General features: G+C 42.7%; 3 protein-coding genes and 1 long non-coding RNA gene across 12 annotated transcripts in view; 2 read left to right on the forward strand and 2 right to left on the reverse strand.

Moving 5' to 3' along the window:
• pax5 (paired box 5) overlaps positions 1-9,734 on the forward strand; it is a 43,521-nt gene extending 33,787 nt beyond the window's left edge. For all 3 annotated transcript variants that reach the window (XM_031559909.2, XM_031559910.2, XM_012831289.3), the window contains exons 9-11: positions 1-80; positions 731-817; positions 4,184-9,734. The exon at positions 1-80 is cut by the window's left edge and continues 7 nt beyond it. In XM_031559909.2, the coding sequence (XP_031415769.1) occupies positions 1-80; positions 731-817; positions 4,184-4,266 (250 nt within the window). In that variant the 3' untranslated portion in view covers positions 4,267-9,734. The remainder of the gene's footprint in view (positions 81-730; positions 818-4,183) is intronic.
• An 8,812-nt stretch (positions 9,735-18,546) lies between these two features.
• On the reverse strand, positions 18,547-20,723 carry LOC116218446. Of its 2 annotated transcripts, XR_004162859.2 has the most exons (5): positions 19,880-20,723; positions 19,770-19,823; positions 19,606-19,661; positions 19,295-19,371; positions 18,547-19,111 (listed from the first exon to the last, which is right to left on the reverse strand). It is a non-coding gene; the product is annotated as an uncharacterized LOC116218446 (long non-coding RNA). The 2 variants fall into 2 exon arrangements; XR_004162857.2 differs by having other exon boundaries at positions 19,770-20,721.
• A 648-nt stretch (positions 20,724-21,371) lies between these two features.
• Positions 21,372-34,039, reverse strand: melk (maternal embryonic leucine zipper kinase). Of its 2 annotated transcripts, none has more exons than XM_031560293.2 (18): positions 33,930-34,039; positions 33,362-33,441; positions 33,181-33,266; positions 32,916-33,032; positions 31,219-31,362; positions 31,061-31,129; positions 30,825-30,917; positions 30,485-30,583; positions 30,307-30,375; positions 30,070-30,168; positions 29,733-29,819; positions 29,442-29,570; positions 29,061-29,207; positions 28,574-28,826; positions 26,910-27,003; positions 23,168-23,327; positions 22,970-23,073; positions 21,372-22,001 (listed from the first exon to the last, which is right to left on the reverse strand). In XM_031560293.2, the coding sequence occupies exons 2-18, from the start codon at positions 33,423-33,425 to the stop codon at positions 21,824-21,826; spliced, it is 1,992 nt and encodes a 663-aa protein (XP_031416153.1). In that variant the 5' UTR covers positions 33,426-33,441; positions 33,930-34,039; the 3' UTR covers positions 21,372-21,823. The 2 variants fall into 2 exon arrangements, with proteins under 2 accessions (XP_031416153.1, XP_031416154.1); XM_031560294.2 differs by lacking the exon at positions 33,930-34,039 and adding an exon at positions 33,634-33,864.
• A 26,989-nt stretch (positions 34,040-61,028) lies between these two features.
• mmaa (metabolism of cobalamin associated A) lies at positions 61,029-67,948 on the forward strand. Of its 5 annotated transcripts, none has more exons than XM_012831299.3 (7): positions 61,029-61,302; positions 61,943-62,351; positions 63,060-63,182; positions 63,322-63,492; positions 64,775-64,860; positions 65,804-65,953; positions 67,216-67,948. In XM_012831299.3, exons 2-7 carry the CDS (start codon positions 61,964-61,966, stop codon positions 67,501-67,503), a joined length of 1,206 nt encoding a protein of 401 aa, XP_012686753.2. In that variant the 5' UTR covers positions 61,029-61,302; positions 61,943-61,963; the 3' UTR covers positions 67,504-67,948. The 5 variants fall into 5 exon arrangements, with proteins under 5 accessions (XP_012686753.2, XP_012686754.2, XP_031416079.1 ...); XM_012831300.3 differs by having other exon boundaries at positions 61,029-61,288; positions 61,940-62,351; XM_031560219.2 differs by having other exon boundaries at positions 61,029-61,288.
• Positions 67,949-72,089: the final 4,141 nt, after the last annotated feature.

Consider the following 72,089-nt stretch of genomic DNA (forward strand, 5'->3'; position numbering starts at 1 on the left):
CTTTTCTGGTGGACCGTACTCTCATCCTCAGTATTCAACGTATAACGAGTCCTGGAGATTCCCAAACCCAAGTCTGTTAGGTAAGTCAGCAGGACAGTCACACCACATTTATCTGAACATGGTAATGGAATATTCTTATCAATGTTCATTTTATCGATGGGAAACTTGAAAATGAATATTGACCATGAGTGTTGTTCGATATTCCTTTAAAAGTGAACCACTAATCTAATTAAACATCTCCCATCTCCAACTTAGTAGTTTCTGTTATATGAAGAGAATACTGATAAATATGGCCAGTCATCATCATCACACATCACTGTATAATTTCATCCCACACTGTATGAGGACTGCTGCAGGTTTTGCCGTGTCTGCATGCAGTTATTTGTGTGTGTGTTAGGCAGCTTAGGCATGTGTGTGTCTGCGTGTGTGTGTGTGTGTGTGTGTGTGTGTGTGTGTGTGTGTGTGTGTGTGTGTGTGTGTGTGTGTGCGTGCGTGTGTGTGTGTGTTAGGCAGGTTAGGCATGTGTGTGTTTGTGTTTGTTATTAGTGTGATATGAGTGTGGAGGATTGTACAGGATGTGTATGTGTGCGTGTACCCATGGATGTGTGTGCGTGTGTGTCTGCGTGCGTGTGTGTGTGTGTGTGTGTGTGTGTGTGTAATCTCACCATGTCTACGTGTGTGTGTGTGTGTGTGTAATCTGACCAATGGCGTGTGTGTTTTGGCTCTGCAGTGCTGCAGCAGGACTACGGTTCTCTTCTGGGCTCTGACATGGCCTGCAGCTCAGGGCTGTTCAGCAGCCAGACCTCACAGATCACAGGTACGTCCACCGCCCGACAGGAGGGGGCTTCTCACCCACACATTCACACCCAAACCCTTTACTGAAGACAGTACTCTAGTCTAACTCACCCACACCATTCACATCCACACCCTTCACCACAAGTGAGAGAATGAGCAAGAATTAAGTGAAATAATGAGATATTTTCTGTTCCAAAAATGTTACATATAGGCCTACAACTATCGACATTTATAACAGGACAATAGTATACACTATCATCATATTAAGTTTAACTACAGCCACAAGCAGCAATCATTGGGGTCCAAGCAGCATGTGTGAGCTGCCTCAAATAGCGAAAGGTTGAATGATTTAACTGCTTCAAGTGTAAGGTTTAAGAGGACCATTAGAATTAGAATAGATTAGACCAAACTATTTTAGAATTAGAAGTTTATGTTTTACGTTAAATGGATTTAAAGACTAAATACATTTTGAAGATAGACCAAACCATGTCAGAGGAACGGAGGAAAACATGTTATAACTTGTTGTAGCAACATCTTATTTGTTTAAAATTGAGCAAATAGCTTCTATATGCCTATATGAAAAAGCAAGATTGGCCTTTCACACAGGCATGTATTGGCTGAAGAATTTTGATTGGCCATTGGCGGGCATTTTGTTGGGCGGGCCAAATGGAACTTTAGGAGATGTGAGCAAATCTAATCATAACAAATTGAAGTGGTTCTTCAGATATTGAAATGTGTCAGTTGCAGAGCCCCTGTGGAGGAAATTTCACAAAATGTGGTGTGTGCTCAAAGAATGTGGTAGTTTGATAATTTACATCACAACACATTGGCTATTGAAGTACTATATTTCTGCTTTGAACATTGTTCTCCTCCACTCCTAAAAAATGAGTTGTAATGAGCTAGTGTGATGCACCTCCTAGAGGCCAACAAGACATACAAATGTCATCGCTTTTGGCAAAAAGGTTTTTGAGCTATTGCCCAAAATCTGCGTTGACCCTACCCCACTCCAGGGGTGCTAGCACCAAAGGAAATGCAGTCCTAGGGACACAAACCTTTTATTCCGTATCAGCCATGTGGGGCTACAGCCATACCAAGTTACATGTGGATTGTATATTGACATTGACGACCAAAAAATAGTGAAAAAAGGTAAACAGTAACAAAATTACAAATCTTAAGGTAATTGGTAAAATCATGGAATAGTTAAAGGACTCTTGCTCTTTGGTAGCTAGACAGGTGAGCAAAAGGGCATTTCAATCAGGGGAAAATAGGAGTGACTGAAGGGCCACTACAGATGTTTTTGTCCAAAGTGTCTGTCCAGCAGTCATGTAGTAGTAGCAGTATGTATAAGTATGTGTATCTGTCTAATCAATATCAGGTCAATTGCCGTTGTCTATGTATTTAAAGATAGAGACAGTATGCAACAATTTGACACTTTTTGAAGCATGTTTTTTATAGGCAACTAGTGCTAGGACAGATAAACGCACCTGCTGTTTCAACTAGCTGCCTTGGCTAGGCACAAAAATAATTGGATAAAAGCGTCTGCTAAATGACTAAATGTAAATGTAAATGCTAGCAAGCCTTTTATCAGTGCCAACTGTGCCGTTGTTGGTGATTTTGCATGAGGTTTCGGTAGTTAGTTTGCTAGTTTTGCCAATACTAATTTCTGCTGCTTTAAACTGGAATACTCACATTAGTATGAAGAACATTAAGATTTATATATCTGTGACCTTGAGAGAAGTCTGTATGAGTCCTATGGCACTTGCATGTAGCTCCTAGCTTGAGCTCTGTGATATAGCTCTCTTTCCATTCTGTCCTTTCCTTTGTATGCCTTTTGCAGCTAGCAATCATGCTGTGGCTTCTAATCATACTATTAATCACCATAGAACATAGCCAACAGTAGAAGTCCCCAGTCTTACTATGCCATAAGCCATTGTATTGGTCTGACACAGAGGCACAAGGGTCTAAACCTCCAATATACTTGTCACTATTTCTTTGTTGTTGTTTTGTTTCAATTGGTTAAAAGAATGGTCTTGAACTTTAGCTGGTAAGCTAGCAGACTAACATGTAGTTGTTCCATTTAGAACATATCATTTTATTTGAATGTTTCTATGGGCACTTGCATTAGTTTAGAACATTGACTTAACTCTGGGACATGTCTTCTATCCTCTTTTTCTTCCATTCAATCTGCTGCTCTTTCCGCTAATTTATCCATTTTCCACCTTTACTCCTCTCCTCTCTCCTCTCCTCTCTCCCCTCCCTTTCTCTCCTCTCTCCCCTCCCTTCTCTCCTCTCCTCTCTCCCCTCCCTTCTCTCCTCTCCTCTCTCCCCTCCCTTTCTCTCCTCTCTCCTCTCCCTTTCTTGGCCTGATGAAGAACAATGATGTGCTTCTGCTTTGTTGTGATACTTAAAAGCCTTTTCATCTAAAGAGACCCACAGGCAGTAAACACCAAGATGCTATGATCAAGATGAATCTTTGTGTGTCTTTGTGTGTGTGTGTTTGTGTGTGTGTGTGTGTGTGTGTGAGTGATACTTCACAAACGGCTGACAGAGAGGGAGAGAGAGGGAGAGAGAGAATTACAAATGACACCCAGATCATCGTCAACAAAGATAGCCCATGTCAATAAAAATGATATCCTCATCCTACTCACTACTCTACACAAATCTCTCTCTCTGTCTCTTCTTCTCTCTCTCTCTCTCTCTCTCTCTCTCTCTCTCTCTCTCTTTCTCTCTGTACCCTCTTCAGTACCACTGGCATGATAAAGTTTCTTTCATGAAACTTGTGACCAGTAAAATACTGAATACTTTTGTCAGATTTGCTCTGCTCATAAAACCACTGTGAAGGGGTGAATTATCACGCATGCAACTTGTCTGTGTGATCATTTTCTGCTGAGACAAAAATGAATCTATTCATGGTTGTGTTGAAAAAGGTCAAGTAAAATGAGCTGGAACTAAACTGAAATATCCTTTAAAGATTGATGTGAATGCAATTTCTCACAGATGTGTTCATTTTGTTCTTCTTTTGAAACTGCAATGCTTAACAGGGTGAATAATCCTTTGAAGTATGCTCATAGTGGTGAGCAGGTGTTTCCCCTTAAGAAAAGAGATTTCCGCATTATCTCCTTAGTTTCTCCTAGACAACAATGACATTCAATGAAACTAAAAGTGGGATTTAGTCTTTAGAAGTGTTCTGCTTCTCATATTTCTATATGGACCCAATGTCTTCTATGTTGTTAAAGGAGGGATCTCAATAGGGTCACAAATCATTGATACATAAATGGAACAATAATGAGAATCACTATCTAGGTCTCCTGAGCTATCCTTCTATGAGAACTAAAACTGTTCTGTGGGTTGAATTGATCCATCAGTCATATCCATCTCTTCCTCTTAGGGTCCCCATACTACTACAGTGCTGCCACAAGGGGGACAGGCCCAGCTGCCACGGCGACTGCCAGTTCCTATGACCGCCATTAACCTGCCAGTGAGGAGGAGGAGGAGGAGGAGGAGGAAGAGGAGGAGGAGGAGGAGGAGGGATTGAGGGTGATAGCACCAGCGTTACTCCACATGAGTACAGAGGATTCGAGTGGACAGAGAGACGAGAGCGAAGACACTGCTTGTATGTTCAATTCACTTATGCCATTCCTCATCTTCTGACTAGCTCCACTCATGAATGTGTGCTGCCATGTTGAGAGGGTCACACTTGCACAGATTTGTTTTTTTTTTGCTCTGCATCTTTCACTCTTCCTCTGGTCAGCCAGCATTTTGCATTCCACTCTTTCAGTGAACATTGTATAGTCACAGAGGACCCTGCAGAAGAAATAATGGACTAATTCAAGTCACTGTTACAAATACCTGCATGACAAGGTTTTAGGATGGTCACACGAAGACATCACTGATCTCTGAAAGATACTAAATCAAGGAGGATGTGGTTTTACAAATCTCTTTGATCATCCTCCCTGAGATATGACTGTTTTAGTGTGATACATATTTGAATCTTCCATCGCAAACTCCTCCAGCCTTCAGTCATCGTTTTGTTTACTCTACAACCTCCTTTATTTGAGTTAAGTAACAAATTGAAGAGGCTTTGAAAAAAAGTTGAATGATTGATTGTGTTGTTCAGTCATGTCTATTTATTTGATGTGTTGGGAAAAGAAGCCTGCACATTTTTCTCTATAGTTCACAACATGAGGAGAAGTGGGCTTTGATCTGGCTGAATGGACAATCTGCCACTAGATAGATTTAGGCTAACTTACACGTATGCAGTGATGATGGGGATGAAGGTGATGTGTTCATGGTCTCATCCATAACATAATACAAATTGCGGTGCCTGTTCTTTAGTTTTTCAGCCATGCATTTTTTTTCTTTTTTCTTCTCCCCCCCCACTTACTCTTTTATTACTGTTTTGTAATATATTTTAAAAATGAATATATGTTCGGGTGGCTGTTCATATGATGTTTTTCTCAGGGTAGTAAACTGGCACTATTGAAATGGCGGCCTAGCAGACTTGATTCATTCTAATTCAGAGCTGAAAGAGAAAGAAGATCATCACTGAGATGCAAAATTTAGATTAAGAGTGCCTATGAAACGAAAGCACAACATCAGTACTAATCCGAAAAAGGAGATGTCAGTATGGACTACAGCGGCATGCTGAACTTGTTCCTCTCGATGTCTACCCAGTTTTCATCCGAAAGGCATGCTTTCCAGAGCGTGTTTTGAAAGTCTTACATACTCATATGGATATACAATAGCATACATGTACAATATGTAAAACATGTTATTGTGTGTTGTGTGTGTGACTTTCCAATGCTGCACACATACGTAGCAATGTAGGTACAATACTCACCCACACTGAAGCACAGAAAACACATCCAGACAGTAAATAGTGTACAGACACACCGCCCCTCTCCCTGTGTACATAGAGGCGATATAGGTGTGTGATGTGTATATGTGTGTGCATGCTGGATCTACTACCCAGCCCTCACATTGGGAATGATGAAATAATTTAAAGATATTTATTGCTGGAGAGCCAGACTAATATATATGCTCTATAGGAGACTTGTTGCCAGTATGCAGTGCTAATGGCTACATTTGAGCACTGCTCGGTTTGAAAAAGGAGAACTAGTTTCCCATTGGACTTAGCCCAGGGTTTGGTAGTGTGTTGTCAGAAGACGTGCCGGTCTCAGCCCCTGTACCCATTCCCAATGATGTTGTCAAGCAGACTCACTGGATGAGGTATCATTGTGTTACCTAAAGCAGACTCACTGGATGTGGTATCATTGTGTTACCTAAAGCTCCCCAAAGATACTGACACTCCTATAAAGCACAATGAGACCCAACTGAGTCAACACGGCTTTTTTCAATCAATCCACATTTCTCTTTCTCTCTCTTTTTAAAACGTTCTCTCTCTCTCTCTTCTCTTCCTCGAGTATGTGTACTTTATTTCTGAGCAAACCCTTTCATCTGCAATGCGCTGAGACAATGCACGAAGTGGTGGAGGCCTTACCAAACCCCTTTCTGTGTGTCAAAAACTGTGTGTCAAAACTGTGAGTGTCTACCACTGTATGTGTGTACAATTGATGCTGTACAGTATCCATTTCCAACAAAATATCCCCAATCAGTATTGATTGAGAATTCATATTTATTGTAGATGCTAGTGAATGAACACAGAGAAAATGGTGTGATTTATTTAGCTATTGTCCACCCGTGTAAAAACCTTTTTAATGTCCGTTTGTTTTTGATACGCTGTGGATTGCTCAGAGTAGCTTTGAACTGAAGGAGTACTGTGTAGTTTCAATAGCCGATCAGAAGCACCAAAACTGCAATGGAAAGGTTAACAAAAATAAGAGGAAAATAAAAATATATGAGTATATCTTCAGAAACAGTTAGTTTGATTATTAATCTGTAAAGTAGTTCTAGAAATGACTTCTTGTGTTTGTAGGCTTAAGTTGCTGCTTGGGCAACTCTAAAGAAACCCTTAATAAAAAAACATCACCATAGTGCTACTGGTGAACTTTGTCCTTATCTAACCTTGTAGTTTGAGGCATTATGAACCTGAGGTGCACCAGCTGATATTAAGGACTGTGCCTTTATTTTTTCTACTGAGTCATCCAATCCCGACCATGCGTCCCTAAAGCCACTGTCTGCTCTGTCTGTCTACAGAAGGTCACCTACCTATAGACCAATCAATGCCCCCTAAACAGAGTGAACCACACCAAACTAATTTCAATTCACAGGATTTAGTATTTCCAACCAAGCAAACCAGGCTGACTTATCAAAAGCCTGAACAGATGAACGCAACAGATTTATATGTCTTTATGATCAAATTATCACAATGTATCGACATCAGTTTGATGGCCGTTCAGATAATATGTCACCACATTTTTTAGTGGAACCATCAGATGTTGAACAAAGGCGTGACCGCCACAGCTAAGATTTGGCCACGCACACAATCAAAATGATCTTACATGTTCTCAATAACTACACCTGTCTCCACAATAGAATCTAGAATACTTGTCCAACTAAACCATCCCAGATCAACATACACCTTAATATGTTGCCATGTAGCATTATCAATGACGCCGCCATGCCATTGAGAAGACCCCATTGGTTGAATAAAGGTAGATATGACTGTCATTGGCTTAGAGTCATGAAACTGACAGCCGTGATCACTCCCCACCCCCCCTGAGACACTCCCCCACGCTGTTCCTTTGTCCTCTGTGGGTCACGCGTCCCCCCTCCTCTCCCTCAGGGGGAATCAAACCTGCTGTGCCATCAAAACCCAACCTTGCCCTGTCTCACCCCCATCACTTTCTCTCATTCACTCTATCTTAATCTCATCAGAACGCCAGCCTCTGTTCTCTCCTCTCCTCTCACGTCTGATCAGAACGCCTGCTCTGTTCTCTCCTCTCCTCTCACGTCTGCCATCAAAGATCCACAGTAAAACTATTCCATTGATCACATTCCTTGACCCCGAAAGGAAAAAAAAATATCCCTTCTCCCATCAGAGAGGAAGGTGGTATTCCCCCCTACTCCACTCTTCCTTGGTAAATAAGGATGAGGTCATCTCAATGGCAAAATAATTTCCTCTTCCTTGATATCCTCTGAAGTCATGTATGATTTATGATGTTCAAAACATTACTTTGTGTAGAAAGCAAAACCGTCATTTCGTTGATATTTGTCATAATCTTTTAACATTTATCATGTATCATATATCATATATATTCAATGCTCCTTGTATTTGGCCAGATGCTCCTGAATGCCTAAGGCATTGTACATTTCCTATTTTGTGACACGCTAAATTCCTGTGGGGAAATTTGAACCACAGTGGACTAAATTTTACAAACAAATTTATAAGAATTTCTAAAGCATACTTTTATACTGATGTTTGCCTTCAACTGAAGCTCAGCAAGCAGTTATCCCAGTTTGACCAACATGTAGCAAATCACGGAAAGGCACATAAAAACCAACAAAACCAAAACAAATCAATAAACAGGCTTTCATAAAGTATCTAAGTATCAAAGGATCTATTTGGAAGCTTCTCATTGACAGTCAGTGGATGCATATACAAATATCAAATTTGGGGTCATAACGAGTTCATGGATAGATTCAAGATTAAGGTGAAGATCCACCATCAAAAACAACAAGTCAAGTAGACTGAAATAGACTACTCTGGTTGCTGGGCAGATAACAAGTGCCATTACTGATTTCCATTCAGTTGTATTCTGACACACAGACTATTGCTGTAGTTCAACCTGTGCAGAAGCTTTCTCGGAGAGAATGGGCCCCCTGTAAAATCCCAACGCAACGTCTGATCACTTTAAGATTCCTTAACAGATCTGAGATCAGTCCACAGCAATTTTCATAAAAAACAAAACACCTGCTGGTCCCAAAATAAACATGCAAAGATGTCTGCCATTTGAATGAGGGCTTTACTGTGTTAAACCCTGTAACCGTAGTTACCCTCTGTGGATCCTGATATTGTGAAATGACATACTCATCTGCCAAGGGTTCCAAAAGCAAAAGACAAGTGTGAGTATTTGGTTATTACCTTATAGTGGCCTTTTGCATACAATCTGAGAATCCTTGAGGATCAAAACACTCCTTCACCCATTGGTGTCGGGGTTATTTCTTTTCTACTTTCTTTTTTTAACAAACAGTGACATTTTTGGTATTAGTGGTTTGAAACAGTGGAAATAGTGCATTATTGCCAAGAGGATTTTAACAAATCACAGAAGAAAACGACATATCTATAGCATCCACCAAAGCCTGACATGGCCATTTAACAAATTCAGTACTAGTAAAAAGACACAAAATCAACTAACCAATAATGCCAGGTCTGAAATGCCTTCAAACCGATGGAGGATTGAGGAAACTATAAAAATAAACAGGAATAAATGAAAGAATGCTTCTTCAAGAATTGTGTATGTTTTTTATTCAATTTTCTAGTAGTTATGAAACAGAAAAAAAAACATTGGTGTGTTTATGCTCTCTTGTGTGTTGTGTCTTGTCTTAATATTTGAATGTATCTACTGCAGTGCCGATTTGCCAAAGATACCATTTCTTTTGAGTTGTTCATTTTTTAGTTTATATTTTGTTTTGTTATTTTTTCTTGAATTTGTCCACACATGGAAAACAATTGTGACTTTGATATTATGCTTATAATTCTTGTAAGCCTATTGTTACTGTTAATATTCTTATTGTTATTATTACTGTTGTTGATGATTATTATGATTTGTCACGTTTACAGGATGGCATCTCTCCACAGCTCTGTTCAGAGCAGGGCTTGACTAATCAGTGTATGTGCATCTGTTCCCCCAGAGTGACTGTCCCTTTGTGAATTATCCTTCTCTGTACTTGTCAAGTGAATCTTAAGGAGTAATTATTTGTAAATATTTACCATAATTTTATTGGTTCTCCAGAATAAAAGTAATTTTTTAAGTTCACAGAGATTTGCGTAGTTATTTTGAGCGGCTCCACCACACTTGAACCACATTGCTGTCTCTGGTGTCAATTGCTTCATCTCTTGCTTTGCTTTCTGTCTGGGAGGGTGTCACACCAGATGAAAAGACATTTCACAAGGTGACTAATTCCCTTGTATGTTTATTAATATAATCGAAAATGTGTTATTGGCTAAGAAAGTCATTTAAAGGGTGATGTAAATTACTCCTTTTAAGACAGACACTAGATTAGGCGAGACTGATCAAATGCTTGGAAATGGATTTAACTATAACTATTACTAGAGTCTTCCTGGCAGAACATGCAATCAAGGCTTCTTTTTCTACGATAAGGAGCTCATGGAAATTGTGCTTCAAAGCAGGTCACAGTTTAAACTGAAGTGAGGGACCATTTACAGGGAAACACTATCAAACTGGGGGATTGCAAAAACTCACACCAGAAGTGCTCTTGAATACAGTCAACCTTTGAAGTAAATCTGTTAAACTTACACAAATCAACATTATGCAGGAACTTGTTTTTTTATAATCAATGAGTTTTAGTATAATCTTCAGATCCCTTTTGAAGGTATGGTCTTGTGAAGGACAGGTAAACATACCTGCCATGCCCACAAGCCACCCAGGCTATGAGCTATGGAGTTCTGTGGTCTGGGGCGGAACACCCTGTGAAAACACAAGAAAGGCTTTTACAGATCAACATTGCTAATTATATCGCCAAAATAAACAAGTTAGCATGCTAGATATGGGGTGCCATGTGTAACAGACACACTTTTTTTGTAAACAGAATGCATTCTTTGCTACGAAACGCATACAATCATTACAAAACCATTTAACACGATAATACATTTTGTCCATGATAAACACAAATGTGTTACCAGAAAACAAAATGGAGGATTCCTGTAGTGCACTGAATTGGCCTTCGTGCTTTTGATTTTGTGGACATAAGGCTAAAATCACTTCTTACTTAGTGGACAAAAGAAGCTCATTTCGTAGACAGTAATTCTCTCCACATAATGGATGTCCTAAGCCAACATTTATACTTCTGTGGCACGAAATGCAGAATGTGCTACATGATTATTCCATGCCATCAAATGTTCATTTTGTCCAAAGAACTGTTCTGCTATTTCACTGAAAGTATGATGTACACAAAAGGTATTTAGCAGTCATTTTAGTGTACGACATCAATATATTTTGTTTTTTTGTGCACAAAAGGACATGCTCTTCAATATTTGAGTTTTGGATTATTTGAATATATGGTTTCCAAATAAATGAATGCGTTTTGTTCATTCTGTGTACAAAAAAAAGGTCTTTTACACGAGAGGGAGATCCGTGGAGCAGAGCAAAGAGCAGTCAGATTACACAGACTCTGATTTAGACCCGGCACCCTGATATTTTCAGTTAAAAAAATTTGGCTCAAAATCCGTGGCATACTGATATGAGACACCAGATATCGAGTGGTATAAACTTGAGGCACACCCGTCAGACTCGTCTCTGAGTGCCTCCTCTCACTGTACCTTCATATCTGGCAGTGCTGCCCTGCCCTGCGTCTCATCTTCCTCCTGAGGAACAGATTCATATGCTGAAAGGGCCCTCAGCCCCCTCATACCCCCTCACCCCCCTCACCCCCCTATGCCCCCTCTGCCCCAGCCTCACTGCAGGAGAATGGCCCTGGCCCTGGCGGTGCCCTTGGCTTGTGGCCCAGGCCGGGGGGAGCAGGGGTGAGAAGGACATGATAATGGACCACAAGCAGCAACATAACTCTCATACCACACATACATGGAAAACAGTTCACACCCAGCTTGATACATGAGCAGCCCCAGCCAGTGTTTTGGATAGGTGCCAGGATCTCCAAACACACACACACTCACACTCACACTCCCTCTGCTCTGGGTGTTTGCCCAGCCCCCCTAGGTTGGTAGTACTGTGCAGACAGGCGATAGTGCCAGCGTTTCAGTGCGTGCCCAGCCAAGTGTGGCGCAGCCTGTGCTACCCTGGCTTTTGGCTGGCACAGCGAGGGTACTTGGGTTTGGGTCAGTGCCCACTGCATGTCACCTGCTGATGGCACAAACGGAGGGGAATGAGAGGGAAGGGGAACGCTGACTGCCCCGGGAGAAGACCAGAGGAGGAGCACGGGCAGTGGGAGGCACCAGAGGAGGGGATCCGGGTGCACTGATGGGTATTAGGGCTCATATTTATTCATACAGATGTTCAGATAGTGTCTGCCAGCTACAGCATTATACTTGCACTCGTAGTCATTATTTTAAATGGGCCTTTGGTGGTGACATTTCACTGTGGCTCACATGGGCTCACACTGGCCCACTCAGACTCAACAGGGGTCTTGTTGGTAAACAGTATAACAGACCACTGCTAATGAATATGCATGTTAGTCTACCTCTAATTTAGCTTGTTATACAGAACAGGTCTTCAGAACAGACAAGACGGTTTACCAGTCTTCTGATATAAAAGGGTTAACTCCACAAGCAGTTCCTTTTTGTAAGATGAAATAATTAAAGTAAAATAATTCTGTATCCTAAAGTGACTGGGTCATGGCGTTCGTCTCTCAAGGCCTTGAACAAGTTGACCAAGACCAATCCACCATCAATGCATTTATTAATTTAACTAACTTTACTCCTCTGCTTCTGCTTACATGTTTGATGGAAAAAGAAGAAGACAACTATAGTTAGAGGGCAGGAAGTCATACAAATTAGCGTCACTCACAGCAATGCCTGTGAGCCTCTACGTATACACACACACACACACACACACACACACACACACCAATAAATATGTTTCTCAGACAGTGCATCTCAGTAACAGGGTAATTGCTCGAGGGAGGTTTAGAGAAGGGGCAGAGAGGAAGAGAGATTAAAAACAAATGGCAAACATAATATGTATATATGTACATAGTTCATAGTGACACGTGCATCAACAGCGTAGGTATAAAAAAATACTGTATTCACATACAAACATACACACACAGACACACAGACACACACACACGAACACACACACACACACACACACACACACACACACACACACACACACACACACACACGCACACAGCACAGTTCTTACAAGAGACCTGAGGAGCAAGAGAGGTCCTCTTGAGACAGAACATCAAACTTTAATTAGTTTCAAAAAGAAAGGGAGAGAGGAGAAGAGTGGGAGAGGGAGAGAGGAGAAGAGTGGGAGAGGGAGAGAGGAGGTTTTTCCCTCCAGCACATGGACATCTGAAACTCTAAATATAGCCCCATAGCCTCATTAAATGATTCAATAATTTCTATCTTAACATACTAGTTAAATGCAATAATTTATTCATAGCCTATTTTTGTTATTGTTCATATTCTGTGTAAACACAGTAATGACTAAAACATGTCCCTCCTGGCTCAGACATGGATTAAGCCATGCCTATGGACCCTCCTGAATCAGTAGGTTATTTGAATAGTTTCTAAATTCTTTCTTTCAGTTTATTTCAGTACACAGCCACATTATTAAATCCTGGGATTTATCGTTCATACGCAGGCCAAATGTAAGCGATCCCTCTGAAAATGAATGACCACATTCTGGAATTATAAAAAAGGTTGAAATGTACAAATGAATTGCAACACTGTTCTCACCGATCTTGTTCATAGCATAGTGTTTATTTACACTGAAAAATATCAGCTTTCAAAAACAAGAAAAAAAGTCATAAAATGGGGGGTATATTACTTAAAATAAGCTAAATGATCTGCCAACAGAACAGGAAAATTTGACTTGATTCTGACTTTGACAAAGCTGTTTTGTACAAACTAGTTTCAAGCATTAAATTGCTCAGAACCAGTCATAAAATCTCAGAAACAAGTTATAATACCTTATTAAGATAATTAAGGACTGAAACGCTTGAAGCAAGTGAAATGCTCGAACATAAAAAATGCCTGGTGAGAACAAATATCTTGTCAGACTAAGATTTCAATTTTTGCAGTGTACTGAGCCAAGTGAAAGTCATTGTGCTCACCTGCACCTAGACATGAATGTTTATAGAACACATGTTGGCCTGATCACAGTCTTTTTTCATGGAGTGTCGTTTTCACCCAACACCACATAAAACACATGCTGTAATTCATTATTGGTCAAAGAGGGGTTTAACATAATTAAGTTTAATAGGTTTAGTTTGTGGAGCATGGTGCAGAGGCACATGTAGAACACCGTGTGAGGCCTGGTTTATGTGTAGCGGCTAACAAGACTCCGCCGTCGCAGTCGGCCTGCATGGGAACCAGCGGAGTGGGAGTCTGCGGTTGTGCAGCGGAGTGAGGATGCGCTAATAGCAGGGTGGATGGGTGTACTGGAGAATGCGACACACTTGTTTCGTGTCAGTGCTGCGGTTTCATACAACATTACACGCACTACAACATTACACTGTTCTCTCTCTCTCTCTCTCTCTCTCTCTCTCTTTCTCACTGTGGCTCGCTTTTACACTGAATATACACATTTCTGGGACAACTATAGGACTTTATTATGTGACTTGATGGAGAAATAACACATTCAATTAATTGTAAATGTAACTCAACAATGCTTGTAAAAAGTGATGGCGTGTAAAGTCATCTGTTGATTGTGTGAGTATCTACCTTGAACACCAGGGGGAGCTATGTGAGGACGCTTTTCATAGACTTCAGCTCTGCCTTTGCCACTGCCAGAGAGGTCACTGAACTTCCTGACTTAGGTCTTTTTCAAACCACCTGCCACTGGATCAAGGACTTTTTGAATAACCGCCCTCAGACTGCTGGACGAGGCCCCCACAACTCTGTGTGTTGAGCCCCATTCTCAACGCCCTCTACACTCTGTGACCCCACCCATCCCACCAACGCCATCATCAAGTTTGTGGATGACACGACTCTGGACTTATCTCAGGAGGAGACGAGACAGCCTTCAGGGATAGAGTCCAAAGACTGGCAGTATGTGTTCAGAGAGCGAAATAACTCACGATAGACTTCCGGAAGAAAAGTGCGGACCCAGATCCACTCTAAATCAACGAGGACTGTGGAAAGGGTCCCTGTTTTCCGGTTCCTGGGTACACACATTGCTGAAGATCTCTCCTGGACCACCAACACCACTGCAGTAGCCAAGAAGGCACGGCAGCGACTCTACTTCCCAAGGATCCTCAGGGAAGAGCTGCTGGTGTCCTGCTGCTGCTGCTCCGTTGAGAGCGCGCTGACGTGCTGCATCTCTGCATCTCTGCATGGGGCGCCAGCCGCTTAGCGGCGGACAGGAGAGCCCTTCACAGGGTCATCAATATCGCCCAGAAGATCATCGGCTGCTCATTGCCCTCTTTGGAGGACTTGTTCAGCTCTTGCTGCCTGAGGAGAGCAGCCAACACGCTGAAAGACCCATCCCACCCTGGACATCATCTGTTGAACCTGCAGCCCTCTGGTAGACACTTTAGGTCCATCATATCACGGACAAACAGACTTAAGAACAGCTTCTACCCCAGAGCCATACAAGCGCTCAACACTGGAAAACACTCAACACTGGCAAACACTGAACACGGGCAAACACTGAACACTGGCAAACACTGACGCTGATTGTTTGGGACCTGTGTGACTATTAGTATTAGTTTTATCAGTATATAAGTACAGAATACAGATGCACAGATGTGTATATTCCTAACTGCACTACTTGTACAAAGGGTCACAGCAATTCAGCAAATGTGCAGTATCCTGAAGTGCAATATCTCAGCTGATAATAAGTATCATATTGTTTTATATCTAAATGATTTATAGGTTATAGCAAATATTCATTTTACATTTCATTCATATATTTAGCACTTTAAATGAGTTTAATTGAACTCTTTTATATTTTGAACTGCTGTTTGTTATGTGTGAATGCACTGTCAGGATTGCTACTCAATTTTGTTATACTGTACAATGACAATAAACCAATCAACCTATCTATCTATCTATCAATCTATCTATTTATCTATCTATCTATCTATCTATCTATCTATCTATCTATCTATCTATCTATCTATCTATCTATCTATCTCTACGCTGTCGTACCACATCAGGTTGTGTAGCCTATATGTGTGCTAGAATGTAACTGGAATATTTCAGACTTGTTGAACTAATAGGAAACTAATGCCAAATATGTTGGACACATCCTCCTCCCTTCCCTCCCACTCGTTCTCGTGGTGCTTGTAAAACTGACACTCAAGAGGGGCGAGAAAAGAAAACGAGAGAAAAAGAGGAGAGTGAACTGACAGGGTCTCACCCAGCACTCTCTCTCTCCCTCCCTCTTCTCTTTCTCTCCTCTTTCTCCCAGTGGGTTTGTCTCTCAAGATCGTACCATGATGAATGGCCCTGTCTAAAGAAACTCACCCAAGACCCAATTAGAGAGGAGAGAGGAAGGGTGAGAGGGAGGAAGAGAGAGGGAGAGAAACTGAGAGCACCAACATGAGCAGTAAAAGGTTTTTAAAAATTAGCTCTCTTCCGCCTACCACCTTCTTGAAGTGTTTACACTTTCATCTTACTCTTGTACTGACCTTTTTTACCCCCTCCAAAACAGATACACACACACACACACACACACACACACACACACACACACACACACACACACACACACACACACACTCAAACACACACACACACACACACACACACACACACACACACACACACACACACACACTCAAACACACACACAAACACACACACACAGAGAGAGAAAGAGAGATTGGAATCCTTTGTGAAACGGACCGGAAGGCTGTTTGTCTGGCTGTGAGAGGAGCATTTTTATTTTTATTTATTAACTTTTTTCCTTTTCTTCTTTCGCTCCGCTCAATTTCCTCAGGGGTTTTGTCATTTTGTTGTGTTTGTTCTGGGAGTACAAGAGGGATTTCAGCGTGTGTGTGTTTATCGGTGGACTGTCACTCTTGTGGGACAGAGACACTCAGAGGGCTCAGACTCTTAACCTCGTCAGCTGATCCTGAGAGTGTTGTGACAGGAAGGACACACACACAGCCAGACACCACGACCTGCTCCCTCTTCCCACACACAGGCGCGCACACACACACACACACATGCAGACACATGCATGCACACACACACGCGCACACACAAACACACCCACACACACACACACACACGCAGACACACGCATGCACACACACGCGCACACACACACACACGCGCGCACACACACACACACACAGACACACGCGCACACCCACACACACACACACACACACACACACACACACACAGACACACGCGCACACCCACACACTCGCGCACACACACACACACACTCACACACACACACACACACACACACACGCACACACACACACACAGACAACAACACCACCCCCTCCCTCTCCACAGCTCTGCATGTCTCCGTACCCCACGCTAGCTCCTTCAACTCCCCACCTCTCTTATCATCACAGATCTCTGCCTTCCGATTCACGCATCTTTCTCCTTCTGCCTACCTCTTCCCTCCAACCCTGGGCACCTCTTCTTTGTCCACTCTGCTGTTCTCTTGTTCTTTGTCTATTTGGGCAGTGTACTGAGAGAATGACAAAAATGGGAAATGCAGGAAGATACAATTCTCCTCAATGTAAGACATATGAAGCAGAAGCAGATTCTTACAGAATAGTGGTTCAGCCATGTACAAACTGACACGTGAAATACCTGGAAAGCAAGGGGGAATGTTTAGCCACCACTGCCAGGCAGTGCTTGCAGACATGTGACCACCTCCTTTGCACAGCACAGAATCTTATGAGCGCTAAAGCCCTCCTGGTATTTTAGAGAAATTCAAAGTCTAGAGAATTCCTAAGTCTGAAAGACTAACCCTTCAGATCTAGATTGTCTCCACTGAAGAAAAGATATCCAGGATGGAACACCAAGGAAAGATGAGGCTTACAGTATAGGCCAGCTGATTATTTGTTTGTTGGTTGTTTAAAACTGGATTGAACAAACCTTGCAACTGTTAATGTAACTGTTCATCTTATGTAGCATGTCAGTTTGCTTTGGCTAAAACTATTCTTCAGACATTTATTCTGACAGTACTGCACCCAGAATTAGATTTTACAATTTGCAGAGAAATAGCAGAAAAAAGAGAAGCGACTGAATAAGAAAGCATACGGACGGGAGAGACAAGGAAAAGAGAGGAAGAAAGGAAGGGAAGGGGTAGAGAGCAAGGGTGACAGCACAATTAAGGTTTTTAATTCTCTGCTTGAGTGAGTTGGCCAGTCTTTATGATAATTAGGAGTCCTCTAGTGTCATAAATCTCCCTGCATGTCTGTCTCTCTCCCTCTCTCGATGTGCATGCACATACACCCCAACCCACACACACACACACACACACACACACACACACACACACACACACACACACACACACACACACACACACACACATTCTTCCAAGAACGTCTTCAGATTACACAATAGGAGAACACAGTATTTCACTTTTAGTGATATAAGTAGAGACTTGTACATGGTAGCGAGATCAATAAAGACCAGATAAAAAAGAATGGAAGGTTCCTTTGTCAAACTAACTGTGTTTTACTGTCTTTTTCCCCAGTGTTTTTCATAATCTGAAACAAGACAGTACTCTTTCCTGATCCACTCCCGTAGACTGCACAATCCTTTATCCTTTCCTGTCGAACTGTTGTAGACTATCACAGCAATAGACTCACTTCTGGCACAGAGCAGTTCATTGAATTGTACACATGTACAGTATCAGCATATGATTGATTGTGCATGTGTGCATTACGTGTATAACAACTGAGTGGATGTACTAAACCTCTCACAACACACGGGTATTTCTTAACGTGTTTTTTTTTATTCTCAATCCAAGAATTTGTCACAAACACTTAAACAGAATAACTCAGTGGCAATGACGACATATGGCTATGTAGCTTAATAACTCATTCTGCTGCTTGTCTGACACATGAGAAGCCCTCATTAGAGGCTGGAATCAGAGTCCTGGCCTGGTCCTCTTTATCTTCAATGTTAGTAAATTAACACAAAGTCCAACAGTGTATTTTATGCAGTTCAATTCAGTGCTAGCCAAAGCAGTAGAACTGTTTAGCTTTTAAGCCGTTTATTGGCTGCTATTCCGGACCGGAACACAGCCAGCACGCAGAGAATAGTGACCATTAAAATCACATGCACAAAGTAGAGCACAATCTGCAGGAAAAGCCAGCTGACCGAGGACGTCAGGCCAATGAAGAACCACTGGAACATAAGGAGTGCGTAGAACACGGAACTGAGAACCATCCATGGAAAGAAGATAAGGAATTGGAGAAGGTCTGCCAGCAGAGTCCAGCCAAAGAGCAGTGAAGACAGAGAGAGAGACACCACTCTCACTCCAGCGAGCCCCTGCTGCTGCAAACACAGGAGACAGTCAGACATCGACTTTAACAAACATAAAGGAGGATAACTGATACTTGTGTGTGTGTGTGTGTGTGTGTGTGTGTGTGTGTGTCAGTCTGCATGTGTGTGGGCGTGTGTGAGCATGGGCTTAGTGTGTGTGTGTGTGTGTCAGTCTGCATGTGTGAGCATACCTACCGGGTTTCTGCTGCTGTGTGTGTTCTGCACTGCATCAGAAGAGGACTGCACCTCAGATCTCCAACTGTCACGTAGCACTGTGACAAAAAATGGATTGATCCACTAAGCTCACGTGGGTACGAGTAGCCCTTTAGATGTCACCTCTATGGCTTGTTAGACTACTAACTACTAATTCAAATATTAGCACTAAAGACGCACTTTAGTGCACTTTATTTTGATTGTGTGCATTTTTCTTGCCCTTTTTGAAGTATTTGACCTCAAATGCAATACTACTCAGATCAGATAAAACATGAGAGAGATACAGCACTCACACAATAAAACTGAACAACAGAGCAGGACACATAGAAATGCTCTCATTCCAGATATCCTGTAAAAGAGAAACACAAATGCCATCACAAAACTATTTGAATTCCACTTTTGTTAGCTGTGCTCAGGATATGTTGCACTCAATCCCTCCGATCTCCCATGAACTCACCTAAGGTTGGACTTCACTAGCAAGGGAGAAGAATCAGAAAATCCACAATCCGCACTGCGAAGCCAAGCAAAGGGTTAGACTTGCCACACTTAAGGAATGTGTAAACTCACAGTTAATAATCTGGACTCATCTCCTACACAGCGAAAGCACATGGAAGAGTTTTTAACTATTCAGAGTTGAATGAAAAATGACAACTGAGGTCCTTGATGTTCTTATGCATTTGTAGTCATGGAAAGTTCTACAGCTAAATGGTAGGTTGGTTGTGTGGGAAGTGCTGCCCCCTACAGTGTTGGCATAACTGTAAAATTGGCCCAAACGTAACACTGTTGCCAAAATATGGACACACTCACATGTGGTTTTAAACAATGGAGAAGAAAGGGAAATAAAAAAGGAAATTGAAAGACACAATGACAAAGAAGCGAAGGAGACTGGCAAAGGGGGTGGGGCTGTCAGTAGTAAGATGTGTGTGTGTCTGTGTGTGTATGTGTGTATGACAGGTACCGTCTGTTCTTGCAGCTGGCTCACATTGACCCACCCACCCTGACCAGCAGGAGTCATTATTACTGCTGGAACAGCAGGGGAGAATTGAGGGGCAAGTTCACCCCCCACCATTACCCTAATAAAACACTCACACACACACACACACACACCACTCAAAGCATTACGCTAATAAACACACACTCTCCACTAACATACACACATCACTCCCAACACTGCCTAACACACACACACACACACACAACATTGATTTAATACACACACCACCTCCATCATTGCCCTAATGTACACAGACACACCTCAACTCTAAACTGATAAATTCACCAAAATACAAATTCAACACACACACACCTCCTTTAATTGTTATTTTATGTATGAATCACTAATGTCTTACCATCAATCAAGCGCTGAATTCACATAAACACACAACCAACATGAAGAGGCTCCATGCACTTCCCCTCACAGCATGGGGACGATAAGCCTACGCCACTTATGCACACACTGCAGAAAGAGACAGCGATCAATCCTTGTAGAAACACTACAGGCCAAGGACAGATGTCTATGCAAGCCTGGATGAACTTCTTAAGCTTCACAAGTCTTATAAGACACCGCTGAAGGATAGACTAGGCTTACCTAGTTTGGCAGTTCAAACCTTTTTTTTAGCCTCAGAAAGAGAATGAAGCACATGTGTCTTTACATTTCAGAATTGCACTCTCACTTCGGTGTCAGAATCTTGTCCCAGTTGAGTTACAAGAACACTTCCTTTTTTGTGTATGCCAACTTTCATTATAATGTCCATGGTTGAGAACTGTTGTGTGCCAAACTGGATTAGTTTTCAACACATTATTTTCACAGCCCACCATATTCCATCTCCTCTCCTCCTTACCATTAATTTAGAGGTCTGTACATATCCAAAGAGAAGGGCCCAACCAATTATCAAAATAATTAAAACATTTGAACTCTTAGTACCACCAAAAGCGTGGTATATATGTCATTTTTGTGTCAATATATCATTTGTGACCAGGAAATGAATCCAATACATATGACAAAAGAGGAATTGTTGTTATTAATGACTCAGACCAGATACAACACACAACTTCAAGGAACTGTAAATATACACATTTTTATTCTTCACAAAGTATCCACAAAATCAAAAATTTAACACAAATGAATACATGAAATAAGTTGGAAGAATTAGTTAAAAAATTATTAAATGACTTAACATGATTTACAGGATGAATGAAAACTATGTGGTAACTACATGTGCATATTTATAAAATAGTTACTACAAAAAGAGATCAAATTACTTCAAAAAGGGACCACGGGCTGGTTTAGAGCTCAGGGTTGTGCATTAGACTGTTTCACAAGGCATGCTTTAAGAAAGAACACATAGGATACAATGAAACACTCTGGGTCTCTCAATATCTCTCTCTCAGCTCAATCTCTTTTTGGAGCCAGCACTCACAGTCTAGGTCTTTAAAGAGCAACAGCAGCCCAGGAGGAGAGTGTTGAAGCAGGATAATGCATTTAGATCCGTGAGAGAGGACAGGCAGTGGTCAGACACTGAAGGAGGACAGAATGTCCCCGACCAGGTGTTTGTAGACCCAGGAATCCCCCTTCAGCCTTTGCCGCAGGATGCCCACTACCTCAGGCTTGTGGAGCAGACACACCTCCAGCTCAAAATGCAGCGTTACCTTCCCGTAGTCGGAGTGGGTCCTGCACTTTAGCGTGTACCTGATGGGGTTGGGGTGGAGAGGGAGAGGAGAGAACGCAGAAGTAGTGTTGAGTTTATGGTTTAGGGAAACTGGGAGTGACACACCATACATGTCATACGTACAATTTGTCTTCCTGATACTGCTTCGTGTAAATGGATTCAAAACAAAAATGTCAATCAACAGACTGTTGTGGCTGATAATGGGGACTATGTTTGACAGAAAATGTGTAGCATTAGATTTCACACTTTTTGCTGGTATTTTTTAGGAGAAAGATGGATTTTTTTTTTAATTATAATAAAATGTAAATATCCGGGTGTCATATTGAAGTAACGTCAAGATGTGAAGGCAGCCTCTTGCGTGGGCTGATCAAAAATGAGTGGGTGTCCACAAAATACCTGTCCTGCACTTACGAGTCAAACTAAAATACTTCTAGCAATATTCAGGTAATCAGTTCAAATGAAACAACTGCATGAGTAGAGATGAAACTGTGTGAAGTATTTGGGGAAGTTGCAGGCAAAGATGACAGCAGTGTTGAGGGATAATTATGAACGTTGACTCAGGACCTATTGATAAGGAGCCCAGTAAAATAATGCTGACAGTCACATGCATTGTTGCCAAGAAACAACTGTCATTATAACCCTACAGGATAACTGGAGTCTAAACTGCCGTCTAAATAGCCTAATATTCTTGTCAAATTCAGGAGAATGCTCAGTGTTTGTGCTGCATGTGTTTGACCAAAGGGATGTTGTGAATGCTCCAGGTAGGCTTAGCCATCGTGTGACCGAGGGCATTCTGTTCTCGTTAGGAGAGGTTTAACCTAGCCCAAAGAATGTTTGTATTTTCTCTAACCACCTCATGTTTGTCTCTAAAGAGGGGGAAATAAATGAGCTGAGGGAAACTGTCAGAAAGTGGGAATGAATGGATATTAGAGAAAGAGACGAGAAATAAGAAAAAAAAAGATTAAAAAAAAAACAACTACATTCCTACCCTTTCTGTTTGAAGTCCACATTTTTGTCTGGAAGAATGCGGAGGATCTGGTTGAGCACCTGGTCCGCACTGGTCTGGCTGGTTAAGGTCACATTATACTGGGCCTGTGGGGCAGAGAGAGGGGCACAGTGGGTCACACACGCAGGCCTGAGCTGCAGACAGCGCCGGATCAGTGAGGAGCAGCGCTGAGAGGCCCACCTTGATCCTGCGGGGGCCGTCACGAAGTCCCCTCTTCTTGCTGGGAGTGAGCATGGTGATGACCTTATCCAGCCCGCGCTCCAAGCTGCCAAACACCTTTCCTCCCTTCCGCTTCTGAGCACTGTCACTCTGGCAGCCAGCCATGTCCAGCGAGCGAGACCTAGGGGGGGAGGAGAGGGAGAGGAGAGGGAGATGCAGGGGTTTGCTTTTTAAAGCAGGAACACTTCTATTATCTAGAAAGCTTTTGGAAGGTTTGCTCTTTTCTTTAAGAACAAAGAGAATGAATCCTGAGGGAATGGCTAGATAACGTGTTACCATGACGCCCAGGGGATATGGGAGATAAAACAAGTTGCAGTAGAGAGGAAAAATGTGATTAAAAGACCACCTATGATTTGTAGAACATAATCTCTATTTGCTGGATAACTAGACAACTGTCATATACAATATACCAAAAGTTTTATGCATCCAGCACCTATAATTATTTTTTAATAAAAACATTTTTTCAATTCAAGCTGTACAAGTGAATGGTCATAATTCCTTCTTTGAAAAGACAAGGTATGCAGCTACATTCTAGTTACGTTATAGCAGCGAACAGAGCATACAAGCTCCACGACAACACGTACAGTCACACATGGAAAAAGGACAGGTTAAGTACACATTACAATTGCTTTGCACTTGGTTCAAGTTATAAAATGGTACAAGAGCTGGTAGGAGCTTGCCCTGCCCATCATACGAAGAGCTGGTAAATGACTGCCGTTTCAGAGATACACCCATTTTTAAAGTTAGAAACCATTTCCTAGTTTTTTCACTCGGTCACTGTATGTATCCAGTTCCTTCAGAAGTACAGAATTATTATGTTGTTATGTTGCAGCCTAATGCCATCAATACCCCATGACAAAGCAAAACATTTTTTTAAAGGATTTGACATTTGGAAAACCCAATATATCGCATTGATATACGTATTCAGACCATTTACTCAGTACTTAGTTGAAACAACTTTGGCAGTGATTACAGCCTCGAGCCTTCTTGGGTGTGACGCAACAAGCTTTGCACACCTGGATTTAGGGATTTTCTGCCATTCTTCTCTGCAGATCCTTTCAAGCCCTGTCAGGGACCGTCAGTAGACAGCCATTTTCAGGTCTCTCCAGAGATCTTCCCAAGTTGTCCCTAAGCCTCTCCTGTAGTGTCCTGGCTGTGTGCTTAGGGTTATTGTCCTGTTGGAGGGTGAACCTTTGGCCCAGTCTGAGGTTCTGAGCACTCTGGACCAGGTTTTCATTAAATATATCTGTTCATGCTTCATTAAGCTTTCCCTCAACCCTGACCAGTAACTCAGACCCTGCTGCTGAAAACCCCTAAGCATGATGCTGCCACCACCATGCTTCAACATTTTCCATGATCCAATCACGGTTCGTTCTCAGTTATTGTCAGACACATCATGGTGACCAGCCAATCAAATTGTTCTATTGCTACGAGGAGGACGCAATATATTGGAAACACCCGGCGAGGGTTTAGCCAGAGCCCATCTACGGATATGTTTGATGTAAGTAAATGTTGGCAACCTGTAAAAAGAGAAGTAATTCACTTAGCTGGGGCAGATCTGTGTGCCCAAACCACGGTGTGCTGATGCTGGCAAATACACAATTTATGGGATTCCATCATCTCATAGTGCCACTGCGGTAATAATCTTGTTTAGTTTGCAGGCTGTTACTTCTTGGTGAGCCTATACAAACTAGGTATTTCTGTGGTCCCTTTTGTCTCAAAATGCTTGAAAAGTGTGCATTTAAACGCTATAATGGTACATTTCTACAGGGGTGACTCAAGCTAAACTTTAGTTTCTTTTCATGTCTACGGTCACTAAGCAGAACAGTTTGACAGTTTTTGATTGCATCAAATTAAAATATTTTTGTTTCATGCGCGATCGTCTTGCAAAGTTTTGGATATTATCTATTAATGTTAAATTTAGTTGCCCACCCTGCATATCCAAATGCCCATCCAAGGATGACAACCTGATAATGCCACAGCTTATTACCATTTCCAAGCAACATGAGCATAAGGCAACACCAGTGGTGGACCTTCAGAGCCTATATGCTGAGCCAAACAAAACAAACATTCATAAAATAAAAAGTTCAAACCATTACTGAAAACACCCAACTTATTTGGGCAGTCTTTGATAGGACTATTGATATGCTGTGTGCAATAATTTTTTATTTCAATAGAAAGCAACTATTTAGATATAGGACAGCATTGTGTTAACTTTTTTTTTTTAATATTGCAAATAAATACTGTTCAAACATTATAGTTTGTTAGGTTTTTTCTTTTTATAATAAATCGTGTATTGCCATTTATCATCAACACGACGAGATATGAGTTTTTTTTAGCCATATCGCCCAGCCCTAACTCCAAGAAGACTTTCTTGTATCTTTTACTGAGGAGAGGCTTCCGTCTGGACACTCTGCCATAAAGCCAAAATCGGGTGTTGACTGCTTGTCTGAGTTCCCAGGCGGAAGTTTCTTCCATCTCCTCACAGGATTTCTGGAGCTCAGACAGACTGAGCATCGGATTCTTGGTCATCTGTCTTCACCAAGGCCCCACTCCCCTGATTGTTCTGTTTGGCCGGGCGGACAGCTCTTGGAAGAGTCTTGGTTGTTCAAAACTTCTTCCCTTTTAGAATAATGGATGCCACTGTGCTCTTGGGAACCTTCAATGTAGCATCATTTTTTGTAGCTTTCCCCAGATCTGTGCCTTGACACAATCCTGTCTCTGATCTCTGCAGGCAGTTCCTTCGACCTCACGGCCTGGATTTTGCTCCGATATGCATTGTCAGCTGTGAGACCTCATATACAGGTGTGTGCCTCCCAAATCATGTCCAATCAACTGAATTAACCACACATGGACTCCAATCAAGGTGTAGAAACATCTCAAAGATGATCAAGACAAATGGGAGGCACCTGAACTACATTTGAAGTGTCATAGCAAAGGGTCTGAATACTTATGTCAATATCATATCAGTTTTTTGTTTTTTATTAATTGTAAATGACTCATTATGGAATATTGAGTGTATTTCATGAATGTAACCAATTAACATAAGGCTGCAACATAACAACAAGCAATCAATGCAGCCGGTACATATTAAGCTTTAAAAATGTGTACTATTCCTTTAATGGCAAATTCTCTTTTTGACTGTTAAATTGCCTCTAAACTCTTCTAGTAGAAAATATCAAACTTCTGATTGATGATCGGAATGTCTCAAAGTGAAGGCCCCCTCTATATGTGGCTGGTCTATGTGATGTCTCAAAGTGAATGCCCCCTCTATATGTGGCTGGTCTATGTGATGTCTCAAAGTGAATGCCCCCTCTATATGTGGCTGGTCTATGTGATGTCTATGTGATGTCTATGTGATGTCTATGTGATGTCTGAAAGTGAATGCCCCCTCTATATGTGGCTGGTCTATGTGATGTCTATGTGATGTCTGAAAGTGAATGCCCCTCTATATGTGGCTGGTCTATGTGATGTCTATGTGATGTCTGAAAGTGAATGCCCCTCTATATGTGGCTGGTCTATGTGATGTCTGAAAGTGAATGCCCCCTCTATATGTGGCTGGTCTATTTGATGTCTCAAAGTGAATGCCCCCTCTATATGTGGCTGGTCTATGTGATGTCTCAAAGTGAAAGCCCCCTCTATATGTGGCTGGTTTATGTGTGTATTCTTTTCTTATTCTTGGATGTGTGGTATTTGTCCTCACCTCCTCTCTGGGCTGAGTGTAAGGGCGTCTAGTTCTGTAGTGTTAAGCCGCTGGTCCTGTGCTCTCCCCCGAGACTGGTCTTTACAGGCACTGCCTACACACACAAGCATTCACAAGGAACATGTGTCACCATACAATACATCTCTGCAGTGACACATACACCTGTCAGCATGAGCACAGGGCCCTAAACACACACACAAACACACACACACACACACACACACACACACACACACACACACACACACAAATCCCCAGTGCATTTCTCCAGACAGTGCTGTCGGAGGCTGCCTATGAGGACACAAATCACTGGTCACTCTTCAGACATCCTGAACTCTTGTCTCTGAACCTGACGATTCCAGTCCATCAGGACCTGACATTGTCTGCACTACATCAGTGTAGAGGCTGCAGTAAAAAAAAAAAAAGCACTGCCAATCCCTCACTCAAGTGTTAAAAGTATTAAATTAGATAAGCATGAAAGTGAAACAACTCGAAACGCACACAATAATTTCAATATTTCTGTCCTTATCAAAGTATGTTTAATGTATAAGACCTGTGTGTATCTTCAAACGACAAGATTTCAATTACTTTTTTTTATTATTATTTTAAACCACGTTTTATATAGAGAATTCCTGGAAAGCCCTCTTCTGAATTAAGACTGATTTGAAAGATTCTTTCAGCTTGGAGCTAGATGACCACTTCACATAAACATGAACTACATTGCTAGCACTGTACAGTCTAGGAAACCCTGACAATGAAACCATGAACAAATGATCTAAATTAATTAGATCTAGACTTAATTACATTCTGTATAAATGACACCGTGTAAGACATAGTACCCGTCTACTATCTAATAAGAACACTCTTGTCAGGTCAGACCCAGGCTGCCACTTCATCAAGAACCTTCTGAGAATGTATGTGAGTATTTGCAGAAAAGTAATGAATCAGACTCCTTTCACTGCCAATACTCCCCAGTGCTGCCACCTTATTGTCCCTTGTATTGCCAGAGGAGAGAGTATCTGTCTACCTCAGAGTCTCTTGGTGAAATATGACATTACCTCCAGAGAAAAAAAAAAGCTTATCAGGGAGAAATTAAACAAGTCATTACATATTTCACCATTTTATGATAAAATGCATAATTGCCTTCCCCCCCACTCACATGCAATGCGCTGCTTTTCCAGTCTCATAATTGGAAAAGTGTGCACCTGAGATGCCAGTGATAATCATCATAAACAGCTTCCTAATGAACACCACATCAGGAAATATCACTCAACTCCTCATAGAAAAACACTCAATTCATTTGCCCTGATTAGGAAATACAATTTATTTGCAAATGCGTGTGTGATTCATTGGTAATGATGACCGCTGACGGGGCCAGAGAATGGACTCTGCGTGTGCTCTCAGGAGCCCACTGACAGCTGTCTGGTGTTGTGCTACCACTGCGCTTAGGCCGTACCTATTTTTGCATACCTTCCTCACTGGGGTATACGATATGGCGGTATTTGTGAATAAATAAATAAATAATAATAAAAAATACTTTGACAGTATTGTAAATCAAACTTTCGGGATTTCTAAATAGCCCGGAATGCCGTGATACCTTAACACCACCCAATGCTAGCTACCATACACTAGATTTCTGTGTCTGTGTCGCTCACTATACTCACCGATGTCGGCACCTGTGTTACTGATGCAACTGTTTGGGGTGGAGGAAGCGTTCTTTGAGCGGCCCTTCCTGCCGATAGCAGGGGTTCTTGGGGCAGGTAGAGCAAACACGTCGCCACTGGTATTGGTCACAGCCATGTTTTCCTTATTCTCTCTGCTCCCATCATGTCTCTCCTGTTTGCGGGGGTGGGTCTTGTCTCTGGGGGAGCGAACTCGGTCACCCCGCCTCTTCTCTGCTGAGGGACTAATGACCCCCTAAAAGAAAGAAATAAAGAAAGAAAGAAAGAATAATTAACATGAAAAAAAAAATGAAGATCTGATCTCAAACACATACAGAGAATAAACTGATAGTTGAAAATAGTTGTTGTAGGAAAGCAAAAAATATACAGAAATCTAAGAGAGCAAGAAGAAAGAAGAAATCGGGTGAGAGAAGACTAAAGAGAGAAGGAGAAACTGCTGCAAGGCAGCGTCTCTGAAACAAGCTCTGACCGTGTGTTGCGTGTGCGTCTTCTGAGTATTGTTGGGGGAGAGGGTGATCCACGGCTTGTCCTGCTCATTCCAGCCAGGAACATAAGTACCCAGCACCATTGGCTCAGCGTAATCCTCCTCCTCACTGAATTGAAGGTTCTCCTTGGTCTGAAGAGAGAAGAGTCACACAAGGCTTAAGACACAGACCACAGAGCCCCTTTGACACCTGCACCTGCAATTTTCCTAAGAAAAAACACCACTAGTTACAGCAAAGAGCAGACACAAAGATTGGTGGGACTGTTCTCCAGCAGAATTCTGTTGACTGGGGTACATATTAAAGGAGCGAGGTGAGGAGACACTGAAAACAAACACAGAGGGAAACTGAAAGTTCTTTTCTCTTACCCTGGTATCTTGCATAGGTGAAAAGAGGATCTCTTGGGCATATACGTCTGGCCTGAGGCGTACAGGTCGACCGCTCTGCTTCTTGGCCAGTAGCAGCAGATATGTGACGGTGGTCTGATCATAGTTCCACTACACACACGCACAGAATGAGAATAACAACTGACAATCAGACAGACATGGACCAATGACATTTGTGATGGGCAGCTGTAAGGAAATTAGCTGCTGCCATCTAGTGTTCATTTGAAACCAAATCATTTACATCATCACTCGGGGGGGTTTAGGAAAGGGTACCTCAGACACGAACTGAATGGTGCTTTGTTTGGAGCGCTTCATGTGAACAGCCATCTCTGTGATGCAGTCATCATCTAAATGACCCAACTGACCCAACACACAGTGGAGGAAATGCACATGTCACTCAAAAACTTCACAATATATACAGACAGCTACATGATCTTCATAGAACAGACAGGCAAGGTAAATGAAACGGCACTACACATATTAATGAACACTACATTAATAATCAGGATGTAAATATGAATACCAAAATATTACAAAATAATGTGTATAGGTTTTTGAATCTAGGAGCAATGGACTATAAAAACCCCTAAATGGATTTGAGTGATCTTACTGGTCGCCTGCTGTGCCACTCCACTGGGCTGCTGTAGCCGGTCATAACCCACGGGTGAGTCAGAAGCTGCCTCACTGTCAGACGGCGCTTGGGGTCCACCTACAGGACAAATGCAGGAAGAGCGCTTCACAGCTACACCATACAACATGCACACTCAGATACACAAACATAACAGGGTTGAAGACCTGTGAGGTAAATTACACAGAATAAACACGGACACCAATGCATTCATAATACCTGCATCATCTGATTCAGGAGGAGGATGCTGGCGGGTGAAAGCCAGGGAGGATTACTATATTTACCCCTCTGAGAGCAAGACAGAGAGAGAGAGAGCGAGAAGGAGAGTGTCAATGTTCACGCATTCACAACCGAGGTCTGGACATTATACACAGCGTATTTCAAGAAAAGGCCTTACAGTAATTTTCCGGTACAGGGCCATGCAGTTGTCGTCATCAAAAGGGAGATACCCACACATCAGGGCATACAGCAGCACCCCCATGCTCCAAACGTCAGCCTACACAATCAACACAAAGGCAAAATGTTGGTAGTAATGTCACATTTCTACTACAACGTGTGGTAGTATGTGTTCCTATACTGCTGGCACATTAACCAAAAAATGAAGACCTATGACATATCTACAGAGAACAGAAGAATAACACAGAATAAATACAGAGGCTTTTCCTGCCTTCAGACAAGAGGTTACACACTCACCTCAGAGCCAATATAAGCCTTCAGACAAGAGGTTACACACTCACCTCAGAGCCAATATATGATTTGCCTTGGATGAGTTCCGGGGCAGCATAGGCTGGGCTTCCACAGCAGGTCATCAGCTCATCTCCCAGCCCTCCCTTTAACCACACAACCAACAACCAGCTCTGTCAGCCCTAATCCATAACACTCAACTATCTACTCATTAAACATATCATGGTGTTCATTATAATATTAATAGCACTCAAACTCAGTTGAAGACAATGAATCAAGTTCACAATACCTTGGGTTTGGCACACAGACCGAAATCGATCAGCTTTAGGTTGTGATCTTCATCAATAAGCAGGTTTTCCTGTGGTTCAATGAGATTTTATTGTAAAAAAAAAAAAAAAAAAAAAAAACTACCTTTCAAATAATAGCATTAGCAACTGACTGACTCACCGGTTTCAGATCTCTGTGAGCGTAGCCCTTGCTGTGGACGTACGCAAGGGCAGAGACAATCTGCCGGAAGAACACTCGGGTCTCCTCCTCTGACAACCGATCTTTCGCAATGATGTAATCAAAGAGCTCCCCACCGGGACAATACTGCAGTCAATGTGTGTGAAAGGATGTGAGCATGATGGTGCACAGAGAAAAGAGATGGGGTATAGAAGAGAAAAAAGACACAGTTGGATGAGAAGGAGCAACAGATATAAGTACAATGAATGAATAAACAGTTTTAATTATAGTTAACAGAAGACATTATGCCAAATATAACAGATACTGCATAGTAAATGGACCCAAGTTTATATAGATGGTTAGATAAGTGGGCTGTCAAACCGTTTGCTTGATACCAAATTATATTCTGAAATACAAATGTTGGTATTGTATTGAAAACACTTGGAGCGGAGAGCTGGGTATGTCGTCACACTGGTGATTTGTCCAAAACTACAAGCAATCTCAAATCTGAAATAGCTACATTTTGTGACAGCCCCCTGAATCAATATCTTGTTTACCTTTAATCAAGGTCACCTGAAACTGATCTTAGCACATTATTTCCACCCTGTCCCTTCCAAAGTATTGATTAGATATGATTAGGAATGTTAGTAGTGTGTGATTTGATGCTTTCACTATAGTCTTAAGTGTAACTAACCTTTAGATTTAGCCCTAATTATGTAATTAATGAGTTTGGGGCAAGTTGTCACATGTGTTGTGTTGAATTTTTAAAGCCCAGACAGGGTTTCTGCCCTGAATTGGAGATGCAACCGGTACACCACTAGATCAGCAGACATTTACTTCATTGCAAAGTGGTGCAGCATTGAAAATGCCCTATTATGTGGGCAGAGAAAGAAAAGGCCAGTGCAGAAAGGGAGAAAGTGTCCAAGCTGAGTTTGGGAAAGAAAAAGAGGGCAACAAAGCATTGCCCATTACTAACACTAAACATTACATTATATCAAACAAACAACTCATCATCAGACGAGAACAAGTGCTTCTGCCTTGTCTGTGTGGAATTATTTTCAAACAGCTGGCCAAAGAAGACTCTAATGTTCAGGTTCAGTGTGGGAGATGCAGCATGATGGCCCATGCTGCATGTAGGTTACCTCAGGAGAAGCAAGTTATGTTTTGCCTGAATTATGACTTTGCTGGAAGATCATAGGTCTTTGTAATAGATTTAGTCTGCCATTATTATTTTAACAGACAGCCATGATTTGGCATAATTCTTAAAATAAATGATTGATTACTTTTATATTTACTTAAGTACGTTCACAATTAATGATGTGTTCTTATTTGCTTTATAATCCAATGTGACAACGTACCCACTTACGAGGCAAGTTGTCACAAGTGCACGCTCAAGTTAACGCGTAATAATTTTGCACTGAAATATTATGATAATACAATGAATATGAAATATGTGCCCAAGGCCTCTCATTTGGCAAAGGAGTCTCCCCATGATGATGCATCGTTTGCAGTCATTGTGAGAAAAACTGAAAAGTGTGACAACATGCTCCGCTCCCTACTACCTGACTTAAGTGACTGGTTTGACAGGCATACTGAAGTTATCTGCACTGGCCATCAAATGGCCTAATTTCTCCCCCAACATTCAATTAGCTTAACCCTAAATCATTTTTTAAATGCTGTCAAATGAAACACCAGCATACCTCCAGCACCATATAGATCCTGCTGAGGGTCTCGATGACATGGTAAAGACGGCACACATGTTGATGACTCAGGTTTTTCATGGCTTCAATTTCAGTCTTCACACGAGGCAAGTCATCCTGGAAATAAACAGAGGGAAAGCTGACCAGCAAGTACATACTTGGACTGTGGTGAGTAAAAAGCCAATGTACAGAATCCTCCGGAGAATCTAAAACCTGCACAAGGCTCAGGCAAAATCGCAAATATCTATCTACTATCCAACTTTACCCCAAGGTCCTTCTTCTCCATAATTTTAATGGCCACTTTCTCTCCTGTCAGGATGTGTCGGCCAAGCTTGACCTTGGCAAAGCCACCTGCAATGTTCCAGCCAGGTACCCAGTTAACATACTGTATCTCGCAATGGATAGTCAACAGCAACTCAGCATGAAATACACTTGAACATTTTTACCTGAACCAATGGTGTCATAAACTTCATAGTAGTTTAACAGGTCCGCAGTGTCGTCTGAAGGCATATTCCAAACCGTACAACTAGGCACAAGACGAAATCCATGAATTAACAACCACTCACGTAAACTCGGTCGATTAACGTTTAGTAGGGTGGGGAAGTGGCAATATTGTAAGTTAATATTTAACTATATAACCTAGTCTTGCTTGCTAGTTAGCTAGCTAGCTAGGACATTACACTTCAAAATGGGTAAAGTGGTTGTGTTATAAACATACATAAGCAAAAACAAGCAAACTTGCTCGGTATTCCCTGGCAAATGAAAGAAATAACTAATGCTAGCGAATATAACCTCTTTCGAGAGCAGTTAACGGTACAATGACGCTAGCTGCAAAACTGGCTAGTGTGGCGGTAGCTAGCGACCCCTTAAAGTCTGTTTGGGAACTCACATTCACTATGACATTAACTACGCCTAAGTAAGCAGTTAACAGTGTCGCTGTGGTTAGACGTTTAGTAATACTTAACTTATACAAATATCACTGTCGTGTTATCAAACTGCACATTATCTTCCTACCTTTTGCTCGCTCTTCCGTGGCAGTGTTTCAGAAGTTTGAATTTCCCACTTTGTGACGCAACTTCCTGTTTGTCAGAGTGCGTATGTCTATGGCGTTTATGGGTGGAGAAATATGTTCTTGCAGGAGTCACCATTACCGTTTGGAAAGGGGGTGAGGGGGGGACTATAATTTTCTGTAAACTACGTTTCTCTGGAGCATTTTCTGTATGAGTTTAGAACTTGAAAAAGCACTTAACTTTTTTTGTTATACACAGCCAACTCATACCCAACAACCCAACAGAACCAATATAACAACTGCCCAACCATAGATCATGAGCAGCAGAATACAACAACAACGACTTGTTAAAACTACAAAGTGACAAATATTTAAATAGTACAGCAAACAATAATGTGGTAGATGAAGAGCAAAAACTGTCCATTTACCAGCAGGATACAACAACAACAACAACAACAACAACAACAACGACTTGTTAAAACTACAAAGTGACAAATATTTAAATAGTACAGCAAACAATAATGTGGTAGATGAAGTGCAAAAACTGTCCATTTACCAGCCAAGAGCCAGAGGTTCTGTTGAAGCACCACAGAGTACACCTCGGACACCGTAACAGACACTGGCCCTGATTGTATCCTGAGTTTGTGCATTCAAATCTGCAGGTTCAATCCAAATGGCATACTCAAGTATGCAACAAGCAGAGTTCAACAGGTTTGTAAATGTAATGTAGTGAAACCGATCAGACCTGCTTGCAAATCCTATAAGGTTACTGTGAAGGTTTACTAATTCTTCTATTTCGTTGTTGCTGATTATTTTTTTTTCAGACCCCAAAGATGAGGCACTGTACAGTATTACAGATGTCATAATTTCTTGCACCATTAATACACACATAGATACAATGTAAAATAATTTCAGCTGGAAAAATGACAACTGGTCGAGAAACGTTAATTGAAAATGAAAAATCCTATGAGAGAATTGTATGTAAGCAATACTTCAATGCTAGACTATTTTGACTGTATTTATTTGCCAGGTGTGTGCATCATGCATAATATATAGGTGGTGGAATCAGACATTTATTATCATACACAAAGTCGTTTCAATGAATCTGCTAAATACCTAAACCATTTTTTTAAACAATTAATAGAAAAAAATAGAATTGTCATCCGTGTGACCTCAGTGGACCTAACTGACAAACCCTGATATTGCAAAAGTAAATATAAATGGTACACCCTCAATATAGGGATCCAATTTCTTTATAAGAAGGTGTGGAACAAGATTGTAAAATAATTCCAGAATTGCCGTCCGCTTGGCATCCATAGCCTTTCAAGTCTGCAGCCTATTGACCTCTTCAGGCCGAACTGACATACACTGGTAATACAAAAGTGGTTAGGCTGGAAAACTACAAATTCTACCTAGTCTTACTCCCCCCTCCTCTCTTTTCAGGGTTTAAATACTCAGGCTATAGCCCGGCAAAAACAGACAAAGAAGTTTGGTTTATGCCTTATTCTGAGTTAAATTGTAAGGAACTATAGTTTGTAGATATGGCGGCTGTACACTGATAGGGTGTGAAGCAGTACCTATTTCTGTCTATTCTAGTAAATATTAGGCATGAGTGTCAATTTATAACAGATATATTCTTGTTTTATTTTGTGAGCATTTTGTGAAATTTACATGTATACAATATGGCTCTTCCTCTTGGACCAGGACCATACCTGTCAAGTCCCGTTTTATCCGTGAGAATTTGTATGGATTTTCACTCCCAATAGTAAAACATTATATTTACAAGTCCATTAGACTGGTGTGCAGTGCGAGTGAGAGACTGCCATGTTCACACTGTGCAGCTCACTATGTCTGTGTAAAAGTTTTAGGCTACTAGTCAACAAAGTTATATTCAGAATCACTGAACAACTTCTTATGTGGAGGCGAACCAGTCCTGTTTACAAAATGCCTGGCAAATGTAACAATATGCCTGCACGTTTTGTCTTGTGTGTGTATGTGTGGGTGGTGGGGATGGCTCACGGATTTCAGTCACGTTAACTTTACAGGTATGCCGGACCCGCACTCTCTCTTCTCTCTTTTGCTCTTCCTCTAGATCCTCTGCCTCTTGTACCACTAGGACCTGCACTCTCTTCTCCTCCTCCTCCTCCTCTCTCTGATCCTCTCTCTAGCTCATCCTCTCTGCCCTCTGCCTCTCGTATCAGCAGCTCCTGACCAGCCCTCACTGGCTTCTCTGCATCAGACTGCAACAAGGAAGAACAGTACCCAATACTCCGAAATAGATGTGAAATGGTTTATATGTTATCTGTTAAATTGAGCAAGATGTTAACATTAGTGGGGCCTGGAAAGAAGTTACTCCCCCTCCAGTGTGTAGCCTATTTTTTGGAGCAGTGGGCTTGTTTTTGGGCTAACATACATAGCCAGCCATGCATCTAGCTAACACTGACAGTATGAAAATCTATATGAGCTCAATACAATCTCTGTATTAGAAGGTGCATAACAAGTGGGGAATTGTCATTCGTGTGGCAAGTCCTCTATAGGCCAAATTGACATACACTGATACTGCAAAAGTTGTAATGCTGGGAAAACTAAAAATTGGGCTTGCTCAATATGGGGCTCAAATGTCTGAATTGAAGGTGTGAAACATTCAAAGATATAAAGTCGGGAACAGTCCTCCTTGTACCGTCCGTAGCTTTTCAAGTGTGCGGCCTATTGACCTCTGTGCCGAATTGACATATACTGATACTGCAAAACTAAAAACAATGTGCACCCTCAATACAGGAGTCAAATCTGTGCAGGTGCATAACAAGATTATAAACTAAAAAGTGGGTAATTATCGTCCGCATAGCGTCTGCAGCCTTTCAAGTCTGCAGCTTATTTAGTTTTGTAATACATCAACGATGCTTTTATCAATCCATTTCTAATGGATGAAGCCTTGGCCTCCTTCTTAGAGAGTTTCGACCCTTAACCACAACACTCTCCAGTTGGCGGGTCAGCAGTGCTTGGCCAAGTCACTGCCCCCCTCCTCCAGGCTTCCAGCTAGTGTCCTCTCTCTTATGCCAGAGCCAACAGGAGGCGCTCTCTGCCGCTTCTCCCAACCTACGAACGGCTGTTGTCCTCACGTGGCCTCTCAGTCCAACCATTGTCATCAGATTCCACGCTGATTGAGCTGGGAATCCTCGACAACCCACTTGCACTGTTATCAGCCATGTTGTCCACCCCTTGTCCCGGCAGTCCTGGACAAGTTGTTGGTACTTCGTTTTCTTTCTGATGATAGTGGACTTCAGGAGGAGCCCCCCATCACTGCCCCCTCTCACCATACTGAACAGCACTGTGTCTGCTGTGGAATCCTTCAGGTTTCTGGGTTCCACAATCTCCCAGAACCTGAAGTGGGAGCCAAACACCAATACAGTCCTCAAAAAGGCCCAGCAGAGGATGTACTTCCTGCGCCAGCTCAGGAAGTACAACCTGCCTCAGGAGCTGCTGATCCAGTTTTACACTGCAGTCATTGAGTCTGTTCTCTGCTCATCCGTTACTGTCTGGTTTGGTTCTGCCACTAAACTAGACAGGAACAGATTACAACGGACAGTCAGGTCTGCAGAAAGGATTATTGGTGCTGACCTGCCCACCATCCAGGCAATGGCGGAGCCAGGGGGTGGCCGGGGGTGGCCACGGCCACCCCCCGTAGAATCTCGGCCACCCCATTGGCCACCCCAAGCACCACATCAGAGCGGTTAAAAGTTTTGACGGCTGTGGAAAAATGCGGAACCTTTCTCGCACCGCTAGTACACTGTCGGACCCTTTAGCCACGCGCAGCGCGCACACATCCTGTATTTGAATTAAACGGCTCAAGCATGGCCTGAGAATGCCTGTTACCACCTGACGCTTCGACCGGCACCTGCGGCTAATAGGCCGCAACATGAACCACGAAAAGTCCTTTAGAAAACGAATCCCGCTCCACAGGCGTGCATCTACACAATCTTTAGCTCATAAAAAAGAACCAGTCGTGCTTAGCTACCAAAAAAAAGTTCGTCGCTGACTTTCCAGTCAATTTTTGGTGTGTCTATGTTTTATGCCGAACTAGTTTCTTCAGAGCGCACAAGGATCTTGGTCGCGAGTGCTGGCACTTTTCGACACGTGATCATGCTACACCAATAAGGTAGCTGCTTTTTGTCAACAGAGTTGCAAGATGGCGTCCACCATGCCTTCGTCGTGCAGTACGGAAGACGAAGAAAATACACCGGAATGTCTTAATAAATCAAAAAACAAACATTGTTTTATACATATTACTTCAGTCAAGCACGAGGAGGTACATTATTTCACCACTACACGATGGAATACATACAGGACAAGCCTACAAACGTGGCTCGGGTTGGAGGGTGAGTCTCGAGACATGGCTGAGAACTTCAAACACTGTGTTGATGTGGAGTTTGAAAATATTCCCGAGGATGCATGGGCCAGCTGAGGAAGGCCTTAATTGAACTGGTGAAAGCCAATGAAGGCCTTGATGCTTCAAACTACAGGTAACTGCAATGCATTTTTCTCTCAAGTCTTATTATTTGTCATGTGCAAGTCCAGCTTTACACAACATGTGTGTGACAGGCCTGAGAAACTGTTTTTAAGTCTTGCTGTTTGCACAGACATGTACCAGTTGGCAACAAGGAGAATAGCTGGTGTGTGTGTGTGTGTGTGTGTGTGTGTGTGTGTGTGTGGTGTGTGTGTGTGTGTGGTGTGGTTAGTGATGTTGTGTGCCTTTCTTGGGCATCTTTGGTGTTAAATGTGCTGTATGGCAGATAGGTTCTAGCCTGTTATGTCTTGTACCACCTCCACCACTCTCTGCTTTTCATGATACTCCTGTGACTCTTAATTGTCACTGTTTTGTTGTGTTGCAGACAGGATATGTTGAAGAAGAGGCTGACTCGTGATTTCCCCCATCAGTATCAAAAACCTAGAACGGTCACGTAGAGCTGATGCAGGGTCACAACGCATACTAATCTTAGACCCGGATCAGAGGACCCCAACCCAATGGAAAAAGTTTCTCTCAGAAGGAACAAATAAGGAAGCACTTGCCGAATTCCTGTATGTTGCATGGAAAAATGCAGACCTTACAATAGTGGGCAAAAACCTCTGCTTGTACATCGCACATACAAATCAATGTCACTGTGTGACTGTTAAGGAGGGTGTACAGTCTGTTCGTGTTGTTGAAGACCTGTTGTTGTTTTTACATGCACAACATGCTGCACGGGAGCATAAAGCTGTCATTATCAAGAGCTCTGACACTGATGTGGCAGTCATTGCTGTAAGTGTGCAGACAGATTTGCCATGCAGTTTATATGTTTTCACAGGGACTGGCAACAGGACACGTATCATTGACATTACCAAGGTGTCATCAGCAAACAAAATATAAGTGCTCCATCACCTGCTGAATGTGGTTGGCAAATAGAGGATGGGACCTTGCACCTGGATGACCAGAAATCCGGCCCCTGACAGTGTTTTGCATGTGATACACTGCGGCTGCAAAGGTGCCTGTGAGACAGGAAGATGTTCCTGTTTTTCTGCAGGACTGTGTTACACAGACTTATGTCGTTGCTGTAATTGTGCCAACACAAAAGAAACTGAGGAACTGGAAGATAACTCTCCTGACACTGACAGTGAGGACTGAGTGTCCTTAATCTGTTATTTCTTATTTAGTTTTGTACAGTTTTATATATCATATTTTTCATAAAGATTGTTTTTATGCTTCATCAGTGTTGTTTTAATTTGTGGAAGAATGAATGAATGAACGAACGAACAAATGGTCATTGGTATAAGTACAATTACTGCCTTTTATTGATACAAGGAAGGAGGTTTATTTGTCACATACATAGAAATACTAACGTAAAGCATGTAGTCATTGTGTGTGTTCAGGATACGGAATGCTTGAGGAAAGAAGCTCCTCCTCAGTCTCTCTGTTCTGGTCTTGTAGCAGCAGAGACGTTTGCCTGACCTCAGTGTTTTGAAAAGTCCATGGTCAGGGATGTTAGGAGTCCTTTACAATACTTTGGGCCCTGGTACGTAGTCTTCTCTTGTAGGTCTCCTGCAGAATAGGGAGAGGTGCTCTGATGATGCGGCACTGCAGTCACAGGCTGTACAGTTTCCATACCAAGTGATGATGCTGTCAGGACACACAGCTGATGGGTGCTGATGCTATGAACTTCCTCAGCTGACGTAGGAAGTACAGTCTTTGCCTTGATTTCTTCAGTGTGTGCTGGGTGTTCACAGTCCATGTTAAATCGTCAGTAAGGTGTATTCCCAGGTATGTCAAACTTGATCTAAATGACTTAACATAAGCATAACATTATCGTATATTTGCCTCATTGTTCTTATGGGACGCGGCTATGTATACAGCACTATTTAGAATCCATTTAGCCCACTTTTGAGGATGTTCGGGTGTTTTCCTCTTTATCGGTAACGTTGAATCTAACCACGGGAGCCGCCATCTTGCCATTCTGTTGACAAAAAGCAGCTACCTCATTGGTGTAGAACGATCACGTGTCGAAAAGTGCCAGCACTCGCGACCAAGATCCTTGTGCGCTCTGAAGAAACTAGTTCGGCATAAAACATAGACGCACCAAAAATTGACTGGAAAGTCAGCAACGAACTTTTTTTTGGTAGCTAAGCACGACTCGTTCTTTTTTATGAGCTAAAGATTGTGTAGATGCGCGCCTGTGGAGCGGGTTGAAACAAAAACAGTGTTCATGTTGCGGCCTATAAGTGAAGAAACCCAAAACAGAAAGGTATGATATCATAATGGATGTTGTTTTTGTCTTCTAATAACTGTGACTATCCCAGCCATGACTATCTATTTTGCGAAGTTTAGAAGCAAGCTAGATCGTGTTATGATTGTGTCAGGTATATACAGTATGCATTTTGGATAGGTGTCATTAAAGAGGGAAAAATAATGAAGAGGAAGAAGGCAGACATAGCGTCCTTCTTCAGGGCAAGTGGAAAGAAGACAGCTAAGGCAAAGAATGAGGATGAGATGGAGAAAAAACAGGCAGAGAGCGAGGATGAGGAGCCCCCAGAGAGCAGCAACTTAAATGGACCTCCAGGTATACAGTATAGAGACTCACATATAGTACAGCTTGGTATGAGGTTATCTTATTTACAATTGGCTTAAAGTGTGTCTTCATATACAGGTCAGGTTGAAAGTGCATTGTAAAACATATCAGTTAGTTTTTTCATTACATTAAAGTATGGCATATTTGTATTTGCTACCCAGAGACACTTTCACTAATATTATACTTTAGCTTATAGTGTGTTTGTTAAACACTATATAGCATGCATTATAAAACCTTTAGGAAAATTACCTGTACACCTTATTGTAATTATTTTAGATGTTTCTGAAAGATTGATTGAGAGCAGGACAGAAGAGTCCTCCCTGAGGAGTGGCCCCAGTGGATCCCCAGGTAAATTGTCAATCTTACATTGTATGTTGTACTCTTCTGCTAACTTTTCCATCGATATTGTCCACAAGTTTATATTGAATATGTTTAATGCTGTAGAAAATGAATTTTAATCTTTTGTATCTGTGAAATTGGATAGTGGATCATTACACCTTGTGGAAAATACTTTAAACACCTATTAATGTTTTTAATATATATATTTAGATTCCCACAGAGAAGATTCAGACAGCGAGAGAGAGGAGCCTCCAACAACGAGTGGCGGCCCAAGTGGACCTCCAGGTATACTCACTCTTTCACACATACTGGACACTTTAATTCCACTTCAGTTTTGCCCAATCTGATACAGTGGCCTGATAATTCATAAACAGGTATGAGTCATACCACTCACCTCAACTTGAGTAGAGTTGGATGAATGGCCTCAAATCTATAACGTTTTTAAGAAGATTATAGTGTTCAGATAATCCATTAGATGTAACATGGGATAGTACACTCCAATGTATGAGTTTATCTTGATTATTAATCTCTGCTGTAATTTAATAATTGAATATGCCTTTTTTTCCATTTTTAAACAGACATTTCCAAATCAAGAACTGATAGTCCAATCCAGCCACGTCTGAAACTCTATCCGAGGACACTCCAGGGCGACAGGCGCAGACACTTTCAGGCATCGTGGTACTCTATCCACACATGGCTTGAATATTCACTGTCACAAGACTCAGCATACTGTTATGCATGCAGGCATTTTGGCCTCCCACACACAGAGTCAGTGTTTACATCAGCCTTGGGTTTTAAAAACTGGAAAAAGGCAACATTCAGAGATGGAGGGTTTTGTGGACATGCAAAGGGAGAGGGTCACACAAATGCAATGATTGCTTGGAAAGAATATGAGAGAGCAGATAAAGCTGATGCCTTGTTAATGAGTACTTTAAGTAAAGAACATCATAAGCAGATAGAGGAAAATCGTGCCTACATAAAAAGTTTAGCAGAAGTCCTACTGTTAACTGCAACCCAGAATATTTCACAGAGGGGACACAAGGAGACAGTAGATGCAGACAACAGGGGAAACTTCTTGGCTATATTGGACATGATTGCTAAACATGACCCAGTTGTTAAAAAGAAAATGACAGGGCCTCGCAATGCAAAATACACGAGCCACCAAATTCAAAATGAAATTTTGGATACATTAGCTGAAATGGTACGCGCTTCCATCATAAACGAAGTCAAGGAGAGTGAAGTCTTTTCCCTTATGGCAGATGAAACTAAAGACCTTAAAAAAAAGGAGCAGATCTCTTTAGTGTTAAGATATTATTATGCAGGAGCCGTAAAAGAGAGCTTTTTGCACTTTGAATCTGCAGACCGCCTAGATGCTGCAGGCCTGACGCATAAAATAATACAGGTACTTGAGAGATGTGGCTTGGAATACAAAAGTAACCTGATCGGGCAATCATATGATGGGGCTTCTGTCATGAGTGGCAAGCACTCAGGCGTTCAGGCTCGTATTAAAGAGGTGGCAAAACAGGCCTTTTATGTACATTGTAATGCCCATTGTCTTAATCTTGTTCTTGTGGACACAGTTAAGGCAGTACCACAAGCTGAATGTTTTTTCGCATTGTTGCAGAGACTCTATGTATTTGTGTCTGGCTCGTACATTCACAACAAGTGGCTGAACATACAGAAAGAAATGTATCCTGGAGCACCCAGAGAACTTCAGCGATTGAGTGAAACAAGGTGGGCTTGCCGGCATATAGCTTGCCACACTGTTCTTGATAGACTACCTGCCATCATGCGTCTCCTTGTAGAAGTGGCTTCAGAAAACAGTGGCGATAGAAGCATTGATGCACGAGGCCTGCTCGCTCAATTTGACCTGCAGTTCATTGGACTTTTGGTGATATGCAATAAGGTTTTTGGTGATGCAAGGTGTCTCTCTGACATGCTACAGTCTCCCTCTCTTGATTTGTGTTCAGCTGTGGATCTAGTTCAAGCCCTTGTGCAAAATGTTCAAGCTTACAGGGATGAATCCTACTTTGAAGGACTCTGGAGAGAAATCTTAAATACTGCTGAAAAATGTGATGTAGAGGTGGAACCTACTTCAAAAAGAAAGACAAAACAGAGCCGGTGGCTAGATGGACATGCTGTCATGTCCTCAACGGGTGAGTGTTCAGAGCAGAGTATGGACACTTTCCGTACCAGCATATTTTACCCTGTGCTGGATAACATGCTCAGTGAGCTAAACAGACGATTTGCTAAACCAAATTGTGAAATAATGTTGGGAATCCAAGCCTTAAATCCGTCAAGTAATAAATTTTGCCAAGAGCAAGCTCTATTTGCATTTGCTTCTATTTATGAATGTAACACAGATGACCTCAAACACGAGTTACACCAAATGAAAAGAATCCTAGAGAGAAAAGTCAAATCTGGCATACAGAAGCCCTCTAGCCTAGTAGAACTCACTAAATTCGTTGAACCCTTTAAAGAGGTATTCCATGAGCTCTTCAGGTTATGCAAAATTGCTATTGCCATACCAGTCAGTACTGCCTCCTGTGAACGCAGCTTTTCCACACTCAAGTTAATAAAGACACACTTGAGATCCACTATGGATGATGATCGACTGAGCAGTCTGGGTATTTTAAGTGTGGAGTCCAGACGAGCAAAGTCCCTGGACTTGGATGAATTTGTTAATCGATTTGCTGCTAATCACAATAACCGCAGAATACGTCTGAAATGAGTGTGTAAACAATGATATGATGAAGTGATGATGTAAATAGTTTCAATAATGCAGTTAGAAGTTCTGCATTGGAAGATTCCATGTAAATAATCCCCAAGGGCTTCGAGGCAATTGTTTTTTTAAGAGGCACTATTTTTATAACACAAAGGAAAGTATCAAAGTGTTCAATGCCTCTGTTATATACAGGAGGCTAATCTTTAGATCTTTAAGGACAGTCATTGAAGTGTTCAGTTTTCATGAGATGTCACTGTTTGGATTCTCTGTCTGATATGTGTAAATGTGGCTCAAACTTGAATCATTCTTGCAGACTCCGCCTAATACCCATTGTGAATATGATGTTTGTTATTATGTGTTTGATAGATGTTTATGGATCGAATTGAAGAAAAATTGACACTGCTTATTTAAACAGGCTGTTAATGCTTGTCATATTTACATTTGTTGTAATTCAGCAAATTGTATTCAGGATGTTATTTTATTTATTTTCATATTTCTATACATTAGCTCAGTATTTTATACTTTTTGTTATTTAAAGATAAATCCATATTGTGATCAGACTTGATTAAAAAAACATTGCACTTCTAATTTTGCATCCTTGTTTTGTATTCCTGATGATACACTGAGAGAATTGACTTGGCTTGTCGCCATTAACTGAGGACATCTCTACTATAAAATAGAGTACCTTACTGTCAATGCATATCTCTACAACCATTGTTCGACTCAGTCGTACAATACAAAAAAAAACACAAATAGCAATCGGTAAATCAACACAGTTTAAAACCAAGTATGAATACAGAATAAGTGTATTCTTTTTTTTCACCTGAATTCCGAATAATGTTGAGATGTTTCCTATATGTGTCTTAAATAGCTCTGCATCGCCTGGTGAGACACATGCTTGCCACCCAAAAATTATCACTGGCCCCATCCTGGCCACCCCAATGGAAATTCCCTGGCTCTGCCACTGCATCCAGGACCTGTACACATCCAGAGCCAGGAAACGGGCAGGGAAAATCATTGCAGACCCCTCACACCCTGGACATAATCTGTTCCAGCTCCTCCCCTCTGGCAGGCGCTACAGAACTATGTACACAAAAACCACCAGACACAGGAACAGTTTTTCCCCCCTTGCCGTCACTCTAGTGAACAGTTGACAGATTATTATATTTTATTATTATATTATATTTTATATTTATTTATTATCCTAAACTGTTGCATGCATATTTTTCAGTTTAAGTACATTGAGAGCAATTAAACCCAGGAAAAATTCCTTGTATGTGGAAATGTACTTGGCCAATAAAGATGATTCTGATTCTGATTCTGATTCTGATTTCTCTCTGCCGCCTCCTCCCAGTTCTCTTCCCACGGGACTGACCACCAGGATGATCTTCTAAAGGCCCCGTCACACCATAACGTTCTGGTCAATGTTCTCTGAACTTTCTAATCGTTCAATTTCGAGCGTTCTAGGGCGAGATGGACACATCTGGCGTGTGACTAATGAAAGAATAGCGTAGGACTGACGCATGACTAGCGTGGGACTCACGCATGAGAAGCATGTGACACCGACCAAGTGACGTGTCACTGGTGCGCGACAAACGTTAAGTCAACCTTAGAAGAGCGTGTTGAGCGTGTGATTAAAGTGTGAATAATGACAGAATAGCGTTTTGCTGGCGTGTGGGTGTTATGGTCAAACGGGTATAAAACGCTGGAAAATCATAGTGGATTCAGTTGATCTGAACAGTGAACATCATGCCGCCAAGACGACGAAAGGGTGTGAAGGGGGCTTCTGCTAGCACTGCTGCAAGTAAGAAGATGATAAATGCTGCTGAAAGTAAGAAGAATACAAAGCCTCTTTCACTAGCAATGTCTTCGGACGAAGATTTACTGTTATTATTACTGTGATTTACGAAAAAACGGGCGTTATTCCTGGGGTTTTATGTTATTAAAATAAATTATTTAAATTTGACACTGAATTTGTGTTTCTCAATGTTTATTATTAGAAAACATCAACACATCCACACACATTGTCCATGTCACAAGAGTCTTCATATCATATCCATGTGCCATGGAACAGCACCAGCTATAACAGTGCTCAGCTATGTTCAAGTTCAGTAGGCTACATCTACTTCATGCTGGGCTCAAGCAAGCATACCCTCCACTCCGCTTTTCGCTAGATTATGCAATGACCTTGCATGACATGATATTATTGAATATGTAGATGTATAGTGCACAGAATAACGTTTGCAATGATGTAAGTTGCGTTTGTTGATCACGTATGGTTAATAACATATTAATTGTAGAAGGGACATGATAAAATCAAGATCTTCCCTTGGTGAAAAAACTTTCGCCGATATCTTCGTACGAGAGATGGGTTAGGTGCTCAAATTTCCCTGGATCAAAGAGGACGTTAGTAGGCATGTCCAAACTAAAAATCACGTCTCAGTTAATAAAACGTTCCATGAAAGTTCTCCAGCGTTTAAATTAAACGTTGAAGAACGCTGGTCTCCATGAGAACTTTTGTGCATGTTCAAAAATTAATTTTCGGACCAGCATTCTCCGCCGATCACAGACGATTACAGCGTTCACCAGCTTTCACACAACACTCTTCTGGTGCTATACCAGCGACCATGGACGATTACCAACGTTTCCTCTAAAGTCAAAGAACGTTGACCAGAACGTTATGGTGTGACGGGCCTTCAATAATTAATCCATTGGCGTACCCACTGCGGCCAGTAATTACTGGATTAATTATGACCGGCTGCAGATGGGTGAGACACCTGTTGCCTGTTAAGGGTGTGTGATTGTTCCTGGAGTAGGATGTAAAAGACAGTCTGAATCTGGGTGCAGGAAGAACGCTTGGCAGCACTAAGAAGAGAAGCCCTAACCTTCTGTGGACTATTGTGTGATCGTGTGTTTGAGTGCAGGGTGAGTTAGCCCCCGGCCGGGGTTAATGGCCAGTCCCCTTTCCTGTCGGTAGCTTCATATGTATGGGGAAGCGTTTCTCCTCAGCAGTAAAGGACGCACATCAGATGAAACATGATAGAAACAGTTTGTTTATTTCAGCTTGTATTGATTTTGGAAGGAGTCAGCAATGGCAGGATGGGTAAGTGTCATAGGCGGAGATCCCGGGGGGGACGTGTCCCCCCGTACCATAAAGTTGTCTCCCCCAACAATCATTGGAAACAAATTTTTTTTTTTTTTTTTAAATATAGTAATATGAAATAAAAATATGACGACACAAGCGGTGCTAATTATAGGCGTAAAACAATGTGTTTTTTAAGTGTTGAAAAATCATGTTCCATCTACAGTGGGGAAAATAAGTATTTGAACCCCTGACCACTTGCAAAGAAATGTGTGATCTATAATTGTAATAGTAGGTGTATTTTAACAGTGAGAAACAGAATATCAACAAAAAAATCCAGAAAACTGCATTTTATAACATTTATGACTTAATTTGCATTTGATGCAGAAAATAAGTATTTGAACCCCTAGCAAAACATGACTTAGTACTTGGTGGAATAACCCTTGTTGGCACGCACAGACGTCAGACTTTTCTTGTAGTTGGTCACCAGGTTTACACACATCTCAGGAGGGATTTTGGTCCACTCCTCTTTGCAGATCCTCTCCAAATCCTTAAGGTTGCGTTTTCAATGGGAGGGAATGAGGGAATGAGGTTCAAGCCCAATATTCCACGTTACATGGCCCCATCCATAGTCCCCTCGATGCAGTGGAGTCGTCCTGTACCCTTGGCAGAGAAACAGCCCCAAAGCATAATGTTTCCACCTCCATGCTTGACGGTGGGTGTTAAAAAGGCCACCAGTTGCACCCAGCTGTGCACCCCCGCTGTGCCGGCCACTCACGGGACCTGGGGTCCATGAAGGGTCATCCTATCATTTGATCCCAGAGTTCCGTGGGGCTCGTGCACAGTGGAATTTCACTGACCATTTGGTCAAACTCAACAGTTTCAAGGCTCCCCCTCAGCTCCCCTATATAAGCCTGACCCACCGCTGGCCAGTGTGTGGGTCAATAGAAGCTGGAGAGGAGCCTTATCATCAAGGAGTTAACAGACAATTCTGTTATCAAGGACATTCACGTTCGTCTTGCCGTGCGTCTTTGTGAATGTGAGTGTTTGTACATAGTATATGTGTGATTTAGCGAGTTAGTCTGTTAATATTAGTGTAGATAATATCTGTTAGTCATTTAGGATATGAATCATTCACTGTCTTGTGTATTTCACTCCTTTACTGCTAATTCACGTGAATGTTAGTAACGGAGATAATGGAATGTTCACCGTTACGCGGCACGGTGTTAAAGTAACATATCCATGTTCAGATCATTGCCGTTATATTCATCGTGTGTATAATATAGTTATGCTTGGTGTATATATCATTGTTAATATTGTATATTTGTTATTTATGTCATTCTGTAGAAACCACGGTCATTCACGGATAACTCAATCACAGTTCATCTTCATTCATGTCCATCCTGCCATTCAAGGCTTGAGTGTGTGTGCAATAAATACTTTGGTACATCCGTCATCATTGGGACATTGACATCGTTATTGTTCTGACCGGACAAACCTGTGGCGATTGTCCCTTAATCATTAAACTAGCAATACAGTCCTTTTTGGGGTTTATTCAACTCAACATCCCCCTATTTTATAGTGGGGATGGTGTCATATTCAGCATTCTTCCCCCTCCAAACGCGGCAAGTCGAGTTGATGCCGAAGAGCTTGATTTTGGTCTCATCGGACCACATCCTGTCTCCCAATCCTCCTTAGAATCATTTAAGTGTTCATTGGCAAACTTCCGACGGCCCTGTACATGTGCTTCCTTGAGCAGGGGGACCTTGCAAGTGCTGCAGTACTTCAAACCGTTACGGCGTAGTGTGTTGCCAATGGTTTTCTTGGTGACTGTGGTCCCAGCTGCCTTGAGATCATTCACAAGCTCCCCCTTTGTAGTCCTGGAGTTATTCTGCACCTTTCGGATGATCACCGATACCGCACGAGGGGATATCTTGCATGGAGCCCCAGACCTAGAGCGATTGACAGTTGTTTGGTGTTGCTTCCATTAACGAATAATTGCATCAATAGTTGTCTGCTTTTCACCAAGCTGCTTGCCGATGGTTTTGTAATCCATTCCAGCCTTGTGCAGGTCTACAATCTTATCTCTGACGTCCTTGGTCAACTCTTTGGTCTTGCCCATGGTGGTGAGGTTGAAGGTGTGAAGTATGATTCTTTGGACAGGTTTCTTTTATACACGTCACCAGTTGAGATCAGGTGTACCTTGTTAGGCCTAATGAGGACTAATCTGTGTGCTTCTTGGGCACATAACTGGTCATTGGGAGCCAGAATTCTTGCTGTTTGCTTGGGGGTTCAAATACTTATTTTCTGCATCAAATACAAATAAAGTCATAAATGTTATAAAATGCAGTTTTCTGGATTTGTTTGTTGATATTCTATTTCTCACTGTTAAAATACACCTACCATTACAATTATAGATCACACATTTCTTTGCAAGTGGCAAGCGAAATTGGCAGGGGTTCAAATACTTATTTTCCCCACTGTATTCCTCAAAGTGGTTTAGTTCACATGCTGTTTCCAACGGGCGGGGCTACCGGCAGCTCCGTGTTTTAGTTAATCAGCCCAGCCCAGTAACCTGCATACTGTCAGATTGTGAGACTGTTCTCTTTCAAGCATTCGTTTCGGTGTCTCACTATGGGATACGCCCTAGCCCGTATTCCTCAGAAGCCTTATATCATTACGCCAGCCCCATTGGCTGGCACCTGTGACGCGTGTGGCCTGGGGAGACCCCGCCTTCCTTTATCTAGGAATACACAGCGTCAACTCATCATTCAAAATCCTCTTCTCGCTTCACACCAGAAGCTTTCTCTCGACCTCCCTACTTTTGGCAGAGTAGCTAGCTAAACTGTCCATAGCTGGAGTGACCAACTCCATCGCCGGGCGCTGGCAACACCAGGAGAGTAAAGGTGAACCCTCGGCTGCAAAGCCCAGGCATTGTCGAGCTATCCGGATTGTCACCAAACAACAGATTTTATTCCTAGCCTCACGGCTAACGTGGTCTGACCGAAGCTGACGCTACGGACGGACCAGAAGCATTGGAGTTCAGCACACCAGCTAACCCCATTCGTGTTTAAGCACACCAGCCTAAACGCACTTAGCGCAAGCTAAATGGCTGCAGCAATGCAGAACATCTCCACCACGGAGGGCGAGGATGTGGACCGACTGTGCACTTGTGGAAACAAGATATCCAGCAAGGATACGCACCCGGTTTGTTCTACATGCCTAGGAGTGAAACATGCCCAGGCAGCGTTGGACAACGCCGGTTTGTGCGAACACTGTGCCCGTTTCACAGCCAAAACCCTGCGCCGTAGGCTAGCCCGCCAGGCTAGTCTAACAGGCAACGACCCTCTCCTGTCAACGGCTAGCTTAGCCCAGACGACCTCTCAGCAGACAGCAATGTCTCAGGAACAGCCCACCATGGCTGCCCAGAGCTGGAGCGAGCAGGTGGACGCCTACGACCCCCTGTCGCAAGACATGGAGGAGTTGGAGTCGGAGGACGGTGACGACTATGAAGGGAACTCGGACCTACTCGTCTCAGACGATGAGGACGATTTCGACGCACCTTTCCTACCGAGCGCCCAGGCGCTTAACTCCTCATCAACCCTGGCTTCGGAGAAGGAGGCACCACCCTCCCCATTGATCAGTTTGGACTTGCAGGACGTGTGCAAACGCGCAGCAGACAAGCTGGCAATTCCGTGGCCAACGGTTACCGCAGAGACTGTGAAGTCGCGGTACGAGGGGAAGAGGCTGCCTATGGCAAAACGTTCGGCGAGACAACTCCTACCGATTTTCCCGGAACTGTTGGAGGAGCTCTCAGTCACATGGAAGGACAAGCCCTTCACGTGCAAGACGCCGATACAAGGTGGTTCTGTGTTGGACCTAGAGGGTATGGAAAAAGCTGTGAAAGCCACAGCCAGGCCCCTCTGCGTTCCCTCGCCAAACCTTCCCTCAGGCAGCTGCACACCCGGCCCCAGGGTATCGTTAACAGAAACGACCCAGGCCACAGGTAGCGACCCCCACCCAGGGCGCCCCGCAAGAGGTGAAGCCGGCTTGGAGAAAGAAGCCCGGTTCACATGCAGCCCCGCCAGCTGGTCAGTCTGCCCCCCACCCCAACCCCGGGGCTAGGAGGAAGAAGATGACTGCCTGACCTTGCTAGGCCCCAGGGAGGAAAAGGGAGCCCCCCTGTTCACTGGCCCCCGTCCTCCATCCCACGTTCAGCCTGGGATTTTGTGTGGCAAACCCCAATGTTCAAAATGGCCAACAGGGCCCGTTATGTCCAAAGGACACGACCCTGTAAAAAGAAAAATTGTTTGTACACAGGTTCTTTTGAAAAATTTTACTCTTTTTTCTTGTTGCCAAAACAAAATAAAGGTTCCCCTTCATGTCCAAAAAATGTTGCAAAACATAAAGCACCCAATGTTGCAAAACAAAACGTGCACAGGCAATATAACATCTCCTCCGAGCACGGTCTCGGGAGAGATGAGCCACGTAAGTGCCAGCGGAGCGCAAGGCACTCACACGCACACGGGCAGCCTCGCCATGTCACCATGTGGCGACCGAGCCCAGCACATGAAAGCCTGGGAGGCGTGCGTGAGGTCTAAATGGGTCCTACGCACGATCCAACACGGCTACAGGCTGCAGTTTCGCACCGCTCCTCCCATGTTCAGGGAAATTGTCTATTCACATGCGCGGGGAGAAGCAGCCCAAATATACAAGGGGAAATCGCCACACTGTTAATGAAAGGCGCTGTCAGAATAGTTCCGCCAGACCAAAGTCATGCGGGTTTCTATTCAAGATATTTCCTGGTCCTGAAGAAGGGAACACAAGCGCTCAGACCAATATTGGATCTAAGAGCTCTGAACAAATACTTAAGAAAATTTACGTTTTGAATGCTCACGTATCCAACCCTATTGCGATTCGTACGCCCAGGAGACTGGTTCACTACCGTGGATCTCACCGACGCGTACTATCACATAAAAATATACCCACCCCACAGCAAATACCTGAGATTCGCATTTCAGGGGGTGGCATACGAATATCACTGCCCATACGAATATCACTAAGCCCACGGACGTTTGTAAAATGCGGGAGAAAGGGATCCGTATTGTTACTTTTGTGGACGACTTGGCTGTGGCATGCCAATTGGAAGCACTAGCGAAAGAGCATACAACAGCGCTCGTAGAACACCTCACTGCGTTGGGATTCAGTATCAACTACAAAAAGAGTGTATTGAGCCCTACTCAAACTGTCTCTTATCTGGGCTTGTCACTAAACTCAATCATGTTCAGAGCGCATCTGTCACGCGAAAGAATAGACAAGTTCAACCTATGTCTTGCACACTTCCAAAGGGACAAAGTGATTCCCTTCCGAGTATGCCTCAGACTGCTGGGGCTGATGGCCTCAGCGTTGGTGGTAGTCCGACTGGGCCGCTTATACATGAGGGACTTGCAACGTTGGGTAGCATCTCTCAGGCTAGACCAGCACGTCACGCTCGCCGAAAAGTGAGAGTGACGACGGAAGCGTGCATGGCACTAATTCCATGGCGGAACCCGAACTTTCTGACAGAGGGGGTGCCTATGGGCACAGTGCAAGTTGTAAACAGGAAAGTTGTAACAACAGATGCATCCCTCCTTGGTTGGGGAGGGACACACGAGGGTTGGGCAATAAACGGAAAGTGGAACCCGAGTCTGCAATCGTGTCACATAAATTATCTGGAGTTACAAGCAGTTTGGCTGACGCTGAATCATTTTCTTCCCCTGCTAAAGGGGCATCATGTCCTAGTTCGCACGGACAACACGACTGTTGTAGCATACGTGAACAGACAAGGGGGGCTAAGATCCCGACCGCTACACATGCAAACTGATTTTGTGGGGCAGCAATCATTTTCCATCTCTGAGAGCTACACACGTCCCTGGAGTTCAGAATCTGGCAGCGGACCTGCTGTCTCGGGGCGACCACCTCTACAGCGAGTGGAGGCTCAGCACCAAAGTGTGCGATCAGATTTGGGGCATCAGTGGACCTGTTTGCGTCACACGACACAGCTCAATGCCCTCTTTACTTCTCTCTCCGGGAGCTGAACGCTCCACTCGGAGTAGACGCTCTAGCGCACGAATGGCCGAATCATGCTCTTCTCTACGCATTTCCACCCATCGCGTTAATTCCGCCCACCCTGGCCAGGGTGAGGGAGAAACGTTTATCGCTAATTCTAATTGCTCCCCGATGGCCAGGGAAACATTGGTTAGCGGAGATAATAGAAATGTTGTACAGGGAACCATGGCAGCTTCCGTTACCCAGGGACCTACTGTCTCAGGCGAAGGGGGAGATATTTCACCCCAACCCAGAGAGGCTAGCGCTATGGGCTTGGCCGTTGAATGGAAGAATTTAAATGCAACAGGTCTACCGCCTAATGTGATTAAAACCATACAAAGTGCAAGAGCTGCCTCGACGAGGTCGCTCTACGGATGCAAATGGTCAGTGTTTGAACGATGGTGCTTGACTACGCACGAGATTCCGTATCAATGTTCCATCTCGACTGATAGGTGAAAATTCACCCTAGTTACCTCAGGACTCCGGAGCTGCATATAAGTATATTTATTAGACAAACAACAATAGCAATCGGGCTCACTCCCAGCACAAAGCTGAAAGTGAAGCAATGATAAACACATCGCACAAGGTTTATATAGACAGAAGTTGAGCGTTCAACAGGGATAACCACGTGGTGGATTTCTGACGCTCGAGGCAAGGATGGAAGTTTTGCAAGGTCGGAAGAAGCACAGTTCATCCCTTCTTATCACTTCTGGTCTAAACATGCTCTTGTACATATGCAGACTAAGTGGCACCTAATATTCTAAGTTACACACACATACATCAGTACATGATTCATATAAGGTAATTAATAATACAAGGCACTTGATTATTATATTCTTAAGTCATTAACAGTGTTTGCAAATTATCTCCATCATCGACAATTCTATCTTTCCTACAAGATCTAATCGACAGGGGCAGAGCCTTCTCGACCATTAAAGTGTTTTTGGCCGCGATCTCTGCATGCCATGTTGGCATTGGGGGCAAATCAGTGGGGCAACACCCACTAGTTGTTCGATTCATGAAAGGAGCGCGCAGGAGCCTACCGGTCTCTAAACCGCTAGCTCCATCGTGGGACCTGTCCATGGTGCTGGAGGTGATTTCGGCTCCTCCTTTTGAGCCATTGATGGACGTTGACTTTAAAACGATGTCTCTTAAGACAGCGTTGTTATTAGCTCTGGCGTCAACAAAGTGGGTCAGTGAACTGCAAGCTCTCTCGGTACATCCTTCATGTCTACAATTTGCGCCTGGCGATTGTAGAGTGTCATTACGACCGAATCCGCCGTTTATGCCTAAGGTTATTCAGCCCTGCATTCCACTGGAGCTGACAGCTTTTCGGCCTCCGCCTTTCGATTCTCCTGAGCAGCAACGTCTACATGCGTTGTGCCCGGTCCGAGCCCTCCGGATCTATGTGGACAGGACGGCAGCTTTTAGGCAGAGTGATCAGCTTTTTGTGTCATGGGCAAAGCCCTATACGGGTAAGCCTATTTCTACGCAGCGGCTTTCACATTGGATTGTGGATGCTATTTGTTTAGCATATTCCAGCAAGGGCCTGTCGGCACCGGCTGGTTTGCGTGCACATTCCACAAGCGGCTTAGCAACATCGTGGGCCCTGTTTGAGGGTGTGTCTATGGACGTTGTGTGTAGGTCGGCAGGATGGTCTTCCTACTAAACCTTCGTCAGATTTTATAAACTTGATGTCACGGCAACACCAGTAGCGCATGCAGTGCTCGGGGTTGGTGCATCTAAGTCGGGCCCTTCGGGCTCTCAGCCCTTGTAGGTTGGCAGTAGGCATTCGAGACAGGCTTTTGTGCAATACGGGAGCTACGTTATCCCATAGTGAAACACCGAAACGAATGCTCGAAAGAGAACTTTAGGTTATTTGCATAACCCTGGTTCTCTGATAGCATGAGTGAGGTGTCTCACCGCATTACCCTCCTTGCTGTGCGAAGCGAGGAAGAGGTTTGCTTGTTTTGAATGATGAGTTGACGCTGTGTATTCCTAGATATAGGAAGGCGGAGTCTCCCCAGGCCACACGCGTCACAGGTGCCAGCCAATGGGGCTGGCGTAATGATATAAGGCTTCTGAGGAATACGGGCTAGGGCGTATCCCATAGTGAGACACCTCACTCATGCTATCAGAGAACCAGGGTTATGCAAATAACCTAAAGTTTCCTCCTCTGTCCCCTGCCGCTGCCGCTATGATACACGATATGTAAAGAGATTTACCTCATTCTCGAACGCAGTAAGAACATGTAAAGAAGAAGTTTTTTTCTAAACTCCATTTACGAAGTTCCAATCGATATGCACAAGTATACATCAGTTTAATAATGGATTGGCATGACAACGTGAACGTTTGCCGATAATACACGCATGCCGGTAATTAACACCGTTACGATAGCTAGCTAGACAGTCTAGGACACTGTCCTGTCAGGGGCAGGTTCATGCTAGTTAATAAAAGTAGGTCTACATCTCAGTGCCTCTCCAGATTAGTTAAATTAACTGAAGGTAAATTAATGTAATCTTTTCCTAAGCTGAATCAACTATGCTGGTATTCATAGTTTTCAGTCACGTGACTACAATAGGTAGCTGGCGGGCAAAAAGAACAGCGAAACAGCGAAAATGGCGTTAAACAGTGGACAACTTCGAGCAGTGCCGCCTACTCAACTACGATCGCCATCAACCACAGACCATACCACTATAGCCTCCCTTGTACGTCGCTTTGGACAAAAGCGTCTGCTAAATGACTAAATGTAAATGTATAGCCAGACAGAGATATTTAGAAAAAAATCAAATGTTTGATCCATTTACTGCACCCGCTGACATTTTTATTTCTTTAACCTCGACGAAGTCCCTGCCTGAGCTCCAGTGTGGAGATATTTACATCTTTCTAATAGAAAATCCGTCCCCCTAGACATCTCAAAAACTGAAAGCTTACAAAAGCACAGATAGTTATTTAATTTTCAGAAGTGGATGTGTTCACAACGCTGTCGTCTGGAAGGTGAAAACAAAAAACATCTTCATAATCAGAGCAAAGATGAGTGCCATTTAATAGCTAGCTACCAGCTAGCGAGCTACCTGCTGTTAGCTACGAGCTACCTGCTGTTAGCTAGCAGCCTTTAGCCTACCCAACTCTGTTCTTTATCATTTGACACAATTTCCTGGTTTAAACAAGTACGAACACCTGGTCTGGCGAATGACAACTTAAATTATCTTCCCATATATTTTCTACTGGCATTGTAGTATTACCAGTTGGATGACAAAATACACTAGCCTAGCCTACTTGCTTAGGTACCTGTTGATGCTTTGTTTCTTGACTTTATTACTTGATCTATTCCCGTTTTAGGTAGTTATTCTGATAAATGAGGCGACCAGAACAGGGTGACTGCTTTTATTGCCAGCTCCAAAAGTAAGGCTACTTTACTATGTGTCCGAGAAAAGTTGACCCAGAAGACGTCTACAATCAGCTGGCAGCAACGTGGGCGGGTTTTAAATGCGATAAAAACAAAATCCGGGCTTGTCTCCTCGCCGATTTGAACAGCCAACCGAGCAACAACTGTCTAGCATTTTACTACCTAAGTCAGACAATGTTAAAGCGGAGATATTAAATGATCTTGAATGAAAGGTGGTCGGTTCCTGTATAAACTCCAGTGTTAGACAGGTGTGGAATGCTTTTCTTGCCCGCCAGCTGGTCATTCTGACGTCACGTGAAAACTATGAATTGTAACATGAGGCGACAGTGGTACAGGAAGTAGAGAAGTTGTATTGAAATTAGAAGGATGTAGTTCGATTCCCTGTCGGGCTGTTTTATAACTTATTTTGAGCATCAAGTGCTCTTGAACTTTGGACATTATTTGTCTGTGAATAGATATTTCGTGTTAGTACATTTAATGCTGTTTTGAGAATTCTAAAATGACTTCGAATTTCTGTTTGTAAATGTGATAAGAGAATTTGGTATTTAGCAGTTTATGCTAGCTCTCGTGAAAGCAATTTTTTCATGTCCCCCCCCCCCGGAATTACTCTCTGAAATTTGACCATGTATTGTCCCCCCCTACAATGAAATGGGATCTCCGCCCCTGATTGTAGCCCACTCACATCACATTCTATCTGGGTTATCCTGTCGCTATGATCAGATAGGCCAGTTTCCATTTCTCTAATTGTGGATGCTTGGGTGGATAATGTCGCCTCAATCGATTGGACTGATGAACGGATAGGTTCCAGGGAGCCATTTAGTAGAGTTGTAAATTCGCCAGTCATCGTTTTTCTAAGTTTGTCGAGTTCTTGAACCAACCTTCCAGTAGTGAGTGGTGAAGGGCTATCCGCCATGTTGCTAGCACACCTTTTAATACTGGGTGTAGAAGTTTGAGTTGACGTCTTGTTGGTTTTTGCCGACCTGCCCGTCATTTCTGTCCTTTTTGAATGTCGAAATCATTTGAGGCACTCAAAATTAGATAGTAGATGGAGATATAGGGTATTTTAGTAAAAATATTCGGAAAGTTATCGGAGCACAGCCAACGCACGTCTTAACACTCCATTGCGTAACCGGAAGTCGGGTTGTAGGATCTTTAACACTAACGATTGTTGTAAAGATTATAGGAACAGAAGTTCACAAGTGTGTAATAATATATGAATTCATATGAATACAGTGCACACTTTGTTTATGCATGCTCAAAGGTAAATGGAAAGGCGATTGATTTAAAATCTCAGATACGCAGTGGATGCCAACGTCACAGCGCAGGGTTCTGCACTTGTTTGGCCTTCAGGGATTTTCGTCACAGGATATTTGCTTTGCTTTTGTTTCCACTGCACCCGACATTCGTGGAGGAAGCACACACACCATCACCATGCAAAAGGATGACCTTTCTTCCGTTTTGACAGATCCAGACCGCTCGGCAGATCCGTCCCAGTGTATTTTTGCTATATGGGGTAGAAACATCAGTGGAAGTGGACCTACGGCGGTCACCAAATGCCATAACAAGGCCAAAAGCCTTATCTCCTGTCAATGTTTTGGTTTGTTCATTCTGGGCTACTGTAGGAACATGGCGGTGCATCATGATGGACTCCGTGGAAGAGGATACGCTCCTTAGATACAAAGGGCTCATTCTAAGCTAACGAAAACACAACAATTCATAGTTACAGGTAATTTATACACTAATGAAAAACTAATTAGGAATACTATATTTCATTTCTACTAATATAAGACACTTAAAACTACACACTGGACCTTTAAGGCAGTGTTTATCGTTGCAGAAGGCCCTTTTTTAAAGATAGGTTAGCCAAAGGCATATCAGATGGCCCGTTGACGTTGATCTAGCTTTCAATTTGGCTGCAAGAACGTAGCACCACTGAAAAGAGTTAATCATAGTTTTTGTACAGAGATTTGTACGGAGTGTAGGTCAGGGATACAAGTTTTTGATAACATTAGGTGGATATTTCATGTTTGTTAATGTCTTTGTTAAAAATAAATCTTCAGAATCATCTCCGTTGGGAAACCCTACAATCTGAGTTTTATTGGAAAACCCTACAATCTGCTTTGATAAAAAAAAAATGTTCCATCAATAAGTTTTTACGTAAGGTAAACATTATTTAGCTTCTAAGCACATTTTACAAAAAGATAATTTAAAAATCTATCCTACATACTGTCAAGTAATGCCAAATGTAATAAAAATGACTATCTAAAACTCTTGTTATATTAGTACTATATGATTTTAGAGTAAAAGCATATAACATTACAAATAGCTATAAGACTATATGGTTTAATTTGGGATGCGATTATGAGGGGGTCCTCGGAAAATGTTCTGCCCTTTGAGGGGTCCCTGGCCCCATAAAGTTTGAGAACCCCTGCTCTAGAGACCACATGATAATGTCTGGTCTCAGAGTTGTGGACAGTACCGCCTCTGGGGAGTGGAGTTTCCTCCCCAGGTCGACCTCCAATCCCCATCCCTGGGCTGACTGCAGGAGATTTTGCTTGGCTTGGCCTTCGACGATCGGTCTCTGACCCTCTTTTACAAAGGTGATGGTACTTAATAGTGGTTTTGCTTTGGCTGGACGTTTCTTTCTCCTCTCTTGCTCCAGGATGTCTGCAAGCTGTGCCAACACCTTGTCATGGTGCCACCTATACCTCCCCTGGGTCAATGCTGTTTTGCACCCTGATAGGATGTGCGCCATGGTTCCTTTACCGCCACAAAATGCACAGTGGATCCTCCCTCAAAATGTACCTCTATGGGCTAAATTGATACACATTGAGACTACAAAAGTTGTTATGCTGGAAAAACTATAAACGGAGCCCCGTAGTATAGGGGCCACATCTCTTTATTAGCAGGGTCATGACAATATTCTAAACTAAGAAATGGGGAATTGTCAGCCATGTGGCGTACGCAGCCTATGTTATGAGGATTTCATTTGACCACTATATTTAGGAGGCACAAGATTTGTTTTTTGTTGGCAACATTAATAGATATCAGGACCCTAGGTCATTACTCAGTTAGTACATGACAGTAACTGTATGCGCAAAAAGCGTTGTTTTTTTTAATTTAAAGTAACTGGTATGTGGATGATATTTTACCCTCTTATTAAGGGTGCACAAGACTTTTTCTTACTTAAACCAGCTTATGAGTGAGTGTCTTTTGACTCCTATTATAAATAACTTGATATATGGAAGCTATGGTCTTTTATAGGAAAATCATATTAGCCATGAGTATGTTCACATTTTCCAAGTAGTATCTTTAACATTTCTACAACAAAAACACACCATATAAACATATTTTATTATTAATATCATATCCTAAAATGTTACATTTGTGAAATATTAGCCAATCGAATGTTTGATCAGTGTTTTTTTTTGTAATTCTCAGTTTCTTCCTATAAATACCCATTCCCCGCGAGTATTGGTATTTTTTGCTAATGAGCTCCCCCTAAAGTTGCAGAGTGTAGCTCACTTGTACACCACTGTGTGTAATACAAATTGCGCTTTGGGACCCCCTGATGGAGAGTGTACACGCGTATTTATTGACAAGCTGAAAGATTTGGAACTGGCAAGACAACAACAGAAGCCAAAGACTGACAGGTAGAGTAATATCACAAGATCTTACACATAGGACTCTGCATAGTTAAATGTATTGTGACATTACAATTTTGCTGAAATACTGCTTGTGTTTTCAGCCAACATACATTGTTTTCTAAGCGTTTCAATGTGTAATCTATAAAATGTTGTTGGCAACATGCTTAATATACATTGCACGTGCAATTCATTACAAGCTAGGAGAGTTACGTTTTCAAGGTTGCAAACTTCCAAGGTTATTGGCATGACATTGACAAAGACTGATCAAACTTTTTGACATGAGATTAATTAATTTGGATGATAGCCTGAGACAGGACAGGTCGATGACTTTGGGCAGCTGGAAAAACTACAAATCTCTGTGAGGCAGGGATGACACCAATAAGGGAAGAGCCTACGTTGCATTCTTTCGGAAATAACATTGGCAGGGATGTTTATGATAAAAAACTAGTGAGTTGACAACTTTCCTAACATAGCCAAACATCAAGCAAGCACAACACAAGACATAGCAAGACAGCTAGTTATTACTGACTAGTCCAACAGAAAGAATGCATACATACCAGGGAAGAAACATCAAAGTTTAACTAGCTAAATTGTAAGGTCAAATTGTTACATAATGTTACTTTAAATCGTTGGTTTTTGTGGGACCTTTATTTTGAAATGTGTAGTCACATTTGCTAACTCCATTCTATATCCGGTTTGTATTCACCTCTAGCTTAGCACTGCTTCTCTGCCATAACATATGTGGTAACTGCTGATGACGATATCAGAAACGGAAGTTTATTTTTTTTTAGTGTCATCAGATTGCAAAACCTACTCATGCTTGCACCTGGAAAGCTGTAGGAAGAATGATGTCTGCAGTATAGACCTGTAAGGAAAGTAACCATTAGTATACATGAACCACGCAGATCTCAGATGTAGACTATCCGGTATATTTGTTTTGGACTGGATGAATTTGGAAGCTGTGTCTGTCAACACGCGGTAGGATTGCAAATGTATGTTTGCCGACTGTTATTTTGTTATCCATGTTAGCTAAATAGCTAGATAGTCAACTGACGTTGTAGGAATGTCGCCTGCCGTTAAAGTTAATAAACTGACATTTTCGTAAGGTTTGTGCTAACAAACGACAGCCAACAATCACGACAGATGGGTCAAAATATAACAAGCAGACCGAGTGTAGCCTGTAAATTAGATGCATGTCTTCTGGATAACTAAACCTGAGGACTGTGCCCTCTTGACTGTTCACCTTGGATAACACAGGCTACGTTAGCTTGCCGGCGCAAGTTATTCTGCTTTGTGCGTGTGGTAGGGTTAATGTACCTGCAGTCACATTTACAAGCGTCCAAGTGTCTCCGTTATCTGATCAGTCGTTGAATGTTTCCATTGGATGTGTGGATATTGGCTACCTTGTTGTAGAATAATACAACTTGCTACTTCATGCTGGTTATTGTACAAAGGGTAGTTTCTCAACCTCAGAAATATTTGTTAGGTATGCCACCTGATGTGTGGGCTTTGAGTTTTGTGTAGTACAAGTTAAACATGATTTAGAATAATAAAAATACAAATCAATCAAAACACTGTGATAAATGTGAGCATGGGGTGTCTTATACATTGTTGTGTCTGTTCTCTCAGAAGGTTGTGCCAACACAGTGCCAAATGATGGGGGTTCCCAGTGGGTTCTTAGAACTATGCCAACGTCTGCCTCTTCTGTCAGCACTCCGAAATGGAAGCAGATGGGGATGGAAGAACAGTGGCAACCTCGCCACAAATGTCTTCCTTAGGACCTACACCTCAAAGAGATCCGTTTCCACAGCCCCCGGCCTTCATGTGGCAGACTTGACTGAAAGGGAGAAGGGAGTTGTGGACAAGCTTTACAATGGCCTTGTGACGAGTCATAGGGCAGCACTTGCGGAGTCAATTACCCTGGTGGAGACGCAGCACCCAAGAAAGAAGGAGCTTGCCCAGGTCCTGCTGCAGAGGGTGCTGGCGTACAGGCAGGAGCAGGAGATAGCCAATGGAAACCAACCTGTGGCCTTCAGAATTGGTCAGTAGAATGCTTTGTTGTGGTCGTAGCATTCACTCTGTAGCTAATTGGCTGATGTTTGAGATTGGAAATAGTGATGATAAGATGTATATGGAGTTTTTGTAAAACTAGATTTGCATTTCTTGAAGAAAATACTAGTGCTTGCAGATAAAAAAAAACAAAACATAAATATAAAGTAAAAGATTAGAACATTTAATGCAATTCAAGGCATACAGAGAGAGAGGCAGTCAAAGGAGAAGAAAGGCAAAAAGGAAGAGGAGAGAGGTGTGTAAAGATGGATAGATTGAGAGATGGAGAGAGAATGGGAGAGAGATAAAAGAGTAGACAGACAGACAGACAGTCAGGATGGAGTGTGATACTGGGAAGGTCATAGGGTTATGAAAATCTATCTAAAAGCTAATGCTAGCCAGCAGTTACGTTTTTGGAGAGTGTGGTGTATTCTAAGACTGAACAAATCGGCTACCCCCTGAGCCTACACCTCAGTCTCTCCTGCTTCGGATGTAACTTCAGCATCTCATCTGATCTGTCATTCCTCAAAGTATAGCAGAGCATTGATATAGAATGATGATTCAACTTTTTTTTACCTGATCTACTTCATAGATTTCCTGTTATTCAGAAATATCGGGACACCTGCCAGCCGGTCAGATAAGAGCATTTCTCATCACTGGGGGTGTAATTGAATATTGTGTGTGCACTGTTGTACTGCAGGGCTGTCAGGTCCTCCTGGTGCAGGTAAATCCACCTTCATCGAGGTGTTGGGGAAGATGCTGACCGCACAAGACCATAGAGTGTCGGTCCTTGCCGTTGACCCGTCCTCTTGCACAACAGGAGGTGAGCTTCCACTCTGGGGATCTAAGACATAAAGGACATTATAAAAGACATTATTCTGTGCCACAAAGGATGTGGCACAAAATAATGGAAAATGTGTTTGATGTGCACTTAAGCTAAATCTTTTTTCTATTCACACTAGGGTCATTGATGGGGGACAAAACGCGTATGACGGAACTATCCAGAGATATGAAGGCCTTCATCCGCCCAAGCCCTACAGCCCTACACCTCGGAGGGGTCACAAGGACCACCAATGAGGCCATTGTGCTGTGTGAAGGATCAGGCTATGATGTGGTTTTAGTTGAAACAGTTGGTAAGAACACCCTCATCATTTTAAGAACACCCTCACTTTCTCACTCACACTCTCGCTCGCCCTCTGCTATATTGATGCTATATTTGTACTAGTGCTCTTTTTGTAAAATCCTTTTTAACGCAATACATGTCTTTTCCTTCCCCCTGATACATAATCTCTTTCTGAAAGAACTACTGTTTGTCTAACTATTTTTGGTTAGACAGAATGAACAGGTAATTGTCACAGATAATGTCCTCATTTGCAATGCAAGTGTGGCCAAAAATAATGTTAAAAATAAAACAATAGTTGACGCATGCATCCACATCAGTGTACCCAGTGCCTCTCCTCCTAAAGGGCATGCATGGAGGACAGGGGTGAGCTAGCCACAGAAAAACAGTGAAAAGTAATACAACAGTACTGTTTGAATTGTCATGGACACATTGTTTATAACAAGCCGACACCAGCGAACGTTTTCAGTTAAAGCTGGGAAATACAAATGGGCGAAAAGCAAGTTAGATGTTTTTGTCTAGATGGATGATGAAGTTGATTTGCTTTTAAGACTAACAAATACCAAACACAATACTATGCTTGTGTTTCTTCTTTATTCCTCATTCCGCTAGAGTTCCAGAAAACAATGAAATGCTGCACTACTGCTACCGCCGTTTGTTTGGTCATTAACCCAGCATTTCTAAAAGCTACGGTTTCCCTGTTCACACTTAAATGCCAAACCAGCATTTTCAGAATTACACATGTGAAAGACCGGTTTTTGAAAGTCAGTTTTTGGGAGTAGAGTAGAGAGGAAAATGCGGCTTGAGTGTGGACAAAGGGACAAAATGTGGAGAGAAAGATTTGAATTCACTTGTCTTGTGGACATGGTCCTCTTTTCTTTTATGCCTCGGGAGGACTGAGCTTCAAGTCGTTTGCTCCTCTTCTAAAACGATTTGGATTTTGAAATTTTCATGTAATCATAGAAAGGATGGGATTTGGTCTTTAAATTTTAAGTTGAAATCTTGTATCATTAAGTGATATTTAGGTATTTAAGGAGGAAGTGCATTTGATCTTTTACCACCTTGAGCTCTTAGTGGGTACAGAGGAACTGGTTTCACTCGTGCCAAGATCTTTGTGGTGTCCTGAATCAATTTATGATCCCCAATCGGGGAGGTGACTTGTTTTTGGTTGATTGAATTTGACAAGGTACCCTGCCAAAATATATTCCCTGTTAATGTTTGCATAGCAGTTACATTCTTTTATCGGATTGGTTTGTTTCATGCTTACTGATCAGTTATTGTTTTTTTCTGTTAAGGTGTTGGCCAATCTGAGTTTGCAGTGGCAGATATGGTTGACATGTTTGTGTTACTGATACCACCAGCAGGGGGCGATGAACTGCAGGTAAATACCTTTTCTCCCTCCTCACTGTAGACTGCAGTTAGTCAAGTGGTGTAATTTTATGGCTCAAAGTGCACAATGTGTTATTTGATGTGAAATGGGTGTTCACATTTGTTTATTTGGTCAAGAAAAGTAGTAGTATTTTCGTAGTTTTTCATTTGAAGTGTTTTGTTCGTGGAGCATGATGAGGAAACGGAAACATTAAATGTAGGGTATTGTGGAGCAGGAAGCTAATGTGACTGCAAGCCAGACCTAGAAAAATAGTCTCTAATTGTTAAACTATGAAAGACTATCTGATGTTATTCGTGGGATTGACTTAACAAGTCCAAAGGCAAATGCAAGTGAATGAATTAATTTTATTAGCAAAACGGATGATGTATGTCCAAATGTTATTTGCACCAAAAGCTCTAGTCACATAGACAAAATATTAAACAAAAATGAAGAAATTGTGCAGCTGTCAGGCAAATATGTCTGGTCTACTTTCTAAATTAAAATATTTGTTTTGAAAGTTATCAAATAAAGTCATTGTTCTTGCTTCGCGTCGGTTCTGATAGTTGAATGCACATTATTGAGTGTTCCTAAAACTTACTCACAAGCAACATTAGTAGTAAGATATGTAATGTTATACCCGATATGTACGGTTGGATTGCTCCATGTCCAGTATTATCTTTTGGGCTATTTACACCTGGCATTAAAATGCAAATGTAGTCGGGTTAAAATAATATCATATCTAGATACAAGCATTATTCTGCGAGCGAGATGACACTGAAATGGCCACGGATGCATTATGTTCCATCTTTCATGAAAGTAATATTGTGCATATAATCAGCACCCTTAGCTCTTTATTGCCATTGTTTGTGCAGCCAAGATAGAGTCCTGTATGTCTCTCTGTGATTCACTCTCCAAAACTCATGCAGTTTCTCCCCTTAATTCATTCATTCTACAGGGGATAAAGAGGGGTATTATTGAGATGGCAGATTTGGTGGTAGTGACCAAGTCTGATGGAGACCTAGTGGCTCCGGCTCGTCGGATACAAGCAGAGTACACCAGTGCCCTGAAGCTGCTGAGGAAGAAGTCCAAGTCCTGGAGACCAAAGGTTCGATTCCCACAGACACTCTTTTAGATCTGATCCCTCAGACACTCATTAAATCTGGTCCTGTTGCATTTGTGTTTTCACCTCATGGATTGACCTCAGACCTGAGCTGTGCGGGATGTTCTGTTTATTTTCACCATTACCATAGAAATAGCCACGCGGTGAAGTTTGGCACATGGACAATGAGTGAAATAGTCCACGAAATCTAGCCTTTTCAAGCATGACTTGATCAAACACTGAAAAGTCGTGAATGCATGATCAGTTTGTCAGATTTCAACACTGATTTTAGCTGTGTCCCTTTAAGGTCCGTGTGGCCATCCAATATGGAGTTTCATCTACCCATTCATGTAGCTAGAAGCCTGCTCTTGTATGCCTGAAATAGGTTTCTTTAGGGGTTTCTAAGATGGCTACTGAATGGTGACTTTCCCATAAAGACGTGTCACTGCAAGTATAGATTACAGTTGAGCAGGAGCATCCGGTGGTTAATGTGTCATTTCAGTCAAACTGGAGTAATGTGATGTGGAGAAATGGTGAGGTCAAATAGCAGTCTCATACTAGTCATCTCTATATCAGTAGGTCTTTATTCTTCTCCTTCTCTATCTCCTGCTTCCTCGCGCTCACTCCTTGCTTGACTGCATCTGTTTTGCTGTGGCACCGAGCCAACATGGCCGTCCGGCAGAGCAGAGTGCTGTGTCATGCGTTTAGCTGATTAGAGGGCCACCCACACAGAGCAGAGCCTCTGGCCCCGTCTTGGCTGAGTGCTGGGCGATCCATTCCCTCTGACTGAAGGATGGTTTGTCGTCCGTATTGATTTTCACTCCTTTTTTCTCTTCCCAAACTTCCAGTCGGGAAACAGATGAAGAGGAATTATTTGGGTGGCTGTTACCTTTTAGCTTTAGGGTGAATGTTCTGGGCAGATTGACGGAGAAGAGATTCATTTTAACCCGCAGCTCCATTCTTCAGTTGTTTGTAATTTATTAGCCATGCCTTTGTCTAGGTCTGGTCTAAGATGTTTAAATATAAAAAAGGAACATATAAGACATTCACACTCCATTTTGAACAGCAGCAGTTTTGCCTAGGGCCTGCCCTGGGTTGATACAAAAGGGATGCTTATTATTTAAAAGATATTTGTTATTTTAAGTATATATTTGAGTTTTTATCATGTTTATATTTAAAGGATTGTGCTGGTGTAAGCTTCACTCCTTTGCACTCATCCGTCCATTAGAGGTCATCTCTCCCCCTCACCCCTCTGTGTCTCTGTGCAGGTGGTCCGCGTGTCGTCTGAAACAGGAGAGGGCGTGGTTGACCTGTGGAACACCATGCTGGCCTTCAAGGCAGCAGGCCTGCAGAGCGGAGAGCTACTGACCCGCAGACGCAACCAGCAGAGAGTGTGGATGTGGAACCTGATCCAGGAGAACGCCTTGAGACACTTCCAGGAGCACCCTGCCGTGCGCTCTACGCTGCCCCACCTGGAGCAGAGGGTGACCCGGGGGGAGATCTCACCTGGGCTGGCAGCGGACCTCCTCCTCAAGGCTTACACCTCCACCTCATGAACAGGAGCAAGGGGCCAAAAACAATCGCTTCCCAGGAGAAATGCCTCAAAGTGTGTCGGTCTAGCGAGATCCTGGGAAGCACTAATGTGTGCCAGAGACTGACTGGAAGCACTCCCTGCTCCACTTGTGCAGCTTAGCTGGGTGTTGGTAAGCTCTGCCAGGGGACAACAGGGAGCGGTGGAGTCGTTGGAGTGATACTGACTTTCTCCGTGTGATGTGTGTGTCTTTGATCAAGACATGTGTGATAACAGCCATGTGTGATAACAGCTGCTCAAACTTTGGGGTGAACTGTGAGGTGAATTTCTCATCCTTGCTAATGACTATCACTGTCAGATTATATTATCACTGTCATGACTATACTGTAGATTTTAAGGGATCCCACTCACAAGTCAAATTTCTCTCCTGTACTGTGAACCACTTTGGATAAAAGCATTTGTTAAATCAACTGTAATTGAATGTGTCGCTGTGTTGTAAGTCATGCACGAAACACTAGGAGGCAGCAAAGTCACAGAAAAGAATGATCCTTTATGTAAAAACGCCTCTTGGGTCACAGTCATCTTGAAAGAATCTGTTTTGCTTGAGAGAGAGACAGAGAGAGACAGAGAGAGCAAGAGAGAGATATGTATGCAGGTCGGTGAAGTCCAGGGGAGAATAAGTCTCCAGGCTCTGGTCTGTTTGTGCCACTGCTCTATTGTGGCCACATGTTCTACTGCTGGCTGTCCTGCTGCCCTGGCGTGCTCATCCGTGTGCGTTGAATACTCCTGTCTGCCTGTATGTGTTAGTAGGGAAATCTGTGCCCTGCCTCCTGAGACCCTAAGCTCTGAGTCCTTGTCGTTTGCTTCTGTCTACCACCGGTGGCAAAGACGCTGTCTGAATACTGATGAATTCATCAGGTTTTGACTTCCCCCCCCCTTCAAGCACTACACTAAAACACAAACACTCACCGCGATCTCCATGTGTGGGAAGCGCACACACACACACACACACACACACACCCACACACACACACACCCCTGCTCTCAGCATGTGCCCCACAATCATATCATCCTCCTTCTGCCCTAGTACGAGCAGAAAAGTTGTGGTTGCTTTTTAAAAGATTAGGCTGGAATCTTGGTTGTCTCAGCTGGCCACGGCCTCATATACATGTGTTTAGCATTTAGAGTGATCCGTTCTTTATAAGTGGAGCGACGTGAGGGCAAGGTCTTTCTAGATGGGGCTGGGAGGTTCTTGTGTTTTGGCAGAGCAATTTCAGTGATTTCCTTCTGTTCCCTCTCCAGCAAACTGCCTTTGCTTCACGCACACTCTTCACCACATTGCACAAATGGCTATGGTTCACACACACACACACACACACACACACACACACACACACACACACACACACACACACACAGCTTGCCTCAATATGGAACAATTACACAAAGAGCGAGTCACACGGATTATGCGGAGGAGCAGTGGCAGAGTAATATGCAGACGGACACGGCCATGAGATTCACTTCAGTCCTAAAAGCACCGTGCCAAAAGAACGTATCGATCGGAGTGTTGAGTGTTTTTTGCATGTGTGTTGAGTGAAATGTCACCGTAGCCCTCCCACTTCGCCAGTGAGCTGTGTGTTCAGAAGGAGGTGGCCGGTCACGCACTGTGGCCTGACAAAGCCCCCTCTCCCTGCTGTGTTTGTTCTGCTTGTCTTCCTGCACACACACACACACACACGCGCACACACACACACACACACACACTCATTTTGCCTGTGACGCCTCAGCCCTCTCTCTATTGCTGACAGATGAGTGTGCAAAGCATTTCCTCCAGGGCTCTGTTTCAAGCCTGGCACCGCCGAAGTGATCCAGTAAGTGACATGTTAATGTGAGGAGACTGGGGAAAGATTCTCATGCAGCCGAAGAAGTCAACCTCTAGATGCCATGCGCATGCTGTCGAGGTAACTGGCATACGCAGAGGTTTAATTGTTTAATAATTAATCATTCTACATTAGACTATGTGAAAATAGAAAAATCCAAACAGAAACTGAATCTTTTTTTTTAAAATTGATATGCCATTTTCCTCCTTTAAAGGGCCAGCGTTGAAGAGTTGAAAGAGTATAAAAGGATAATCTTGGTGGTATTAATTGGGGGTTAGCAGAGAGCAGGGGAGCTTCAGTGACCTCTGGTAATGGATTTGTGCGAGTAATTATTTGTAGTTCTGGTTTGAAGATGATATCAGAGCAGTATGAATCCCACCAAGTGACTCATTGGCATCTGAGAAAGCGCTGACAGCATGCTCTTAATGAATTCCATCTGGTCTCACATTGGGATTTGATCAGGCCAAGTTGCTATTTTGGGCACTTGATAACCATTGTCCAATCAACTCGTGCAATAATAATGAGGCCCGTTTCGCTCAATCACAGACACAGACCAGTACATGATGTCTTGCCATGTCACCCCGCTGCTGCACGAATCCATTATTTTGCAAAAAGCCTCCAAAAGATGGGAGTGAGCGCCCCCTAAGGCCACCAAAGGCAACCACTTCTAATCCTGGCTCTAATTGCCCTGGCTCTGCCCACCTAACTGAATTCAGCTGCACAGTGTCCTCAGGGCCGGCATTCTTTCCTATGAGGTCTGTAGCAACATCCTGCTGACATAGATAGAAATGTCAGCTTTGAAAACAAAGGAGCACAGAGAGAAGCAGGTCTGTCAGAGAGGTGGATGCTACCGGTCCTGCAGTCTTAATGTCATCTGGATTAAAGCAGCAATAAGGAGTCCAAAACATCCTTGCAAACACCAGTAACAGCACATTTGGCAGAGATGAGCGATAGCTTGCTTGCCAACTGTCATATTTGGCGATGTGCTGTTGTGAAATGTTACATTGGAGCAGGTTTCGGACCCAGATCACAAAACCTAGAGTGTGAATAGCCTGGGTGGCTATAGTGTGAGCCGGTGGGGGGGGGGGGGTTATCTGTTCCTCATATGCTTGTATGCCATCATGATGAGTTTGAGGATGAAAAAAAATGACTTGCTTCTAAAACAACTCAAAAACCTGTATAGCATTATATTATTAATATATATAAAAAAATGCCAATCAGACACATAGATACCCAGGGTGGATAGATTTGATTGTTACATCTACTGATATTAAGGAATATACCAAAATGAATTAGCTCAACATTGTGATCATTGTCATGTCTGCATTTAAAAAAAATTGAAAAATGTGCACCCAATATCATTGATGCCGTCGTATCCTACGTGGCTGTTCATGCTTAGTATTAGTCTCTTGTTCACTAATACATTGTTCCTCTGCCGAGGCTATCTGCAGCACAGTCTCTTGGGGGTAGGTGTGACTTAGTCATTCTGGGATGATAAATATGCCACGAGCAACTTAGTGGACGGTAGCAAAGACCACTGCTGATAAGACAAGCTATCTTTCTAATAACCTGTGCCTAACTTTAAAAATGACTTGAGGTCAGTGTCCTCCATATTTATCTTTAATAATAGGTGTATAATATAAACCAGTAATACTCTCAATTGTGTGCCTGCATTGTGATTAGAATAGAAAAGCCTTTATTGTCGTTGTATTCGCATACAACGAAATTTGGAAAGTCTGTCAGGTCAAGTCTGAGGAACCTTTTCAGCTGTTATTTTTCAGGCTTTCACAGGCTTCAGTTAAAGAGGCTGCGTATGACTAGCATCAACAAAGTAAAGTAAAAAGTATCTGGATATAGCTGTCCTGTGCCCCGAAGAAGCAGAAGAACCAGAACAGTCTTCCTACCAAAGGTCAGGCTCTGCATAAACTGTACCTTACTTATGTTACACAACTTTGCAGAACAGTTGTCTGTTGTCTTTACTCTTCCGCTACTGAAAATAAGTATCATTGTCATTATTCTACCTGGTGAATTAAATAACACAAAGGTAGGCTGTTTGCATTTTGTCATGAGCTAGAGGTTGGAGTTATCTGCTGTTTGACGTTAAATACGGCAAAAATAATCCATGGATACATGGAGCAGGTGTTGAATGAAAGAGCATATATCCAGACTGCTTTAGGGGTTTGGTTAAATGGCGGTGGTGTCAAGGCACCCCTCCATCAGAAGAGGACAGAAGGTGATGGCGTCACTGAAAAATGGAACTGTTTTGTTTTGCATACTTGGATGAGTGTGAGTGAGTGAATAAGGAGGTGGGAATTCTCACCATACTCAGTTTGGGTTACAGTGAATTGTATTTGTTTGTAGAAAAATACAATTTGAGCATAAAATTATTTGATGTGCAATTTTAGTATCCCATGCTGCGTGGAAAGAGCAAGAAGGCCAGTTTGAACACGCAGGCTGATAGGGGCTCCATCACTATGGCCTTATCAATTGAACACGCAGGCTGAGAGGAGCTCCATCACTATGGCCTTATCAATTGAACACGCAGGCTGAGAGGAGCTCCATCACTATGGCCTTATCAATTGAACACGCAGGCTGAGAGGAGCTCCATCACTATGGCCTTATCAATTGAACACGCAGGCTGATAGGGGCTCCATCACTATGACCTTATCAATTGAACACGCAGGCTGATAGGGGCTCCATCACTATGGCCTTATCAATTGCATCATATCAC

This window comes from Clupea harengus, chromosome 22, assembly GCF_900700415.2.
Source record: "Clupea harengus chromosome 22, Ch_v2.0.2, whole genome shotgun sequence".
Lineage (NCBI taxonomy): Eukaryota > Metazoa > Chordata > Actinopteri > Clupeiformes > Clupeidae > Clupea > Clupea harengus.

What these genes read in the sequence shown, in the direction of transcription:
- melk (XM_031560293.2), bottom strand. Translation starts at nt 33,425, where the DNA reads ATGCCTTCAGACGACACTGCGGACCTGTTAAACTACTATGAAGTTTAT. An exon ending in TGGAGAAGAAGGACCTTGGG is followed by an intron (nt 33,033 to 33,180) that starts GTAAAGTTGGAT and finishes GTTTATTTCCAG; the next exon opens with GATGACTTGCCTCGTGTGAA. An exon ending in CCATTCAGTTCGTGTCTGAG is followed by an intron (nt 29,571 to 29,732) that starts GTACCCTTTCCT and finishes GCGTGTGTGTAG; the next exon opens with TGGAACTATGATCAGACCAC.
- mmaa (XM_012831299.3), top strand. Translation starts at nt 61,964, where the DNA reads ATGATGGGGGTTCCCAGTGGGTTCTTAGAACTATGCCAACGTCTGCCT. An exon ending in ACCTGTGGCCTTCAGAATTG is followed by an intron (nt 62,352 to 63,059) that starts GTCAGTAGAATG and finishes GTTGTACTGCAG; the next exon opens with GGCTGTCAGGTCCTCCTGGT. An exon ending in GTCCTCTTGCACAACAGGAG is followed by an intron (nt 63,183 to 63,321) that starts GTGAGCTTCCAC and finishes TATTCACACTAG; the next exon opens with GGTCATTGATGGGGGACAAA.